The sequence below is a fragment of the Molossus molossus genome, unplaced genomic scaffold, assembly GCF_014108415.1.
Source record: "Molossus molossus isolate mMolMol1 unplaced genomic scaffold, mMolMol1.p scaffold_m16_p_6, whole genome shotgun sequence".
Taxonomy (NCBI): Eukaryota; Metazoa; Chordata; class Mammalia; order Chiroptera; family Molossidae; genus Molossus; species Molossus molossus.
In genome coordinates, this window is record NW_023425399.1 from 24,869,829 (window position 1) to 24,939,344 (window position 69,516).

Genomic DNA, 69,516 nt, shown 5'->3' on the forward strand with positions numbered 1-69,516 from the left:
AGGTGCCAACTATCTCTTTAAGAAGGAAAGTGAAGAACGGCCGCTTACGCAGCTGCCGGCGAGCCGCCGACTGGCTCATCCCTTCCATCCACCTCACCCTCCGGCCCCTCCCTCCCGGCAGCCCCAGCCCCGGCGAGCACCCAGTTAGCCGCTTCCAGCAGGGACTCCGGAGAGCAGTTCGGCGGCCCTGGCAGGGCAGCCGAAGCCATGGAAACCTCCACAGGTGATGGCAGGGACTCCGGGGACCTCCGAGCCCACCACCCAGCCGCGCCTGCCGCAGCCCAGGGTGCCAAGTGCAGGGTGGGGGGAGGGGAGGCGCGGACCGCACGGAGACGCGGACCCAGCGCGGGGCGGGCAGCCTGCCCTCCAAGCTCTGGTTGTGGCAGCCCAGCTGTCAGCAGCCGGGGACCCCACTGCCCGGGTGTCCCCGCCCGCGTTCACCCGCACCTGTCTGTCTTTTTTCCCCATCGCTGTAGGTTGCTGATCGGGGCCAGGCAGCTGCAGCAGCGACTGCAGAGGCGCTGCGCCAAGCCGGGCCGGAGCGGTGCGCGCCGGCGGGGCTGCGGAGGGCGAGTGGACTCAGGTGAGGAGGCCGCGGCGGGCCGGGAGGGGCCCCTGTGCTGCACCGCTGCGGGCGGCGGGCGGCGGGCTGTGGGTGGGGGGCGCTCGCTGCGGTAGAATCCTCAGAGAGCACCGGCCGAGGAGGGGTTAACTGTGACTCATTCTTACCCACTCTTCATTCCCCTACATCCTTCTAACTGCACCCTCACAGCAGCACCACCACCGTGAAATTCAAAACTAGAGGATGCTGATTGCAACTGGGAAGATGCCCGGGGTGGGCGATTAGGAGGATTTTAGGGACTACCCCATTCCTATTTTGCTTCCTCTTCCAGCATTTGACAAACATTTAAGCCTCTTTTCTTTTGGAGGAGGAGCGAGGGTCCCTGGGGGGTGGGAGAAGGATGGAACCCCACACCCAACCCAAGGTCAAGTGCCAGTGAGTGCCTCCTTCCCATATTCCCCCCTGAGAAGCATCAGGGCCCTGCAGTAAATACGGGGGAAATGCCCATGACCTCTAAAGTGGGGGCTCTCACTCAGTCCCCCGGAGCTTCCATGGAGTGTGATGCTTTCTCCTTCCACTCCTCAGCAAGGGGCTGGGCTGTTTGGAACATCTACTAGCAGGAGAAGCCCCATATTCCCTTCCTCAGCCCTGTAGATGAGGGGAGGCCTGGTTACACACTGCCTGCTTCTTCTGCATTCTTTGCCCATCGGGTGGTATGGGATAAGCTGGAGTTGCTTCCCAATAAAGGGTGATCTCTGCGGGCAGGGTGGTGTAGGGAAAGTGCCAGCCATTGGGGTGCTATCCCTTAGCTTGCTAGTAGGCCACTAGTAGCCATTTTAAAATTCTTTAGGCGTGGGTGTCTGTCTGCTCATGTGTTATTGCAGGAGTTGGATTAGATGGTCTGCACAATTTTGATATGCCACTCAAGCAGCTTTAACATGCCAGGGGGTCCCTCTCTTAAAGCCAGGATTTAAACCTGAGTCTATGAAATAAGTGGGGTTTCCTCAGTTGATCTCTTTCAACTCTGGACTTCTCAAGTGAAACATTGACCTTGTGGTCTCATGAAACTAAAGGCATCAAACAGTTCTATACTGGCATCCTGTGCCATACCAGGGTGACCTTTGTCAGTTACTTCCCTTCCCAAGGCTTCAGTTTCCTCATCTGTAAATCTGGAAGAAGGGTACATGTCTCAAAGGGTTGATGTTAAGATTAAAGGAAACACACAGTTGTACCTGTGTCTGGCACATAACAGATTCGCAAAGCCACAGGACTTGAAAAACAGATGGGGGGGGGGAGAATAGGAGTAGCTGCTTTTAGTCCTCTTCTGTCTCATCCCCCCACCCCCCATCCCCCAGTCTCTTCTGTGACCCTGCCAGGGGATAATGAATGCTGGAGTACGTTAGGCTGCTCCAGCCTAACCAGGAAATACAACATTCCCACTGCAAGGGCTATGACATCATTTTAGTAAATGATGGTCCCAAGGAGGCATATATAGCCCAGCACTGGGTTTGGAAAATCTTGGCATCTGAGAGCCAAGTCACTAAGGGAACAGAAGCATCAGAACTTTGCGTGCCAGCAGAGGGGCAGGGACCAAGGCTTTCTGGTTTCAAATAGATCCCACTGCTGCTCCCTTGCCCTCCCTGGAGTCTTTCACTAGAACCTCCCTGAGATAAGGCAGTCAAGTTTTTGGTGTCCATATTTTCTACTCTTTATCTTCCTTCCTGCTGTCTTTTTCAGGCTCCCATTCGCCCTTTCTTGCTCCAGGTTATTCCACGGATACATTCTGCCTCTTGGCAGCGTGATAAAGAAGGTTCCCCATAGGGTGGAGCAGAGCATTTTGCTGCTATACCCTTTGGGCCAAAAGAAGCTGTGATGTCTCCCCTTGCCCTAAATCCTTTTGGCAGAGGCCCTATCTTTTTCATCTCTGTGTCTTCAACCTCTAATCTATTGGTGAGGCATAAAGTAGGTCTTCAGTAAGTTTGAGGAGATGATGTTCCTAAGCCAATTAGGTTAGGGAGAAGTTGCGGGAATGTGTTGATGGTGTAGGAGAAATCAGTTTTAAGTACCGGGCGTTGTGCATGGTGCGGGTTGTCATTTCTATTACAAATACTGTTGTTATCACTATTGCCAGTGGCCAACGGTGGTTTTACCTTCTCCTCGAGTCAGGCTTAAAGGAGCGAGACGCGCCTGGGGAGCGGTGTCATCGGCAAACAGATGGTGCTGAGATGTGTGTGAAGGGAAGAGGATTGGGAAGAGAGTGATTCCAGCCACATACTGTGTTTGGGGAATAGGAGCAGATAAGAAGAATCAAGTGAGCCAAAATGGATGCACAGTAGACACTCAGGAGACCCAGGCCCCAGGTCTCATCCCACCACCTCACTGTGTGACCTTGGGCCAGTCACGCCTCTTCTCAATCCCTCTGTCTCCAGCTATAAAATGAGAGGACTGGACTACATGATCCCTAAAGTCCTGACATTTCTAAAGTGGGTTTTGTTAAATAAAAATGAAACTACTATTACTCTCAGGATCATTGATAGAGTACCAGACCATTACCTGTATCAGGTAATCCTCATAACAAATTACACCTATTTGAAAGATGACAAGACTGAGGCTTAGAGAGGTTGACTTGCCGAAGATTGCATGGCTAGAAGTGGCAGAACTGTTACCTGACACCAGGTCTCCGACTGGAAAGAGCATGCTCTGGAAGTACTTTCTCTGCCTCCCCGCACAGACCTCGCTGTCGTCGCTGTGCGTGTGTGTACGCTGAGCATGTGCCTAGGGGTTTGCAGTAAGGAAAAGCTTTTCCCTAAAGTGATTACTGCCAAGGACTTGCTGGGTTGAAGAGTGTGTAAGTCAGTGCTGAAAAGTCTTCCTTTCACTGTGAGCTCTGCTGTGTAGGTGGGTGGTGGGTGCCCTTTACCAAGGAGAATGGCGGGAAATGAATGATAATTTTGACAGACACACTTCTTAAGCGCTTCCTATGTGCTGTGCTGTCTTACACAGGTTCACTTATTTACTCCTCAGGCAATCCCATCACATAAGCATACAATTTTCCCCATGTTACAAGGGAGAGAGGCCAAGGGTCTAGCCCAGAGTTACACAGCTAATTTGTTGTGAAACCTGAGAAAGTTTAACTGGAAGTACACTGTACTGGGAGTCAAAGAGTTGCTTTTAGTCTGAGTCCTCTCATTGATGGGGTAGCTTTGGGTAAGCCAGTTTCCCTGTGAATGTGGTGTTCCCATCCCACAAAAGGGCTGGACGAATCTACTGGCTCTAAAAGACCGAAATGCCACCCTGTCCCAGAATAGGAGTGGAGGGGATTCCTTGTCTAGCTAAACATTAATCAGCATTTGTTTGTTATTTATTAGCCACGCCCTGGGATAAGTGCACAGGATACAGGAAAGAGTAAGAGTTGTTCTTTAGTTTTGAGAAGCTCACAGCTGACAGAGGAGAAAAATATCTAAACATGTCGGTATAATAAACTGTCTGGGAACTGTGATGATACTGATATGAGGTGTACTGGGACAGGGAGAGGGGAATGGTCTTTCCTACCCAATGATCAGCCAAGCTTTAGAGAGATGATACCATTGTCATCTTATTTTCAGCATTGAGTTTGTATATAATATGATCATCATCATTATCATCATCATCAGAAATGTTCTACCCAGCTTAGGATATTTCCAAACCGTTGTAAAGGTTTCTTTGCTTTTGAACCCAGCAACTCCAAAAAGTGGCCACAGACATCTGAGGGACAATTCGAGCTCACTCTGTGGCACAGTTCCAGTGGAACTATCCATTTGTCCACGGTGGGCCCAAACCTTTCCTGTCCTTGGGTACTTATAGAGGCAGGACTCTGAAATTCCTCTTGGAGAGCCTGTCGGGTGCCTACAACCATGCAGTATAGACTTGGAGACATCTTGCTCATGTCTGTTCCCAGCATTCCTCCTGTATGAAGCACCTAGCACCTGGGGAAGCAAAGGCATGTACCCAAGATTACTCAGTAAGCCTGGGATCACAGCTCCAGCCTAATGGGAGTTGCATTTCTCAGCTGTCTGCAGTAATTCTGCATTCAGGTCACCAGGGGCCTGAGGGGCCATTTCTTCATTAGATGGCCAGCTCACACTGACTGAAGGTTCACGCAGGTGAAATGAAGCTCGAGCTGAGGGCCCTGGACAGGAAGAGGCCTGTGTTCCCTGGGCTGCTTTGCACCTCATCATAGACAGATATTTACAAAGCGTTTGTCACATGCTCAGCACTGTCCTCTGAATTGAGGTGCTGAGTCAACCAAAAGGGAGTGTCTGGAAAGCCGCCTGGTGCAGTGGAAAGAGCCAGCACTGAGGTGTTGGGAGACTCACGACTCACCTCGGCTCTACCATGGACTCCACCATCGACTCCCTGGGTGGCCTGGGGCGAGGCCCTTTGCTCCTCCACACCTGCAAAATGAGAGTCAGAGGTGATCGCTCAGGGCTTTTCAAGCTCTGACTGGCTGACAATTCAGCGACTGTTTCTTCTGTTCTATAACCACTTTAGGGGGTACAAGAGTGGGTAGGATACAGATAACTGTAACTTGAGGAAGAAGGAGATAAATATAACAAGAGGCATGAACAATTGCTCTGTGGGTTTGCTGGAGGGAGAGGGCTTGGGAAAGGCTCAGTTCAAAAGCCACCTCTTGGATGATAGGACGAGATGCAGACAGAGGAGGGTTGGGGTGTTTTGAACCAGGAGGAGCGCACTGTCATTCTGGGGCAGGAAGGCTTTCCAGCCAAGCAGCAGTCCCAGACTTAGATTTCAAATACCAGTACATTTGGGAGTCTATCCTAGGTTAGCCAGCATTTTATTTTGCCGTAGAAGGACATTCAAATGACATTTAGAACACTGTGTACTATTACTAGCATGTAGAGAGCATTTGGGCACCTCTGTCACCCAAAGAAAGAAGGCTGTATAGTACCAGGGGGAAAAGGTGCTCCTTCCAATTGAACACATTTTGCTTTACTAAATACTCGCTGCATTGTCCATATTTTGCTCATTTTGCTGCAGACTGGTGTCCTTGTGTTTGACTCTGGAGTCAAGCTGCTTGGGTTTGAATCCTGGCCAGGTTATTTTTTCTCTCAGAGCCTCTGTTTCCTCATCTATAAAATAGGGAAATGATGCTATCCACCTCGTAGGTCATTAAGAGGTCCATCAGTCATAATAAAGCATGGGAAGCAAGGGACCTGCAACCCAGTTGCCTGCAGAGACCCAGCAGGGTGGGCCGTTTGGGGGTTACAGCACATTGAAAAGTGCTTGTTTGAAAGAGGCAGCTGCTAGCCAGCTCCTGGGCCTGGTGGTGGTGGATCTTTTAATTTATAAGACAGAAATCTGGATGTTCCTTTGAGACACCTCTTTATTTTTAAAATGTGCATTTTTAAATGCATATGTTAGAATGTGCCTGTGGCAGGTCATGGTCTGTGACCTGTGATCTGAAGTTCCAGATACTGGACACAGGCTGAGCATGAAGTTGGCGAAGGGAAGCAAGGCTGCAAAGGTGGGCCTGGGCCAGGGCGAGCCTTGTCTGCAAGGCTCGGTAACACATCAGTCTGGCAGCTTGTGATCTTCTGCGTCTGGGCTCCAGCTTCAAAGGCCCTGCTTGTGTCCCTTCCCTGTCGGGATCGAGTCTCTAGGGACTGAGGCCTCCTGACGCCTCTGTGTCCCCTTGGAGTCGGCACTAGCCGTCTTCCCTACCACAGGGTCTGGAAGGCTGGTCGGCAGCCTCAGAAGAGGGAACTTGGCTGATGGCCTGTGAAGACAGGCACAGGAGCCACCCTGGAGAGGCAGGCATGCAGAGAGGCCCTGGCAGCGCCTCAGCGGGAGGGGCGGCTCCTGTCCTTTGGAAGCCATGCTGGCCTTGCAGCCGAGGTTCTGCCGCCTTCTGCTGGGTTGCGATGCGGCCTGGACAGTAAGCAGCCTCTCCGTACACAGCTCTGCCACACGGCCACCAGAGGAAGAGTTGGGATCGGGTTGTGGAGGAAGCCTCTCCATTCTCAGAGAACGACCTCAGAGGTCAGATTAGCAGGAGGATCCCCACTGACATGGTTTCAGGGCATTCTGGGATTCAGATTAAAGCCTCTAATGACAGCTTATATTTTATGGCTCCAGTTAATCAAATATTCATGAAGCACCTCCCGTGGTAAGGCTTTATCCTGGCCACTGTGGGGGAATGCAAAGAAGTATTTACATCCAGTCATTCAAACAATAGGCATGGAGTGTCCACTCACAGGCAAACACCAAGATGTGGTCCCTACCCTCAGGGAGTTTTTGAGCCTGATAAAGATTTGCAAGTGGTGCCCAGGGCCTGGCTCATAGAAATATGAATAGCAGCTGCCATGTGATTGTGGGCCTTCTGAATATTAGATACTAGCCTTACAGTACCTGTTTGAGAGGGTGATAGAGGGTTGAATGAGAGCCACAGCACTGTGCTCACTACACAGTGCTGCTCAGAGACAGGGCAGCTGCACTGGTGGTAACCTGGACAGCCGGGCAGCTCCGGAAGAAAGGCCAAGGTGAGGCGGGTCAGAGGGAACAGGAAGAAGCAAAACCATTCAGGCCCACCTAGCGTGTTGTCCTCATTTTAGAGATGAGGATACTGAGACTCAGAGAAGGGGTATAGATTGTTCAAAGTCACACAGCTGCTGTGCAGCAGAGCCGACACCTAAATGCTGGTCTGTTTGGCAGCCAAGCTGTGTTCTTTCTTCGAAGCCATATTGCCTCTAAATAAGTGATCAATGAAAAAAATAATAAAACTGCCCCATGTGACTGGGGAGGCACTGTTCTATCTGGTGAGGTAGGGAGTGTTTATAGTTGAGAAAACTGGGACTATCAGAAAGAAGAAACTGGCCAGAGCTATATAACCATGAAGTGTTGGGGTCAGGGCCCCAACCCAGGTGTATTGGACGTGGCTTCCGACGCTGTTGGAGCAGAATAGTCTTCAGGGGTTAAAGGTGACTGTCTGCAGATACTCAGAGTAAGTCACAGGAGAGAGGCTGGCTCTCACACAGGTCTGGACATACTAAAAAGGAATTCTTGCAGTGGAGATGGAGTTTGGAGTTGGACACACTTGGGCTGCCATCTCGGTTTCTACCATGGACTCACTTTGTGACTGTGGGCAAGTCACTCAATTTCTCTGACTCTGTTTCCTCAGTAGTAAAAACAGGCAGCATAATCATAATTCCAGCCTCTGAGGAGCGAGGCTGGCATACAAACTAAACTAGATAGAAATCCCACATGTGTAAAGCCTCCTGCACAGGGCTTAGCACACAGTAGGTGCTTAATAAATGCCATACCTTTCCATCCACAGTTAGAAAGAAAGCACTTTCTTCATCTGCATCTTCAGGTGGTAGCGAGCTCCCCGTCCCTGGAGGTGTTCAGACTGGGCCTGAGGAATGTTATGCAGAGAACTGGAGCTTCAAACAGATGGACGTTGGGCTTTGAAACCTTCAGATTCTTTCCTACCCTGAATTCCTGTGGTTCTGTGAAGACTTGACTCAGATCTCATTAGTCAATTATAGGAAAGCAGTTGGGGGTTGGCTTGGAGGTCTGTTTAGCACAGATAAAAGACAGATTCTGCTGGAGTTGTGTGCTAATTGAAGGCTTTCTCCCAAGGGGTGGCCAGGCTAAAAACAAAATCAGGTCCAAGAAGACCTCTACTAGATCCTGTGAAGGAACCTGGCTGGGTCATTGGGGGCATGTGGCTAAATGTTCAGGTTGAATTTGGGGGACTACACCATGACTGATAGAAAGAATTGCCTTGGACAAGGACTGTGTTTAATTTTAATTTACCTCTGAATCCCCAGTGCCCAGCACAAGCCAGGCACACAGGAAGTACTCTGGAAAAATAAAATGAGCAAATGAAAAGTAGCCTTGGTCCCAGCCAGTGTGGCTCAGTGGTTGAGCGTCGACCCGTGCACCAAGAGGTCGCTGGTTCGATTCCTGGTCAGGACACATGCCCAGGTTGTGGGCCCGATCCCCAGTGGGGGGCATGCAGGAGGCAGCCAATTTTGATGTTGTCTCTCATCGATGTTTCTATCTCTCTCCCTCTCCCTCCCTCTCTCTCTAAAAATTAATAAGGAAAAAAAAAGTAGCTTTGGTGTCCCCAGCAGATAGACTCCTGGGTGCAGATACTCTCAGAGTGTCCCTAGAGGCCAGGTGACAGTGTCATGCTCCTCGCACATGTGTGTATGTCTGTGTGTGTGCCTGGCTTCCTAAGTAAGGCTTGTCCTTGCTGCTCCTCCTTCCCTTTCCCGTCCCCCTCCTTCTCCTTGTTCCAGTTTTACTGAACTGTAGTCAATACACAACAAGCTGCACGTATTTAAAGTGTACAATATGGTTAGTTTTTACATAGTATATAACCCCCCAGACCATCACCACAACAATTACTAATGAACGCATCCATCATCCCCCAAAGTTTCCTCCTGTCCCTTTATAGTCCCTCCCTCTTGTGCCTGTCCCTCCCCTGCTCATCCCCAGGCAACCACTGATCTGCTATTACTATAGATTACTTAGCACTTTCTAGAATGTTATATAAAGGGAATCACACAGTATGCATTCTTTTTGGGGTCTGGCATCGTCCACTCAACGTAATTATTTTGAGATTTATGTTGTTGTGTATGTCAATAGTTGATTCCTTTTTATTGCTGAGTAATATTCCATTGCACAGAAGGATAAACCATGATTTGTGGATCTCTTTATTTATGGGACACTTGGTTTTTGTTTCAGGTTTTTTGCTTTTAGAAATAAAGCTGCAGGAAGCATTTGTGTATAAGTCTTTGTGTGGCATATACTTTCCTATTCTCTTAGGTAAATACCTAGGAGTGGAATGGCTGAATTATTTAGTAAATTTATTATAACTTTTTAAGAAACTTTCCAAGTGTTTCCCAAATGGTTGTCCCATTTCACATTCCCATCGTCAGTGTACAAGCTCCAGCTCCCCATGTCCTCGCCAGCACTCGGTGTGGTCAGTCTTTTTCACTTTACCTGTTCTGACAGGTGTGTGGTCATATCTCCTTATGGCTATAATTTGCATTTCTCACTGAGTAATGATGTTGAGCGTCTTTTGTGTGCTTGTCATCCATATATCTTCTTTGGTGAAGCGTCTGTTTAAATATTTCACCCACTTTTAAATCTGTAACTATTTGGTTGTCGGTCATTTTATTGAGTTGTAACAGTTCTTTATACAATCTGGGTACCAGTTTTTTGTCAAATATATATTTTGCAGATACTTTCTCCCAGTTTGTGTTTTGCTGTAGAGGACCCTGTGGGAGTTTCTGACTCCGTGCGCATACGTGTGTGCGTGTGCGAATGTGAGAGAGAGAGAGAGAGGAAGAGAGAGAGAGGGAGAGAGACTCAGAGACGGACTTCCCGAGACACTGCTGCTTCTGAATTCAGTTCTTCCCTAGACGTCTAGAATCACGGAAAGAGCACCGACAGGCACTTCAAGTTCACGTGTCTCAACAGCTTCCTTTTGCAAACAGGGAGCTTGAGACCCTGAGATCCCATGGGGTGTAGCATCAGACCTCTGACCTCTGACCTCTAGAGGGAGCAGGCCCAGGTCTGAGTACCTGGTCTTCTTTTTCTCCTGTAGCCCTAGGCGAGTCAGGCAGCTTTTCTGAGCTTCTCTCACCTTGTCTGTAAGATGGGTACAGTGGTGCCTTCCTCTGGGTGGGAGGCCAGAGCAGGCCCCTCTAGCTGACTGTCCCAGCTCCAAGCACCTTGGGAGGCAGAGGAGGGGGAGCCACGTATTCAGCAAAGAAGGTTTGCTGAGCTCCACGCTGGCCGGGTTTGGGGATGTGCTGGCTGGGGCAGTGCTGGGACCTTTTCTGCTTCGCTCCGGGCTGCGTAGAACCTGGTTGAGGCGTCTTCGCCTCTCCTGCAACAGCCCAGACAGCGCCAGCAGCCCTCCGCTCAAGCCAAATGTCTCTGTGGGGGGGGTGGGGAGGGGCTAGAAACCCCCAAAAGATGAAGCTTGTGGTCGCCAGGTGGGATGTGTGTAAACAGCCTGTGTCCGTTGGAGTGAGAAGTGCCCCGAAAGGAGCAGGTGCAGGGCACCATGCAGGAGCCGTGAGCGCTGTCTCCCGTGAAGCTGTGCACGGCGCCATGCTTGGTGGGGCTTTGGAAGGTGAGTAGGTAGACGTCTGGAAGGGCTTTCTAGGCAAAGGGCACCATGTAGGCAAAAGCCAGGTGAGTCTACAAAGTGAGCTCAGTGAGAAGAGTGTGATGTGAGACAGAGATGACAAGGAGGCCGAGGTCAAGTTGTTACAACAGCCCTGAGTTTGGTGGGGGGGTCATCTCCATTTTAGAAATGGGGACACTGAGATCAAGAGAGTGTGCCCTTGGGCCTGCGTGTCAGTGGCAGGGCTGTGTCCTGGCTCCCGCTGCTGAGCTCTGTCTGCTGTGTCCCAGGGGATGGACGGTGGCGCTTTCTCATGGCCCTTGTTCCTGGTCCCTGGATAGTGCGTGGGGTTCTCGGGGCCTCCTTCAGCAGCTGTTTGCTAGGCCTCAGTTCTCCGTCCAGCCTCCCTGGCACCGGGGAAGACTCTGAGCCCCTGGAGGCGTGATGTCCACGCTCTTTTGGCCTCTCAAGCGAATCAGCAACTAGTCAGATTCTCCAGCCCAGGTGTTGCTCCTAGCGCACAGGCCAGGACCGCCGCTGTCACTCTGGGTACTGGTGTGTTTTCAGCTGGCTATATGGCTGCCCTTGAACAAGAATGGGTTCTGTTGTTAAGGGAGCTGGAGGACTGAGCACCGAGTGGACAGCGATTAGTGTCCGTCACCCCTGCCTACCCAGAGGCCTGGCCATCATCCCGATGCTTCCCTCTCCTGCATTCCCCACAGCCCAGCTCTTGGGGACCCTGAAGAGTCCACGTCCTACATTTCCGTTGAATCCCTCTGCTTCTCTCACGTCCTCTTCTCTTCTCCCGTTGTAGCTCTCCTGTGCCTCTCCTGTCTTCCCAGTCCATCTGAGCAGAGCTGGCGCGGGGTTATGTGTAGACCTGACCTTGTCATTCCTCCGCCCAGAACTCAAAGGGCCCTCGCAGCCTTCCCCCGCCTCCCCTGCAGCCCCATGCTGCCTGGTCTGCCGACACCCCTGCTCTCCTCCTCCTCCACTGCCCCACCTTGAATCTGCGGTCCCCGCCCCAGACAGCTCCGCATCTCCCCTTCAGAACACTGCTGGAGGGCTCCTCCTCCTGAGCTGCACAGACTCACCGCCCCCTCCGCCCCACCCTCCCTGTCGGGTTCAATTACCCGGACTCTCAGAGGAGGACCCGGTGCAGGGGACAGCGCCGGCAGAGCTGCCTCACAGGGAAGTGCTGTAATTACGAGGGGAAGAAGCTTTGGGGGGACTTGCTCTCAATCCTGGAGCTAGGCCCCTGTTGAGCCAGATCTCTCCAGGAGGCCTCAGTTTCCTCCTTAGCCACAAGGCTAAAGAGACCCAGAGAGATCATCTTGGATGAGTCTTGTGTTTGAGCTCCATGCCAACGGTTTTGTCAAGTGGAAAACACCGCCAATGCGCACGTTATGGGGGGCAGTCGACCAGCCACCCGGCCCTCTGGGAAAGCGGTCTGGCAGCACCCTCACACTTCCTGACCCCATAAATCCATCCCGAGGAAATGATTCTACATATAAAAACATAAGTATGCACAAAGATATCTATTACCGCATCCTTGTTGATAGGGAGAAAGTCTAAATGTTCACGGGCGAAGGGGAGGGTATTAACTATGACGGACCCATGAAATGAAATATGCTGCAGCCCTTAAAATACTCTTTATAAAGCATATGCCATGTTACGGGCACTTCTTAAACCATGTTAAATGTTTTAAAGACACAAAGGCACGTACATACCATGGCTATAACTGTGTGAAACTAACTCCCCCCGGCCCCCAAAAAGAAAAGGTTTTTTTCTGTGCCTGGAAAAAAAACTAGAAGGGGCAGCAATAAAATTACAGTGGTTTATCTATAAGTAGCCAAACTGGAGGTTTTAAAAAAAAAAAAGATGTGCTACTTTTAGACTATCATAACTACTTTCATAAATATAAGTATATTTAACATTTTTTAAATACCCAGTGAGAGCTAAGGGAGCATGTTTTAATTCATGACCTTTTTGGGATGAATTATTCACTTGTCTCTGGGCCTCGGTTTATAAAATAAGGGAAAGAAGCTAGTGTTCCTGGGGCAGCGCGTGCCAGGCCCTTCATGTGCATTATTATCTAATTCAGTCTTCACGATCGAACCCTGGTCTTCATATCCGAAGCTAAAGTTCATGGTCGGTCTACTTAGAACTAGGTTTGCAGGGGGTCCTGCCTAGGACAAAGCCCTGCTCTGCACGCCACCCCAGGGCCCCTGTGATTAGGAAGATCTCCGCCTGCTCAGGGGAAAGGCAGGTGGGAGGGACACCTGAGAGCTGTGTCAACAGAGCCTGCAGGAGTTTATCTTACAGGTGGGGAGGTCTGTTTGCCAGCAGGTGGGAAGAGGGCGCTTTTTGCTGACTGCAGCCAGAGCCCGAGCTCTCTGCTGACCTATCAACCCAGGCACCTTTTCCTGAACAGGATGTCCTCCTCAGCCCAAGTCCCCCGGTCTGTGTCCCCCACCTCCCCGTGCATCCCAGCGCTGAGAATTCAGAGCTGCAAGCCTAGGGCTTGAGTCCCGGTTCAACCACTGATTTACCTGGTGCCACCCACCCCGACCTCAGACCCTCTCTCTGTCAAATGGGATTGACTAGATAAGAGATTCCAAACCCCGATGCCAGGCAGCTACCAAAACAGCCCAGGTGTAAGAGCAAGCGCTCAGAAAAACGCTGGCCAAAAGGAGCCATATCTCAGCCTCAGCCTGCCTTTGCCATGGTGGAATGAGACACGGAGCTATCGGACCTTTGGGTTATTTAAGGCAAACTATAAATCTGGACTTATTAAAATATGAAACCTCTCGACTTATAGATGTTGACTAAAATGAAAATATATACACATGCAGGCCAAAGGAAAGTGGTCTGCAGCCACAAGAGGGCCTCGGGATTGCCAGTTCTGGACCTCTGGAGCCCCGGCCTCTGAGCCCTTCTGGCTTTGACACTCTGGTTCCTGGACTCCTGGTCTGCAAACCCCCCTGGAGATGGCGCTGGGCACAGTGAGACCCAGGCCAGCAAGACCAGGAAGGTTAGTCTGCCAGGGAGGAAGAGGCCCTCACTTTGGCTCTCCTGGGCCCCCATACACACCCTATGCAAATACATAGGTCTTAGAAGGTCTGTCTGCTGCCGGCCAGAAACGATATCCCAGCCGTGGCCTGTGGGTTGTTGTGTGCCAGACTCTGTGCCTGGCAGCTTGACCTCATTTTATGGTCATGACAATGATTAACCTCACGCACACATAAGGAAATTGGCCCTGAGTATGACTGGCCGGATGGCACATAACTCCTAGCGGGATCCAGGAGTGTCTACCACCTGGGCCCTTGCGTGATGGTCATTACACCCCTCGAGGGGCCCGCTGGGGCTGGTGCTGATGGAAGTGTTTAGTACTCAGAGTGAGAGCACACAGATGAGTGGGATTATGTGTGCACACTTGTACATTCACACAGCTTGACCTAATGTGTGCAAATCTGTGCACCGGATAGATGTGCTTAGTATAGTCAATTCTCCTTGTTTGTAAGTTAGGTTCTGTAAAGCCTCTGGGGACCGGAATTAGTGAGTATCAGTGCTCCCGAGGGGAAGGGCGGGGCCAGGTTCCTGTGAGCCTTTGGTCAACAGTTTCATCAACTGATCAATACATCACCATGTTTCATGTATGTTTTTGTTTAAAGACACCTTCCTTAATCTAGATCGTTGGTTCATTCACATTGGACTCATGCCAACAGCACGATCCTTCATTCCTGCCTGACAGCATGTTCTCCGTGGGGCACATCCCAGGTCCCCTGCACAGGAACACGGACAGCGCTCAGCGCTGCCCCGCTGGCCATTTTAAACAGCAGTCGACAAAAGGCACAGAAATGTTACCAAGTGGCACCGAGAGACCACTAGGAGAACGCGTGTAGAAGGACTGAGCGATGAAACAGGAAGGTCCTTGGTCCTCCGTGGAGAGCGTGGGCGCCGGGCACCGCGCGTTCCCACTGCTGCGCGTGTCCGGGAACGAATGAGCGAGAACTGGGAGCATCGCTGTGAGGGTTACAGATGAATTTTAGGGAGTAGGTGAACTCACAGCACGGAACCCGCACATCGGGAGGACCAGCTGTGTGTCTTTCATCTTTTCGGGGGCTGCCGGCAGGGTTTGGGGTTGCTGATGGAGCTACCTGGGCTTTCTGAGCACGGAGAAGCCTCGTGGAGAGGCAGCTGGCGCCGGTGCTGAGCGCCCCTCAGTGTCGCCACCCACTCGCCCTGCGCCCTCATGCGGGTTCTCTGGTCTGCAGCCTGAGCTTCCGCGGGGTAAGGGGCACAGAAGGAAGTGAGAGAATAAATGTGGGTCATCAAGACAGCAGCTCCAGAGCCAGGCTGCTGCTTGCTTCCCGTAAGGTGCGGTGAAGAGTTTAGCATTGAGACTCTGCTAGGTGCTGAAGAGACAGATGACGGACACCCTTCCAGCCCATAACCTAGCAGGAGAGACTAGCCACCTACATAGGATGTGTGTCAAAGAGGCTAGAATAATATGAACAAAGCACCACAGAGGTTTTTTTTGCCCCTTTTTTGATTTATTAAGAAGCTCGCACTTTCTTGGGTGGTGACATCAATGAGTGTAGACCTACATGTTTATTCAGCAAATATTTAGTGAAGGCCAGTGGTGTACGAGGTGCTGGTCTGGGCACTGGGAATTAAATAAAGAACATAATGGGCAAATATCTACCTTCCTGGAGCTTATATTCTAGAGGCAATAAACAAAGTAAATACATAAATATGTTAGCTGTTGCCAAGGACTGTGGAGAAGATAAAGCATGGGAAGACAGAGGGAGTGCTGGAGCAAGGGTTGTCATTTAAGTAAAGGGGTGAAGGGGGGTTCACTGAGAAGGTGGCATTGGAGCAAAGACCCGAAGGGAGAGAGAATACACTGGGCAGAGGGAACAGCACGTGCAAAGGCCCTGAGTGGGAGTGTGCACGGAGACAGAGTGGCTAGAGCTGCATGAACGAGGGGCGTGGTAGGCGAGGTCAGAGAGAAGGGCTGCACACTTGCCAAAGTAAGGACTTTGACTTCTATTCCAATCCAAGAGCTTTCATTCTCCCTTAACCATGAGAACAAGATGGGACCATTGGGAAAGGTTCTGAGCAGAGGAGAGACGCGAACTGATTCGTATTTAAAAGGATCCCTCTGGCTAGTGTGTAGAGGTGTAGGAGGGAGATGGTGGCTTGGACCAGGGAGGGATGCTGAGTGGCATCCCATTCAAATCAGGAGTTCATATTTTGGACGTATTCATTTTAAGATGCTCTTTTGGATCAAAGTGGCAATGTCCTGAAGGTCTGTTGGTTCATGGACAGTGATTGGTTAGTGATTGTGTGTGCGCGCCAGTAGACCTAACTAGGTATAAATGATTCTGCAGTAAAGGACCCCTGAGATACAAACTATTATATATTTCAGATTAAGGTTTTGGAGTGGGATAAAGATGTAATATACCTGAAGAAAATTAAGAATAAGATTATATTTAGGTGAATAAATAGTCACTACTGTTTATGGAGCGCTTTCCCTATGCCCGATCCTTGCTGGGCTTTTAGCACACGCCATTGCTAGTCGTGACTACTCACGCACACCTGTAATAGCCCATCTCGCAGATGACGCTGAGGCTTGCAGAAGTGAAGTGGCGTTCCCACCGTCATCAACATAGTGGGTGGTAGAGTTTGGAATTCAAATCCAGGCATACTGGAGCCCAAAGCCATGATTTCTTTCTGTTAGGTTAATCAACCTCTCAGTGACAAAGATCTTTTTAAAGAGGATATAGCCCTGGCCGGTTTGGCTCAGCGGTTAGAGCATTGGCCTGCTGTCCAGAGAGACCCGGGTTCGGTTCCTGCTAAGGGCATGTACCTCGGTTGCAGTTTGTCCCTGGCCCTGGTTGGGTCGTGCGGGTGGCAGCTACTCGATGTGTCCCTTTCACGTCAATGTTTCTCTCTCTCTTTCTTCCTCTCTCTCCCTCTCACTCTATCCGAACAAAATATAGAAAAATGTCCTTGGGTGAGGATTAAAAAAATAAAAATGATAATTAAATAGGATATAGACATTTACAGAATCTCCCTTTTAAAACATTTTTTAGCCTGGCCAGTGTGGGTCAGTGGTTGAGCATCAACCCATACACCAAGAGGTCACCGGTTCGATCCCTGGTCAGGGTACATTCCCAGGTTGTGGGCCAGGTCCCCAGTAGGAGGCATGCAGGAAGCAGACAATTGGCGTGCTCTCTCATCGATGTTTCTATCTCTCTCTCCCTCTCCCTTCTCTCTCTCCAAAATCAGTAGAGAAAAGAAAAAAAATTTTTTAGATTAATAAATAAAATAAAACATTTTTAAATGTTCACTTTAGCTAAATTAAGCTGCATGGGGCAGCTTCTCCAGAGAGGAAAGACTTCTTGGGAGACGGTTTTATAAGTACCCACCCTTTCCCAGCAAGCATGAGCCGTGTTGGACCCTGTCGCAGGCCCTGGATCTTAGCGAAGACCAACGAATTCAACTTGACAGGGGAAAGGCCATTGGAAATCAGCTGGACAGGAATCGGCTGTTAGGGTAGCAGAGAAGCCGGCAACTGGAGGAAGAAAGAGGAGAGATGAGGTGCTGGTGTGGGGGCAGCATGGCTCCTGGGCTGAAGCAGAGATGGTTGGATGAGCCCAGCTAGTATCTCCACGCAGAGCCCCCAGGAGCTTCAAGGACAGGAGCAGTGCACCCAGGGTGCTGGGCGGGACTGGAACCAGCTGGCTTTCAGCCTGCTGTCCCTGCTCCTCCAGCTCACACTGTGGCCTTTGGCAAGGCCTCTGTTTTCTGCTTAGAAAATGTGGCAGTTGGACTGGGTTGCCATGAAATGCCAGAGGGAGAGAGAGAAGGAAATGAACATGAATGAGAGAGAGAATATGAATGAGTGAGTGTATGTGGTTCCCCACTGTGGACTCCCAGAAAGACAGGTGCTCTCTGATTTCAGGCTGAGTCAGGAACTGTCTCCACGGAAAGGGGCAGTGGCCCCAGGCAGATCACATCCATCACCACCCCCCTTCGCCCTTTGCTCCTTTGCTCATGAGTCCTTCACCCTCACATCAGCCAGCGCAGCACACACAGGGCCACCTGGAGGCGCTCTGAGAGCATCGTCTCTCCTCTATCTTAGGACCCTCCTTGCAGGTTCCCAATAGACAGCCCCCTTCCCCTACAGCAAATCCTATGCAAAAATATTTCTTTTAGCATTCATGTTAGGGAGGGCTTTATTTCTCTTAAAGAATTGGTCCACTTCCCACTTTTCCTTAACCATGGGAACAAGAAGACTGGGCATGGTTTCTCTTTTTGCATCGGTGGCTAGAAGCTCGGGGTCAAATCTGAACCCTGCTGTTGTGCCATGTTTGTGTTTGTGGTCAGGCTGCGGTCTTCCCTTCCTCCCGGGCCTTCGATGCCGTGTCTGTTTTACTACATGTCATCTGTGAGCCGCCTTAAAGTTGGCGAGACTTCTCCTGTCGTACCTCTAGGCTTTTCTTCCATGGCTTCTTGACTCACAACGCTACCCTCTGTTCTGATTTTGTTGAGCTTCTGCCTGGAGTCAAACACGAGTGGGGGGAGGGGCTGTGGTGCAGAGGCCGCTGTACTAGACTCGGGATTCGAGCTCCCAGCCCGGACTCTGACCACACTTGCTGCGCGACCACAGACAAATAACACACTCTCTCTGGGTTTCAGTTTCTCTCATAAAATGAGAGACTGTGACAAGGTCTACCCAAGATCCTTTCCATTCTAGAATTCCGAGTGTGTTAGCTCTTCTTGGTACTTGGGATAGAAGCAGGGAGGGCACCCACTCAAGGATCCTAAGAACCTGGACAGAGATCCGGAAAAAAGGGAGACTCCATAGAGACAGTGCCCCATCTTCTTCCCCTTCCCATGATGCTTTCGAGCTGGAACTTCAAGAGCAGGGGCAGGTGGAGGAGCCAGGATGAGGCTTGACAGCTCTATCAGCCAGAACGCCCAGGGAAGCATATGCTGCAGCCAAGGTCGCTGAAAGACCTCCATCTGCCAGGAGTCACTTGCCAGGCAGCCGCTGAGCTGGGGCTGCCCCACAGTCCCTCTGTCCCCCCACCCCCACAGCTGTCTGTAGGGGGCAGCCCTGGCATGCAGCCGGATGGTGGAGGGATGGAAACCAGTGTTCCACCTGCTGCTGCTCGCCACGGAGGAGGCCTGCCGGACATTGCGCTCAAGAGTCACCCACGGCCGTTGGCCCGGCAGAAGGTGCCAGGAGTTTCGGGGTCACCCCTGGGCCTGCTCTGACTTGCCCTGAGAGGATAAAGCCAGAACTGTCTCTGAATAAGAGAAAAGAGAGATCCCCCTTCAAGAGGTGGTGGTAGTAATAGCAAGAAACGTTCAGTCTCGCAGTTGTCCAAGAACTTTCCTCATTCCTCCATTCACTGCCTTGACTGGATCCTGAAGAGACAGGCAGGGTCAGGAGGGTGCTTCCCACTGAGTACACGAGGCAGCTGAGACTGAAAGAGGTCAAGGCCCAAGGTCACCGAGGGACCATGTGATGTGGCTCAGGGGACTGAGGGTCTCTCAGTGGTGGGCTGGCACAGCACCTGGGCTACAGCCTGGGTTGCAGCAGCTGTTGGAAGAATTGAGAACAGTGGTCCTCACAGCGAGGGCTTCTCCTTTGCCCACACAGCTGACTCTTGGAGGAACAGGGAGAGACTGGCACTGGTTAGGAAGAAGACATGACGAATTTCTTTTTAACTGTCTTTCTTGCCTGCTTACCTCCTGTTTCTGTGATGTTAGCTTTTATGGAAGCTCAGGAGGCAAGGATGTAGGGATATAACCACCTCATTTTACCATGGTCTGAGAGTCTCCTGGGAAAGTAGATTTTTCCTTTCATGCAGCAAAATGATATGTGTCTCAGATCTCTTGTATGATGAGACCTTCATGATGCAGTAGAAATGCAGGTGCTCATGACCTGGAAGCCCAAGGTATGACCTTGAGTGATCTTGCAACCCCTGCAGCTTTGGGTTTCCTATGTGTCAGATGGAATAGTCTCTACCTGGCCTCCTTCACAGGGACATGAGAGGACCAGATGGAGGTGGATTTGCAAAGTCTTCAAAGGGGCAGTCTTAGGTGCCTGTCTCCTGCAGGCTGGCCCAGAGTTGGCATAAGGGAAGAGCCTGAAGTCAGGAATAGGGCCCTGGCCGGTTTTGCTCAGTGGTTAGAGCGTCGACCCATAGACCGGAGGGTTCGGTTGCCACTAAGGGCATGTACCTCAGTTGCAGTTTGTCCCCAGCCCCGGTTGGGATTGTGTGGGTGGCAACCAGTCGATGTATCTCTCTTGCATCGATGTTTCTCTCTCCTCCTTCCTCTCTCCCTCCTGATCTATCTGAAGATAAATGAAAAAAGAAAAAAAGAATAGGAAGTAAGCTGCTTCTAGTTCTGTCCTGTCGCAACTTCTGAGCCATCCAGGGAACTTCCTCCCCCTTCCTGGACCGTGCCTGACCTTTTACAACTGTTCGTTTAAATGTCATATCGAGCCCTGGCCAGTTTGGCTCAGCGGTTGGAGCGTCGGCCTGCGGTCCGGAGAGACCCGGGTTCGGTTCCCACTAAGGGCACGTACCTCGGTTGCAGTTAGTCCCCGGCCCTGGTTGGTCGTGTGGGTGGCAGCCACTCGATGTGTCCCTTCACATCGATGTTTCTCTCTCTCTCTCTTCCTCTCTCTCCGTCCCGCTCTATCTGAACAAAAAGTAGAAAAATGTCCTCGGGTGAGGATAAAAAAATAAAAAAATAAATAAATGTCATATCGATTTTTAAATTTGTCTTTTATTGAGATATAATTCACATGCCATAAAATTCACCCTTTAAAAATGTATACAATTCCAGGGTTTTTAGTATTTTTGCAAAGTTGTGGGTTCATCACCACTAATTTCAAAACATTTTTAATCAATCCAAAACGAAACTTCATACCAAAAAGTCATTTCCTATTTCTCCTTCCCTCTTGGCAACCAGTAACCTGCCTTCTATCTCTGGGGATTTGCCAGTTCTGGACATTTTGTATCAATGGAATCATGCAAGATGCGGTCTTTGTGTTCAGCTTCTTTCGTTTAGCGTAACGTTGTCAAGGTTCAGGTGTTTGGCAGCGTGTGTAGCAGTTCATCACTTCCTGACTAACCGGTTCTCCATATTTACCACGCTTGTTTATCTGTTCATCCGCTGGTGGACAGTTGGGTTGTGTCCTCCTTTCGGCTGTTGTGACTAGTGCTGCTGTGAGCAACCCTGTGCAGGTTTTTGTGGGACACCTGTTGTCTGTTCCTTGGGTGCAGACCCAGTGGCGGAGTCGCAGGATCGTGGCAGCTCTCTGTTTAACTTTTGAGGAACCGGCAGACATTGGCCGCGGCAGCTGCACCATTTCACACTCCCACCAGCGATGCGTGAAGGTCCCAGTTGCCTCACGTTCTCACCTAGACTTGCCCACCTTTTCTATTCTAGCCATCCTAGCGGATGTGAAGCAGTATCTCATTGTGGGAAATGTATATTACACACGTTTTTTAATCTGCAAGACCCTTTTAAAGAAGTTGCTTCACTTCAGACCGTCCTCAGGTAGAGCACATAGAAGAGGAGCTGCCTCGGTGCAGTGGGGAAGGAGGCCTGGGTGCACCCCGCAGGCCCGGAGGCCACTTCTCCGGGTGGTCCCACATCACTGGAGTCTGACTACCAGAGGCTCCCTGCGTAGCATCCACCTTTGCCCTCGGTCCCATCTGGTGGCCTTGGGAAGCCAGATAGCATTTGACTCAGTTGTGGGTCTGCCCTGCCATTGTGCTGGGGTTGCCAGTGGCTCCCAGCTGTGGCTCCAGCTCTGCGGGCAGCTTGGGCAGGAAACTGGAAGCAAGCTGGGAAAATGCCACCCCTGCCTCCCTCCCAAGTCCAGGAAGAAGGGTCCTGGGTTTGGCGGATAACGCAGAGGAGCGTGGTGGCTGATAAGGTTGTGAAGCCGGTGGAAGGGGTACTGAACTCAGTCGTGGAGCAGAGCACGCACCCTGAGACCCCGAGTGTGGCTGCCTGGAGCACGCCCAGGCCGGCCCTGCGTCCCCCCTTCTCTGCTTTAGCGTGCTGGGAGCATGCGCCCTGCTGCTGATGGATGGCCCCTTCTGCATTCTTGGCAGGGAGAGGACCCCTCCCATGCCCTGTTCTGTTGGTGGTGCTCTGCTTTCCACAGCTGTCAGAGGCTTGAGTCATCGCAGATTGTTCTGTTCCCTTGGATGGGTTTTAGGATAGCTTTCTTCTTTTATTGAAGGCTAATTCTTTGAAAAGGGGTAATTTATAGTATATACAGGGACTTTCACTTAGCTAGAATATTAGATTAACCCAAGTACCTGGCTTTCCCCCATGACTTGCTGATTGAGTAAAATGCCGTGGTGTCTCTTTGAAGGATGCAGCTTACCGATTCTACAGCTGCGGAAACTGAAACCCAGGAGTCCTGGTAACCAAAGGGGAAGAAAGCATCAAGGGGAGGCCCACTACTTCATTAACAGCCCTAGAATTGTAGATCAGAGAATGTTGGATCCAGAAGCATCTTAGAGACCATCTAATCCAACCCCTTGGTTTGGCAAATGTGCCTGCTTAAACCATCGTGTTACTTAGAGCTGTGTGTTGACTGTGTTTATTTTTATAAAAGTCCCCAGAGGGTGGTGTTTCAACACAAGGCATGGCATGCTAGGTGGTCAAGACAGTAAGTGACGGGAGAATCCCAGCGTGGGTGTGTGCATGGGGGCAGGGAGGGGAGGTGCTGCAGGATGGGCCAAGAGCCGCGCAGAGATGCGGGAGCAAACAATGGCTTTCCTGGGGCATCAGCAGGCAGTTGAGAGCAGGTGGAAAGGTACAGATGAGAGGGCACTGAACACCGGGGTCAAGAGTTTGCCCTGAACTTTACTTAATCGGGGCCTCTGGTGAATTTTGAGGAAGTTTCAGGCCCTCCTCGCCATTGATCCCGCTGCCACCCCGATCTGGGCCCTTCTGATATCTCGCCTGGGAGTTTGTGATAACCTCCTAAGGTGTCTCCCTGCCTCTCTTCTCGTCCCTTCCCAGCTACTCTCCACAAAGGTCCCTACCCCGGGGCTTTCTATAATGCACACATGATTGTGTTCCTCCATCTCTTAAGGCCCTTCAGGACTCCCTGTCTCCCGCAGGACGAGATCCTGGCTTATGTAACAGTGTGGGTGGGCCCTGCCTTCTGCGGCCTCACCCCCACTGTGCCTCCGCCCACACCAGGTCCCCGAGTCTCCTGAGCAGCTGTGCCATTGAATTACTGCCTTTGCCAGACTTTCTTCCTGCTTGCTTTCTCTGCCTGGTGAACTCCTGTGCTCCAAGACCCAGTGTAAATTTCTTGATGGAGAAGCTTCCCTGCCCTTCCTGAGGCCACCATTATGCCTTGAGTGCATTTCTGTTTTGAATGCTGGCAGCTCCCATTGTTGAGTGTGTGTGGTGGGCACTAGGCTGAGCCCATGCACACATCATCCGGTGTCACCCTCACGGTGACCGCAGGAGGGGCGTTCCACCAGAGCCGTGGGCAGATGAGGAGGCGGCAGCTGGAGGGTGACAGCCGGGATCTGAGCCCGGATCTGTCTGACTACTCCTGCATCTTCCCTCTGCTGTCCCCTAGATCCTGCTGTATCCCCTGGGTCCTCAGGAGATGCTGGGTATGTGAGGGGCTGACCAGAGGGATGGGTACAGCGAGCTTGCCATGGTGTGGCAGAGTGGGGAGCTGGAGGGGGACTGCAGTGACAGGGGCTGGGGTTTGCTCTGGGGTTGAGGTGACAAGAGACTATGAGCCCAGCTCCCCATGGCTAAGGGTTTCTTTTCCACCCTGTATTCCAAGTGGCAACCTCTGGCCAGCTGGAGACAGGCCTGTGGGACTCTGGGCAAGCAGGCAGCATGGTGACAAATGCCATGGCAACCTGCCTCCTCCCTGGGGCCTGGAGGGGAGGGAGGAATGGAGAGGGCACAGGCCCCAGACTGAGACTGCTGAGCAGGATCCCGGAGCAGTGGCTCCCTTGGGGCCTGGGTGACTTCTGCCCTCCCACAAGGGACCCCTGCCTGGAAGGTCCTGTCCCAGCAGGGGAAATGCCACTTCCACCTCCGTCCTGGATGAATGGCTGGCTCTGGCCTCCCAGGAGACTTTGGCTCCATCCAGGTACAAACACAGTCCCCTTCCCACCCCTGGGCCCGGCCGGAGAGGAAGGAAGAGGGAGCTTAAGAGGAGGAGACCATGGGGTTGCCAAGCAAGGTAGGGGTGGGGACAGCAGGGACAAAGCCCTCATTGTCCCAAGGCCACACACAGCTCCAAGGCAAACCGGGCTTCTTGCCTGCCTCCCAGGACCTGGACCTAGAATCCACCTGGCCTTTCTAGCTAAGCTCCTTGGCAGCACTCAGCCCGCCGGCTGGGAGAGGCTCATCCTCAGCCCCGAGCCCTGCCTCTGCGGAGACGTCCTCCTGAAGGCACAGCCTCGGTGCTCCCTCCCCAAAGCAGGGGCCAGGGAGGACTGGGAGGATGCCAGTGGAGCCAGGCTGGCTGGGGCGAGAAACCAGGGTCTGTCAGACCGCCAGCCACGCCACCTTGGCCAAGATGCGGTCGGGACCCCGCTTGCCTTGAAGGATTGGTATCTGAAGACGTGGTCAGGGCACACGAAAGCGCTCGGCATGGTCACCTGGTCACCTGGCCACCAAGGGTTCAGTCCACCACAGGTGGTCCTTGAAGCTTTTGCCCACCCCCGAGGAAGGACTGTCACCCCCCCCCCCCAGCTGAATGGGGTCCACTCTCGCGCTCAGAAGGCGTAGTCAGCCGTTGGTGGCCTTCCTGACAAGTGTGGTGCAACGTTGTTGCCCCAGCCCCTGTCCCACGGTTCTTCCTCCAGGTGCCGGCCCTACAGTTTCCAGAGGCCCTTCCTGGGTGACTGGGGAGTGATGGGTAGGACGCGTCACCAAGCAAGGGCGAGCAGCTCAGGTGACAGGCATAGTGTCGGAGGCTCCTGCGCCGGCACCTGACACCTCTGCACAGACAATACGGGCTGTGTCCAGGCCCTCCAGGGGAACAGGCCGCATCTGTGTCACAGCCAGGAAACAGGCCACCTGAGTAGCACCTTTGTCTGTTCAGGAGGCAGCCCCGCCGCTGGCCAGGATGACCAGGCTCCCCAGAGGCCCTGTCGTGGGAAGGGGAGGTGCCCTGGCCTGGGACTCCAGGGTTGGAAATCCAGCCCCTCAGCATCTGGTGTTGGTCCTCCACACACTGGGGGTGTGACTTGGGCGCATCCTTCCTTCTTGAAGTCCCCATCTGTAACGGCACTAATCACGGCGCTTCCTCTTAGGGTTGTTGGGAAGAGTCGATGACGTGATGTACGTAATGCTCGGCCTGGGGTCTGACGTGGAGCGGGGCGTGGTGAAGCTTGTGCCCCCGCATGGGGGAAGGTCTGGGGTACATGTCCTCAGCGGAGTCTCCTGTCACCCAGGCTACTATCCTTAGTCCCTACCCTGAGCATGGAAGAAGGGAACTGGGGTCTCTGGAGCTGGCAAAGGACTAGCATGTTGGCTGCAAAGAGCCCAGGCCCCTCTACCTGGGACCCCAGGAGCTCCGGGCTGATGCCAGTGCAGACCACCCTGCAGCAGCTAGTTCCTGCCCAGCATGGGCCTCCTCCGTAAACCCTGTAGGGCTGCCCTTGGAGCGCAAGCCCCTTCCCAGGAGAGGGGCCTAGTGTCCCTAGGCCAGAGCCAGAGGGCCTGCGTCTCCCTACCCACTTGTGGAGGGGGCCAGGGATGGGTCTCTGCAGGCAGTCACTCTCTACTGGGCCCAGCACCCCCAGACACCCCCATAGGAGGGCTTCTGCTTTCATGTGCCCTGTCCTCAACTGCTTGGAGCCTGCGCCCTGAGTTCCTGGTGCATGCCAAATCAGCATGCGCTCTTGCATGATGGGTGCGGGTGTGCGTGTGTGCAGCGCGTGTGGGAGGGCCCGGCTGCATGTGTGTGTGCAGCACATGTGGGAAGGCCTGGCTGCATGTGTGTGTGCAGCGCGTGTGGGAGGGCCCGGCTGCATGTGTGTGTGCAGCGCGTGTGGGAGGGCCCGGCTGCATGTGTGTGTGCAGTGCGTGTAGGAGGGCCTGGCTGCATGTGTGTGTGCAGTGTGTGTAGGAGGGCCTGGCTGCATGCCCTGCATCGTGTGCAGCTCCCCTGAGCATGTTCACCGAGGCCTGTGTAGCACGTCTTAGAATGCCGGGGACAGGGTATCCATATGTCTTTCATGACCATATGTATTCGTATGTCTTTCTACACGTGTGCTGGTATGTTGGTCTGTCTTGTCTCCCCTGTAGACGGGAAACCCCGAGCCACACGCCAGCGGGCACTCTGGGAAGGTGACGTCAAGACTAGCCCAGCATAATTTGGGGTTCCTGGTCCTGCTCCAGGAGTCCTCCAGCCTCCAGCCCCCACCGAGGAGGGAGGATTGACCAGCGTCGGGGCGGGGGTCCGAGTGTCAGGGGTCCAGGGCCAGGTGTGTAAAGGAGAGGACTCAGTGCTGCGCCGGCGGCCAGGAGGCCCTGCCCCAGTGCCCGTGTGACCTTGCGGGGCACGGCACTCATCTGGAGGACACGGGGTTGGACTGATGATTTCTGGCTGCCCTGAGGCTCTGCCAGTCATTTTAAGTCAGGTGGCAGGAGCCACCTGTGGCCAGAGCCCGGGCGTCCTGCTGAAGGGTGAGAGGAGAAGCCATGCCGGGCAGCGGCTCCGGCGAGAGGATGACGTGGCCCGGCCCGGCCCTCCCCACGGCCCCCCCTATGCGCCCTCTCTCCTCAGCCCCGGGGACACCACCCATCCCACCCCTCACCCGGACCCGCAGCCTCATGGCCATGTCCCTGCCGAGCAGTCGACGGGCCTCTGCCGGATCCCGCAGGTAAGCCTCCCTGGCCCGAACCTCGGCCTCAGAGTCGGGGGCGGGGGGCCCACTCTGCCACCAGCTCGCAGTATGTCTTTGAGCAAGTCCTTTCCCTAGTTCGCCAGTCTTTGAAATGGCCTTGCTAACACTCGCCTCCTCCTGGAACTATTTAAGGGCTCAAATGACACAGTGGAAATAAAGTTCTCTGAAGACTTAAACCATTGGATTCGTGCCAACAGCAGTGTTGGTGTTTGATGTTCACAATGACGAGGATGTCGTTCAGTCTCCACTCAGGCTCCCCGGGCCTCCCCTGGTCCACCCCCGTGTGCGCCTCCTCCTGTCTACTCCTGCCTGCCCCCTTCTTCTCCACCTGGGGCTCAGCCATGCAGGGCCCTCCCCCTCTGAGCTCGGGGACCCTGGAAGTCGAAGCCCCTTTAAGGGCACATGGGGCCCTGCCTTGGCCTGCAGCCCTGCCCAGCCTCCATTCTTGCCCTGGGGAGCCAGAAGGCCCGGCCTCCTCCTGGTTTTCCATTTTGATGTGCACTGTCTGTTCTGTCACCCCTGTCTGTGCATCCCCGTTTCCCCTCTGCTTCTCTCCCGGCCGTGACCCCGAAGTGGGGGCCCCTTGGGCCACAGCGGCCTGGCAGTGCTCGCCCAGTGTCCGCAGCTGCCCACCAGCCAGGACGAGCACCTGCCCCTTCTTCCTGCCTCCAGGCGCACCTCTCCACCTGTGAGCATGCGGGATGCCTATGGCACCTCTTCTCTCAGCAGCAGCAGCAACTCGGGCTCCTGCAAGGGCAGTGACGGCAGCCCCACGCCCAGGTAACTGGCCCCGTCCTCCAGCCTGGCCTGGCCCCACTGGCTGGGAGCCTGCGTGCCCCAAGGAGGAGGAAAGTGGGTGTCTTCACCGTCCCCAGCACTCACTGGCTGTGCGACCCTAAGCAGGTCACTTCCTCTTCCTGAGCCTCAGTTCTTGTGTCTGTAAGATGGGTGTGATAATATCCAGCTGCACATAACCAAAGACTGTCTCAGACAAACTAGGAGGGGTGCTTTCAGAACAAGGAGCCAAGGCAGGCAGCTCTCTGGAGCGTCCGAGGCCCCGTCTCCTGCCTTCCTGCTCCACCATCCTTGCAGAACCGCTCTTGACCTTGTTGTTACAGGACAGCTCCTACACCTGCAGGCACGGGTTGACATCCAGGAGAGAAAGAGGTAGAAAGCCTAGAGCCCCCTGCCCACTGGCCCCCAGGGCTCATGTTTTCTGACAAGGGCCACCTTGCCCGGGGAAGTGTGCGTGCACTTGGCTGGCTGGAACTGGGTGGTGTGACTGCTCTGGGTGCGGGACCAGCAGTACCAGGATGGCGATGTTCTCCCTGGCACGGCGGGGGGGGCAGCTCGCAGCTCTGCCATCTTGCTTTCCTCAGGGGCACGAGGGTGGCAGGGGTGCAGTGGGCTCGCAAAGCAGAGTGTGTGACAGAGGCTCGGTTGTGCTCTCGGGAAAAGCGAACAGAGACTTGAAAAGCAGGATGAGGTTGATATCTGCAGGTGGCCCGTAACTGGTGTCATTAGGACTTCGGTCCTACCTGGGAATCATGGGCCAGAAGACAGGCCTGCAGCCCCAGGGCCAGAGCGCCCCCTGGGGAGGCCTGCCCTGCCCATTCCAGTGGAGAGGGTGTCATTTGTGAGAGGCGATGCCCAGATCGTGCTGAGGCAGTAGTTCTCAGAGTTTTCCACACGAGTGGCGGGTGACACGAGTGGTGGGTGACACGAGCAGTGGGTGACACGAGCGGTGGGTGACACGAGCGGTGGGTGACACATGCGGTGGGTGACACGTGATGGGTGACGTATGGCGGGTGACACGAGCGGCGGGTGACACGTGTGCCGGGTGACACATGATGGGTGACACGTGTGGTGGGTGACACGTGATGGGTGACATGTGTGGTGGGTGACACGAGCGGTGAGTGACACGAGTGGTGGGTGACACGCGGTGGGTGACACGAGCGGCGGGTGACACGAGCGGCGGGTGACACGTGTGGCGGGTGACACATGATGGGTGACACGAGCGGTGGGTGACACGAGCGGTGAGTGACACGAGTGGTGGGTGACACGAGCGGTGGGTGACACGAGTGGTGAGTGACACGAGTGGTGGGTGACACGAGCGGTGGGTGACACGTGATGGGTACAATGAGCGGTGGGTGACACGTGATGGGTGACACGTGTGGTGGGTGACACGTGATGGTGACACGAGTGGTGGGTGACATGAGTGGTGGGTGACACGTGTGTTGGGTGACACGAGCGGTGGGTGACATGTGTGCAGGACCCATGCCCCAGCATTCTGTTCACACCCCCACTCCAGAACACAGGGGCGTGAGTAAGGTGGATGTGTACACTTACATTTTTATAAGTGTGTAAGTGGGTGCTCACGTCAGCAGCACACATACTAAAAAATACACAGTTGCCTCTTTAAAAAAAAACAGTACACAATTGGCAACTTTAACACTTTTTCTTTCAGCAGCAGGTTGTTGTAATGCATGTCACAGCTGCAGCCCCCGGGGCAGTCCCATGCCCGAGCTGACACCTGCTTCTATGGAAGGGTCCCCTTGCCCACCCAGAGCTGCTGGCGGGGGCGGGGGAGGGCCGCTGGGCCTCACTGTGGATAGCCAGGCATTCCAAGTCGTGAATAGCGGAGAGACTTGAATTGTAGTATGTTTCTCTTCCTATATATATAATTTTTTCCCCACAAAGATAGAGCTAGTGACTAAAAATGTATGAGTGTTAAATGTCATATTGGGGGAAAACACTCATGAGAGCAAATGGAAAAGTTAAAATAGTTGCTTCCTCTCTAAGCCTCGCCACTTACTAGCGTAACTAATCTCAGTTCCCCCACCCCCAAGCATGGGGAAAAGACCTCTTTTTACTCACTGCTGAGCTGTGCCCCTCTAGCCAAAGTCCCTGCAGGGTCCCAGCACATCTACAGGACCAGCGCAAGGCTTAGGGCCACCGGAGGTCCATGGCTCTTGCTGGCTTGCTTCTCTTTTGGAAAGAGATTTCCAAGAGCCCAGCAGGGGGTATGCTGTGAACTCCCACCCCACCCCCTCCTCTGCCCCTTGTCGCACAGAAACAGGAGCACACGTGATTGGCTGGCATAAACGTAGGGTCCACTCGTTGAGTACAGAGAAGAGAAACATTTCTTTCTCTCTGCTTCTACTGTCACGTTCTCTTCAACAGTTTACAGTTAAGTTTTCCTCGGTAAACATTACAGAGCTTCTACAAAACTTTTAAAGCTGCCTCCAAGTTGCTACAGCAAATGGCCCCCCGGGGCCTGCCATTGCCCCTCCCTAGACCTGGGAGTCCCCATCCCCTAAAGGAGCAGAGCTGGGTGCCAGCAGGTCTCCTGCCAGTTGTATGAAAACATGCCCAGGTTTTTAAGCCAAGATCCAAGGGGGTTTCTTTGTGAACAGAATAACCAGCAGGCGGGAAACGGAGTCAGGGAGGTCGGGCCATGGTCTGTTGATGGAATTGGGTGCCCTCCTTCCCTGGGTGAGAGCCTAGCTCTCCCTGCTCCTCTGTATTGGTGGGGCCAGGGTGTGCTCACCGTACACACTGTCGCCTCGTGCTGAGGAGCGTGTCACCTCTCGAGCAGTGTACATCTAGGCCGCTCCCACCCCAGGGAGCAGCAGGTTGGTGCCCAGAGACAGCAGTATGCACACGTGTTCACATGTGCCCCAGGGTAAAGGGGTGCATGCATTTGTATGAATGGGTGCATGAGCTGGTGTCCTCGCTCATGTGAGTGCCTGTGAGGGCAGAGAGGTGGTGGGCATGCATGGGCATGGTGTGTCTTCACAAATGTGGGTGTGCAGGCACAAATGGGCTGGTATTCGTGTACCCAGGTGTGCTCTCCAGGTGAGTGTGTGTGCAGATTACGAGGAGGGAGAGGTCTCCGCCCCAGCCCCCAGCCCCAGACTGTTCTCCAGGCTGAAAGACTGACACCTGAGCTCTCTCTGGGACTGACTGATGGAGATGGTGTCAGTCCAGCGCCCAGCACGGTGCCAAGCTATGCGTATGTTCTGTAGTATATCTCCCCACCCCCAACTAGAGGAGCCCGGGGCCCCCCATCCTGACGCTGTGGTCTTCACTCAGAAGAGCTTTAGTAAAACCCACCTTCCAGAAAAGGTTGGGGTGTTAGTGGCCGACTCGGGACCTGTCGGGGAGGCCTGGCCTGGCGTCCTCTTGCTCCCTGGAAGCACAGGGCCGGCACCTTGCCCTCCTCCCGGTCCCTCCTGGCTGATGAGAGCCCCCTTGCAGGCGCTCCATGAAGTACACGCTGTGCAGCGACAACCATGGCATCAAACCACCCACCCCGGAGCAGTACCTGACACCGCTGCAACAGAAGGAGGTGTGCATCCGGCACCTGAAGGCCAGGCTGAAGGACACGCAGGACCGGCTCCAGGACCGGTGAGCAGGTGGCTGGGGCACACTCCGCACTCCGAGGAACCAGGGGCCTGGCCGAGCCCGTTGGCGCCCATCCCGAGAGCCTGCTGCAGGCAGCTGCGTGGGGCTTGGCCAGGAGCAGTTTCCCCAGGAGGGCTTGGTGGGTTTCCCACCCAGGGGAGGCTCTCCCAGGCTCGGCCTGGCAGCCCCTTTGGGCCAGTCTCCCTGGCTCCTTTCCCTGGGGAGTTGGGAGTGCAGGGCTTCCTCCGGGCTCTCCTTCTCAGTGAGGGAGAAACAGCCCATTGGCCCTGTTTGACCACCAGTCAGGCCCAGGAGGCTTCCTCATCTGTTTATAGACGACGTTCAATCAGGAGAAATCTTTTACTGAGCTCCTACCCAGCCCAGGGGTCTCCCGGGACCCTCCTCGGGTCCATCTGAGTGTATTCTCCAGACCTGTGGGCCAGTGCTCAGCCTCCCAGCCTCCACCTTTCCAGGTTGGCGGCTTCATCTTTATGATGGGAGCCTTAGGGCTGCCCTCTGACCTCTCTGTTGTCTGCACCATCTTCTCCAGACGGTGTCAGTTCTGATACGCAGCTGACCAGGAGCTGGACGAGTCGCTCTGTGGGGCGCTGGCGGTCAGGGCCGGCCCCTGTGGCCGTGTCTTCCTTCATCCTTCCTTTTACATACATGTCACAACGGTATGGAGATGTAATTCACATACCTCACAATTTGATTATTTTTGCTATATTCACAGAACTCTGCAACCATCACCAGTATCTAATTCCAGAACATGTCATCACCCCAAAAGAAACCCCACTCCCAGTAGCAACCATGCCCCGTTTCTCTGCAGTCACCCCAGTCCCTGGCGACCACAAGTCTTTGTCTACAGATTGTCTATCTCGGACAAATCGAAGCGTACAGTGCGCACAGCCCCATCTTCCCTGGCCAGAGCGCGGCCGATCCAGTCTAGCTGTGCTGTGTGTTTGAACGGTGGGAGTTGCCGGTGGCGCTCTGGGGGCCTCCTTGTCTGGAGAGCTGGGGGTTCTATTTTCCTTTCCCCTCATTTTCTCAGCGATGCCCTCGGCCTGCTTGGCTGTCTGCACCAATGTCCTCTGGAAGCTTCCTCGCTCGGCTGGCCTTGCAGCTCAGAGCAGGCCTCAGCTCCGTGTGGTCCGGGCAGCACGCCCCGTCTGGGTGGCCCACACCCCACCCCGGCCACCCCGGCCACCCCTGCAGACACCCGTGGCCGTTCCTCGCCTGCTTCACGATCACACTCCACACGTTCAGTGCGATACCTGCCACTCCAGCCGTAGCCCCTTCTCAAACCCACACTCTGCGTTCGGAGGCCGCGTCCCACTTCCTGCGACGGCCTTTCCTGGGCAAACGTACCCTTCGGGACCCAGTTCGAAACCAATGTCCTAGGCAAGGCTGGAGGCCATGGCTCCCAGGGGTCCTGCTGGCTCCGGGGAGGGGGCCGGGGCCTGGAGAGCTGAGCGTGCCCAGGTCCCTCGTCCAAACTCACTCCTCCCTGGGCTCCGGGTCAGTGAGGAGGGTCACCCTGGAGTGAGCCCCCCACCCTGAGATGGGAGGCGTGAAGGGCAAGTACCCCCATACCTGTGGGCCTGGCTGTTGTTGCCACTCTGAGCAGCTCTGGTTTCCGCTGTTACCGCTGAGCTGTGTCCTGTGAGTCGTTCCCTTTCCAGATGATCTTCGTGGCCACCTGCAGCCCCTCAGCCCGAGGCCGTTCATTATATTGTGGCCTGAGATTCCTGGGCCCATTTCCTGAGCTGAATTTCTGGTCTCACTTTGAAACTACATGGTGCACCCTGGTTGGTGTGGCCAGTTGGATGAGTGTCACCCCGTGCACCAAAAGGTCACCAGTTTGATGTCCAGTCAGGGCTCTTATCTGAGTTGCAGGCCCAATGCCCAGTAGGGGGCGTGCAGGAGGCAGCCAATTGATTTTTCTCTCTCTCCTTTACCTTCCTCTCTCTCTAAAATCAATAAAAACATATTGTAGGAAGGAAGGGAGGGAGGGAGGGAGGGAGGGAGGGAGGGAGGAAGGAAGGAAGGAAGGAAGGAAGGAAGGAAGGAAGGAAGGAAGGAAGGAAACGGTGTTTGATCTGGGACTGTCACTCTCATGGGCTCCTAAGCCCCCAGCGGACGTTGTGCCATTTGGGGCTTTGTTTTCCCGGACGCGGGCTGGGGCCTGGCGGCTGTCACTGAGAGGTGTGCTGAGGCAGGACACCCAGGCCGGCCCGGCTCCCTCCTTTCTCACTGCTGTGGGTCCCTCCTGGTGTTACCTCTGGATGATGGCTTCTCGGTCCCGCTCGTCTCCCCCTGCCCTGCGCCCCAAGTCATGGTCAACTCGGGGATTTAAACAGCCTGAGTTTCTGGACAGGTCCGCTGGCTGCCGGTGCTGCTGTGCCTGGCGCTGCCTCTCTCGGGAGCGGCGTGTGCCCTGCTCGCCAAGCCTGCCCGGATAAAAGGCGCCACCCTGTTTCCATCACCCTCTGATCCCTCTACTTCTCTCTCCACTTGAGGGAAGATGTGTGGGCTCCCCTCGGCCCAAATTGAAGATGGTCATTTCTCTCAGAAACAGAGAGCGGCCCACCGCCCTCTCCGGGGTCTCTGGCCAAAAGGCCCTTCATTTCACATTTCCCCAGCCGACGTTAACAGGAGGCCACATCCCTTTATGTTTAAGGATGCATTGGGATTTTATAGCAGTAGCATTTTTAAATTGAGACTCTGTTACCTAGTCTCTTCTGTAGGTAATGGATTTAAAGTGCACAGTCATCTGATGTCTGCCTGGGGGAGGGGGCATGCTGGCTTTCAGCCACATTTCTTCTTCCCCCAGCCAGGGGGAGGCCTCTCAGGGCTTTACCACTTGACCCCCTCCCTCCCCTACTCACCCCACCCCCGCCACCCCCCAGGAGTAAAGAGAAGGAGGAGGGGTATTAAGCCATTCCTTCTGCTTCTAGCTCTATGAGGCAGCAGCACTGGCCCTCTGTCCGTGGTGACACCCCTCCTTGGGGGCCCCCCCTGGTGGCGGTGCCAGGCCCGGCAGTGAGCGTGTGTCTGGTCTGCTCACAGGGACACAGAGATCGACGACCTGAAGACGCAGCTGTCACGCATGCAGGAGGACTGGATCGAGGAGGAGTGCCACCGCGTGGAAGCCCAGCTGGCCTTGAAGGAGGCCCGCAAGGAGATCAAGCAGCTCAAGCAGGTCATCGACACTGTCAAGAACAACCTGATTGACAAGGACAAGGGGCTGCAGAAGTACTTCATGGACATCAACATCCAGAACAAGAAGCTAGAGACACTGCTGCACAGCATGGAGGTGGCCCAGAACGGCATGGCCAAGGAGGACGGCGCCGGCGAGTCGGCGGGTGGCTCTCCCGCACGCTCCCTCACCCGCAGCTCCACCTACACCAAGCTGAGTGACCCGGCGGTCTGCGGGGACCAGCCCCCTGGGGACGGGGCTGACAGTGGCTTCGTGGCAAACGATGACACGATGAGCCGGACGGATGCGCTGGAGGCCAGCAGCCTGCTGTCATCGGGGGTGGACTGCGGCCCCGAGGAGGCCTCGCTGCACAGCTCCTTCAGCCTGGGTCCCCGCTTCTCTGCCAGCAACCCCTACGAGAAGCTGCTGTGCGGCATGGAGGCCGGCGTGCAGGCCAGCTGCGTGCAGGAGCGTGCCATCCAGACAGACTTCGCGCAGTACCAGCCTGACCTAGACACCATCCTGGAGAAGGTGACCCAGGCCCAGGTCTGTGGGACAGGTCCCGAGTCAGGGGACAGGTTCCTGGAGCCGGATCCCCACCCCCCAGGGCCCAGAGACCTCAACTCAGCAGTGGTGGTGACGGTGGGCGATGAGCTTGAGGCCCCAGAGCCCATCACCCGTGGGCCCACCCCACACCGGCCTGGTGCCAACCCCAACCCCGGCCTGTCGGTGAACGTGGTGTGCCCCACGGAAGAGGAAGAGGAGGCAGCCTCAGCTGAGAAGGAGCCCAGGAGCTACTGGAGCCGCCACTACATTGTGGATCTGCTGGCCGTGGTGGTGCCGGCGGTGCCCACGGTGGCCTGGCTCTGCCGCTCCCAGCGGCGCCAGGGGCAGCCCATTTACAACATCAGCTCCCTGCTGCGGGGCTGCTGCACTGTGGCCTTGCACTCCATCCGCAGGGTCAGCTGCCGCTCGCTGAGCCAGCCCGGCCCCAGCACGGCCGGCTCCCAGCTCTGAGGACGCCCTCCTGGCCCGTGCTCGGCGGCCTGACCACCGAGTAGAAGGGTGCCGTCCTCCCGCCCACACATTCCCAGGGGGCATCATCTTATTTATTTAGTTTTGGGTTCGGAGGTGGTTTCTTCAGGAAGTTAACGGTGTGGGGGGCTGGGAGTCAGAGGTGGAGGTCATCCCCCAGCTTGGTCAGGAGAGAAGGGAAGAGAGACCAAGGGCAGGGAGGCATGCTGTTGGGCCAAGTGCAGAGAGGGACGTGGAGAAGTCCCAGCCCAGCCCCCATCGCCCGGCCCTTCACAGGGGCAGCCCCTGCTCAGGAAGTCTCTGGTGTATTGATCTCAAGAGGCTGGGCCTCAGTGGCCCACGTTAGTCTCCCCGTGCCCCACCCTCCACATCCTGCTCAGCCCCTGGCCACTCTGTGCCGCCCCTTGCCCTCAGCCTGGCTTCTGGACCAGTATTATCTCCTCAGATGGAGGCAGCTGTGACCCAAAGTACTGACACCCGACCAGGACTCCAAGCAGGGTTGGGGACGGCCGGCCTGGGCTGGAGCTCCAGTCCGCTCAGACTGTTCCCAGCTCTGGGGGAAACAGTGATGGGCAGGAGGTGGCAGAGGGCAGTGGAGGTTGTGCATCTGTCTGTCGGTCCCGGACCTTCCCTATGGTCCACTTTCCTCCTGCGCTTTTGGGCATGTTGGGTAATTCTTCCTGTGAGCTCAGCCGACAGGCTCCGCGCCGGGCGGGAGAGGAAGCGGGCGGGCAGCCCAGGGGCTCCTGCGCCTGCGGAGACGAGGCCCTGTGGTCTGGGAGGCCAGCTGGCCTCGGCGGTCCCCAGCTGGTGTGAGAAGCCAGAGGCCACGATGGCCCCAGGGGCTCACCCCGACTTTCTCTGGGGCCTCAGGCCCAGCTTCTGCTTTGCACAGTGTTCACTTCGGGGCTTGGTTCTCACGCATCCTCGGATCTCCTGCAAGGGGGCTGCTTCCTTTCTAGGGTGAGGGTTCCTGAATCTTAGACTTATCTGCCTCAGGGGGAATTACAGCAGGACAAAGGCTCTAAGGTGGGACACTGAAGCCATGATGTCCAGGCCAAAGCAGGTGCCCTGGGATGTTTCCTGGGTTGGGGTGGGGTGGGGCCAGTGGGAGCCCTGTGGCCTCCCTGCCCCCAACCCCGAGGCCAGTAGGCCTGGAAAGGTTCACTGTCCTCCCCCCTTCCCTGGGACCTCATCTGGGCCTCCCCCCATGAAAAGCTGCTGACATTTTATTACCATTATTATTTGACGAAGTAAACCTGATCCTTTGTCCCTGCGGGGCTTATACCCATCTGGTCGTCCTACCCACTCTTCAGAGTCAGGCCCACATTTGGGAGGGTCGATGGGACTCTGTGTCCTACTCACCTCTGTGGCCTAGGGGCCACTCTGGTTCTCTGCCAAGGTTGCTTGCCCACCCTGCTGCTCCAGCAGTTGTTGCCTGACTCATGGGCTCTGCCCTCCCTTTCTGTGCCCTCCACTAGAGGGGTGGCACCTGCATGCACTGGAGTGGGCGCCGCCCAGCCATCGGGGCAGCAGCCCCTCTGCCACGCGCTTCGTGCCTCCAAAGCTCCCCGCCTCGGCCGGGGTCTCAGACCAGCCATCCTTTGTGGAGCACCCCCACCCCAGCCGAACCAAACCTGAGCTCTGGGGCCTGGCCGGGCGGCCCCAAGGACGGGTCGTGGCAGGAGGGGCAGTGGACACACCCATCCAAAGCTGAGCCGGGACTGACCACGGGCCCAGCCTCCCGCGCCACGTATTCGCGGAGCTGCAGTGTCTCCTTAGGAATAGTCAAAGCTTCGCTGAGAAAATTAATAAATGACTCTGACAACATGAAATCTATTTCTCACCGCCGGGACTTAGTGGAGCTGTGCAGCCCCTCTGCTCCTGTCCGCATCTCGCTGTCTGTGGCCTTCCTATTGTGTCTTGTGTTTTGGTGGACGTGGTCAGGGCTGGGGCCACCGTCCATCCTGTTTCTACTGGAGAAAGCTCTGGTGAAGGGCTGGCTGGGGCTCGGACCCAGGGCCTCTAGATGAAGTCAGTGGGTCCAGCTGCTACCCTCTGTGCCTGCTCTGCCCTGAGACCTGGCCCTTGCTTGCAGCACTGAGGGTCCTCTCTGGGGAGGGACTTCGCGGGCTTTTCTTCACGTTAGCAGGGGCGATGGCTTACCAGCCAGCCGGGGACAGGCCCTGGGACCGTCTTGCTCAGTGGCCTGCAGGGCTCCTGCGTGTGTGCGTGTATGTGCTCAGTGTTCGCGTCTATGCAAAAGGTGCTGCGCTATCTGTGCGGCTGCAGGCGGTGGAGGAGCAGCGGCCTGCCCCCGACTGTGCAGGGCAGAGTGCGGGGCGGGGGGCAAGGCCAGGCCGGGGCTGTTGAGTGCTCATTCTCCAAATGCCTGCGTAACACCTCCTCCGGTGGGGCTGTAACCTCTCCCTCCTGCCCTCGGCTTCTGGAGCAGAAACCTTTGGGGCCTCCCCTTTCCCCAGCCTCTGCCAGGGCTGATTAGACCCTAAGGGACAGTGTTTCCAGGAGCCACTTTCTGGAACAGTGGTCCTTGGAGCCCAGCGGCCAGTCGGCTTCTTAGTTGGAGGGTCCAGGCCAGAGCGGCCCCGTGGCCTCTCTGAGTCCAGGCATCAGCCGGGCCAGGACTCTGCACACAGACCGAGCCTCAAGTGGAGTTCACTGGACATCTCCCAAGGGGATGACTTAGCTTTTCACTGGACACCCTTCCCAGTCCCCATGTGCACAGGCGTCTGACAGCGCCTTGGGGAGGGGTGGGCAGATGACAAGGTTCTGGGGCCAAAGGTCTACTGAGGGGCTTTTGCCCAGTGACCTCACGATCCCCTCTCTGACCTAGGGGCACAGGGCAACCGAGTCACAGTGCACTCTTATATCCGGCCATCCCCTTGACAGAATCCAGGGGATCCGGGAAGGGGGGAGGTGGGATGGGACATTCACTTTTGTCTCCTTTGTCCTTTTGTTCAGACAGAGTTGTACCTGCAGCAAACAACTCTAAATTAAAGCATGAAAACACACAAGACCCTCGGCCTCTTTTCTTTATATTGTCTTTTTTTCTGAGGAGGTGGGGCAATGAGGGGCTCGAGCCATCCCTACCTGCGTGGGAGGCAGAGCATGTACCCTGGAAGAAGCTGGGTGGCTGAGCTTTCTCAGGTCAAGAGAGTGAGACAGCCCTGGCCAATTTGGCTCAGCGGTTAGAGCGTCGGCCTGCGGTCCGGAGAGACCCGGGTTCGGTTCCCGCTAAGGGCACGTACTTCGGTTGCAATTTGTCCCCGGCCCTGGTTGGTCATGCGGGTGGCAGCCACTCGATGTGTCCCTTCACATCAATGTTTTTCTCTCTCTCTCTCTCTCTCTGTTCCTCTCTCTCCCTCCCACTCTATCTGTACAAAAAATGGAAAAATATCCTTGGGTGAGGATAAAAAAAAAAAAGAGAGAGAGTGAGACAGCTGTACGCTGGTGCAGCCCTGGGGCTGCTGAGCAGCGGCCCGGGCCCCTCCTGCGCCTCCCGCCCCTCCCACGCCGCGGGAGGCGAGTGTCAGCCCCCAGCATGGCAGGGCTCCTCTCCAGCACCCTGGGTAGCTCTCACGCCCGGGCAGCCCAGGCAGAGGCCCTCGGAGGCCAGTGCCCCTCCCCGAGTCCCGCCTGGCAGGCAGCACGCGAGGTGGCAGAGCCAGACCACTGCTCTCGGAGGCAGTGGGCAGGAAAGGCCTTGGTCTCACTGTCACGAAGGAAACCAGCCCTGGCGTGTCCTGGGACTGAAATCTGGAACTTTCAATTACTTCTGAGGAAGGAGTTTTATTTAAAATCAAAGCTTTATTCAAAAGACAGTGAGGACTTATAGCTCTGTACAGTTTGGGACAAAGAGCAAGTAAAGGGGAAAGAATTCTCACAAAGAATGTATTTCTGTCCTCTCAATATGTGGAACTGTGTTTCCGGTAGAGGCAAAACCTTGGAAGGGACCTGGCTGCATTTACATCGGCGTAGGGAACCGCTGTCTTTGGGCCCTGGCCCTGCCCTGGTCCAGTCGAGAGTCAGGCTCCAAGAGGCCTGTGTTGTAAAGACGGACGATGTGATCTGCTATCAGCCCCCCTCAAGCACACCCCCCATCAAGACATCCCCAGTCCCTGGCAGCAGGCCTTTGAAACTTGTCATCCGTGAAGACTCTCCTCTCCTGCAGGAGGGTGGGAGGGCCGAGCTGCCTCCCTGACCTCAGACATCTGGGATGGAGTGGTCCATGGTGTGGTGGAGCAGGGTCGGGGACAACCTAGATACAGCAACAATGACAGTGGCCCCAACCGGCAGTGCCTCCCCCTCACCCCCACCACCCAGCCTGAGCACCCCACGTGGGCCTTCACTTTCATTTCTGAGACTTTCACATCCCCAGGAGCCACCGGCCACCGTGAAGGGGGGGGGGGGGCAGGGGGCTGCGCACTGCGGGAGCCTGGAGGAAGCCGGGGCCGTGGAGGAGTGGGGAGGTGGGGGAGGCAGCCTTACTTTTTGACCATGTGCTCGTAGATCACGGTGGGGATGATGGTCAGGGTGACGACGTCCCCGGCCATAGCCAGAATCTCTGTGACCTTTTTGTCCTAGAGAGGAGGCAGGTGAGAGGTCACCCAGGGGGCCAGGTGCAACTCTGCAGGCAATTCTGTGGAGGGGTCAATGTGGCCCCTGCTGGAGGACACCACTGACACCTGACTTCAGCGGTGGGGCTGCCCCTCAGGTGAGTCCCAGGCAGACCAGAGGAAGCCTTGCTTGAGCGAGAATGTGGGCCTTCCATGAGGATCCCCTTGGAAGAGGAGCGTGCCCCTCCCCACCCTCACCTCGAAGGCCAGTCACACGGGCCTGATACAACAGGGCCTTACAAACTTACTACCCTCCTTCCCTCCCCCACAGAGGCCCCGGAATCTCAGCAAGACACAGCTTCTACCCCCTCTCCCTGGCCCAGTCACACTCGGGCTCTGGCCCCAAAGCAGGGAGAGAGTAGCCATGCAGTGGGAGACAGGTGCGCCACCACCCGCGGCCACTGGCCAGCCAGCCGGAGCTCAGCCCACAGGGGACCGCTTCCTCTTACATCCTCTCAGTAAAGAGAAAGGCCTGCAGGAGCCATTGACATCCTGGGGAGCACAAGAAACAAAAGTTTCTCTGCAAATTGTGCCACAGTCCGCAGGCTAAAGCGATGGTAACAGAAGAGCCGCTGGCCCTTCCTCGAGACTAGGAAACTTGACTTGTGTCTCTGACTTGGTTTGTGTTTTCTTAGCTGTGCCGGGGTAACTGGGAGAAGACGTGCTGGATAGGACTGGTGAAGGCCACAGAGTGGAAGTAGACACACTCTGCAAAGATCATCTCAAGAAGTATAGCTCTCTGGGGCCATCCAGAAAAGGGACAAGCCCAGTCCTAAGAGCCTCACACATTGCAGTTCGGCAGGATAACAGCTAAGTCCGTAGAGAAGCCTTGAGCCATCAGAAAGGAGGGGTCAGCAGCACCTGTAGAACGACAGCCTCTCAGCAGGTAGGGTCGATGAGCCGGGATACTTTCAAACGATGAATTCACTAATACTTCAAAGAGCCAGCTACTCAGAATTGGTACTGATGTACTCAGCTTTCTAGGTGCAGTGGGTTCCCTTTGGATTGTCGTCCCTTTGGATTGTGATCCCCGCGGGGAGAGATGCAGCAGGAGGGATCTTGGACAGACATTATGAAGAACTTCCTGATCACAATGAATTACCAGAACCAGCCTCCAGGGAGGGTGGGGGAGACTGTCAGGCACAGAAAGGCAGACATGTGACAGGAATGGCTTGGGGATAGCCCTTGTGAGGGGTGGAGAACTGGCCTAAAAGGCTGCGCCAGCTGTGGAATGGATGCCACCGCCCAGGCCCCATCTGCCGGGGGAACCCTGCCACCGGAGCCTAAAGCCCTGGCTGCAGGAGAGGAAGGGACCCTCATCTAAATTACATCTGGGATGAGAACCACGTTTAGTCCAGGGGACAGAAAGTCAGGATAAAATTACTTTCACTTGTTCAGGGACCAAGAGCCACATGACTCGTCATCCTCCGTGGCCCATCCCCTGAAGGCAACCCCCTTCAGTCCATGTCCACAGCACTGGCTCTAGACCACCTGCTCCTCCTTACTTTTTAAAGATAAAAGACGTCACACACACCCTAAAAGAATAAATAGAGGTCAGAAATGGATTTCTGAAAAGCAATTTTCTAGAATATTCCTATTATATAATCCAGGATGCAAACAGAAGCACCACACAGAAGAGGGAGGTATTCAGGCAGCCAATAGCTACCTGGGCACCTGTGGCCTTTCACATGTCATCATACCCTCTCTCTGTCACACCTTTGACCTCCACGTGTTAGTATCAATAGCTAACATTTATTGAGCACTTACTATGTGCCCAAAGTTCTATGTCCTTGTTGTCATTGGCTCCTCGCAGCAATTTTAGGATGAAGAAGCTGAAGCTCATATGCAGGCAGCAGCCTGCCCACAGACATGGACCCTCCCGCCACCCAGCAGTCTCCCTGCTCCTGAAGACCTGGGACAGAGCCGGGCCGCTGGCTTACCTTCAGCCCGATGACATTCTGCCCATTCACTTCACAGACGTAGTGGTTGGTGAGGAGCCCATTGCGGGCCGCAGAACTCCCTTTGACGACAGAGACCACCTTCCCTTTCTTGATGATGAAGCCAATGTGGCTGGTGCTGTCCTTGTGCATGGTGACAGTCCGCTGGAACGGCCTGCAGGGAAGGGACAGTGAGCTGGGCCTGGGACGTGGCTGGAGGCGAACAGAGAGGCTCCTGCACCTGGCTACTCACCTGTCCCGAACAATCATGACGATCTTCTCAGCTGATGCCTTCTTCACTGCCCGGTGGGCTTTGTCTGTGCTCCACCCGGCACAGTCACGCCCATCAATCTGCAGGATCTGGTCCCCAAAGCGCAGCCCCACAAGGGATGCAGGGGTGTTGACCTGAACCAACTGCACGAAGAGCCCCTGGGAAAGGCAGGGCCCGTCAGCTCTCACCTGGAGCCCAGGTCTCTCCTCCGAGCTGTTGTTTTCCTCCTGCTCCTCTGGGGGCCTACAGGTACTGAGACTGCAGCTCCGCCAGCAGGTGCACTGGTTACCCCATTTTCCTGGGAAGGAAACCTCTAGGCCACACAGCTAGAGAGCAGCTGAGGGAGAATTTCAACCCTGGCTGGAGGCTGCACCCCCAACTGGACTGCACCACCCCTTACAATGGCATCAAGGTCCTACAGATCCCTGTGAACTGGGGGGCATGGGGAAGGGAGGCTCTGAGCGACAGGAGCCCCTGAGAGGCAGCCGGCGGGTTCCTGCTGTAATCCAGTGCCAGGCCTTGGGCATCTGGGGAGGGGGTGGAGAGGAAGGGCCTGGGCTTGGGGGTTAGGTGGGCCTTGCTCCCAGCACACTCTGCACCTTCTTCACTGTAGATGACCCACCCCCACCCGTACTGCCCTCTCTTGGCTGGGCTGTGCAGTCAAAGCCCCGAAGATGACAGGAGCTCTGCGACTGGATCGAGAGATCAGGAGATCTCGTGGCTCTGGCTGCTTATGGGGACGAGCTCCGCCCTCCCACAGCCCCAGCCCGGGCCCCACCTTGTTGATAGCCCGAAGCCGCAGCCCTGTCTTGCCACGCTCGTCCTTGCATAGGTGGATCTCACGCACCCCCGGCTTGATCTCCGCACGCAGCATACCCAGGCTGTTCCCAGACACCGGCGCCACCACCTGGCCGGGCAAGGGGCCCGAGACCACAGTCTGCAGATACCAGGGGAGGAGAGGGTCAGCTGGCCCCTAGGGCTTTGAAAGGATGGGGAAAGGAGGATGACATGGGCTCTAGGGCCCCTCCCCCTGGCAGATCACACACTTCTCGACTGGAGCCCAGAGGCGACATGATTCCATGAAGCCATTAGGGGGCATTAAAGTCCATGGCCTTGAAAAATGGCCAGGAAAATGGGCAAAGAGGAGGGCTATAGAGAAAAGAGGCCCTCATTTCCCAAGGCTAATTGATATCAAGAAAAGACCCCTTTAAAATTTACTTAAAAATAAAAGTAATATTTCACAGCAATAGTGAACAATGGGAAAGGTGGGCTTGATTTGATTTTTGTCTCAAAAAAATTAAGCTAGAAGTATAAAAATGAATGTTTTCCCCTTAAGATCCAGAACAAGTCAACATGTCCAAGCTCACCCCTACTATTAAATATAGTACTGAAAGAACTAGCCCCAGCAACAAGGCAAGAAAAGGAAATAAATGACATACAGCTCAGAAAAGAAGTAAAATAGTTCCTATTTGCAGATGACATTATGGCCTACTAGAAAATTCCAAGGTATCTATGAATAATCTCCTAGAACTAATAAATGAGTTCAGCAAGGTCATAGAATACAAGATCAACAGACAAAAATTAAGTGTACTTCAATATACTACCAATGAACCTGTGTAAACTGAAATTAAAATTTCAGTACCACTTATAATCACTCAAAAAAAAAGCTTTTAAGTTGTAAATCTAACAAAACATGTATTGGAATTGCATGCTGAAAATTACAAACACTGATAAAAGATATCAAAGAAGATCTAAATAAATGGGGAAATATTCTGTATTCATGAATTGGAAGAACATAGTAAACTGTCAAATGTCCCCAATTGATAACACAGATTTAATGCAATTTCTATCAAGATCACTCTAAGATGTTTTCTAGATTTAGGCAAGGTTAATCTGAACTTTAAACAAAAAGACAAAGGAACTAGAATAGCTAAAATTATTCTGACAAAAGGAATAAAATGAGAAGATGCATTCAACCAAATTTCAAGACTTATTATATAGTTAACAGTAATCAAGACACTGGGTATTGGTGGAAGGATGGACACATATGGAACAGAATATAGAATCCAGAATCGCCCTCATACAAGTAGGGCCAGTTGTGTTTTCAGAGATGTAAGGGTAGTTCAGTGGAGAAAGAATAGTCTTTTCCACAAATGGTGCAGGAGTGATTGAACATCCATGGGGAAAAATATGAACTTTGACCTACACCTCATACCTTATACAAAAATTAACTCAAATTCAGTCACAAATTTAAATGTAAAACACAAAACTATAATGGTCTTAGAAGGAAAAAGTCTTCAGGACCTAGGGCTTAGTGAAAGTTTCTTATGACAGCAAAGCATGACCCACAAAAGAAAAAATCAATAAATTGAACCCCATCAAAATGGAAAACTTTTGCTCTGCAAGAGACCCTTTTAATATGATGAAAAGAGAAGCTACAAGCTAGAAGGAAATATTTACAAGGCACATATCTAGAATAAAGAACTCTCAGAACTTGACTTTAAAAAGCAAACAATCCATGTAGAAATTGAGCAAAAAATATGAAGAAAAATTTTACTGAAAAGAATATAAAGATAGTAAATAAGATCATGAAAAGATGTTCAACATCACTAGCCATTAGGGAAATGCAAATTAAGACCTTGATGAGACATCACTACAAACCCATCATAATAGCTAAAATTAGCAGGATGAGGAGGGGGAGGGGATCTAAGGGAGAAAAAGGAGAAACATCTGTAACAAAAATAAATTAATTAAAATTGGAGGAAAAAAAATAATGGCTAAAATTAAAAACAGTGGTAAAACCAAATGCTGGCGAGGATGTGAAGAAACCCAGAGCTCTCTTGTGTTGCTGATGAAAATAAAATGGTCGAGCTACTATAGAAATAGTTTAGTTGTTCCTTTAAAAATGTAAACATTCACCCTGGCCGGTTGCTCAGTGGTTAGAGCATCGGCCCACAGACCAAAGAGTCGCAGGTTGGATTCCAGTCAAGGGCACGTGCCTCGGCTGCAGTTCAATCCCTAGCCCAGGTTGGGGTTGTGTGGGAGGTAACCAATCAATGTCTCTCTCTCACATCAATGTTTCTCTCTCTCTTTCTCCCTTCCTCCTTCCTTCCCACTCTATCTGGGAAAAAAAAAAAATCAATGAGAAAATATCCTTGGGTGAGGATTAAAAAAAATTTAAACATTCATTTATCATACAACCTATCAACTGCACTCTTGGGCATTTACCCCAGAGAGATTAAAACTTATGTTCATACAAAACAAAACTATATACAAACATCATAATAGCTTAATTTGTAATAGCCAGAAACTGGAAACAACTAAAATGTCCTTCAACAGGTTAAACAAACTGTGGTATATCCATACCAAGAAATACTGCTCAGCAATAAAAAAGGGTGAACTACTGATATACATGACAACCTGGAAGGATCTCCAGGGCATTATGATGAGTGAAAAAGCCAATCTGAAAATGTCACTCATAGGATTCCACTTATACGACATTCTGAAATGACAATGTTATAGGGACAGAAAACAGAGGAGCAGTTGCCTGGGGTTAGGAATAGTGAGGGGGGAGGGTGGGCATGATTATGAAGGGACAGCCCATGGAAGACCTCTGTGGCAATGAAATATCCTGATTGTGTTGGAGGTTACATGAATCTGTGCAGGTGATAAAATGATGTAGAACTCTAGATAAATACTGTACCAAGGAAAATGCCTGTGTTGACATTATACTATCATTATGTAAAATGTAGCCATTGGGAAAACTGGGTGAAGGACACAATCTTCAGTGCCCTTCTTTGTCCTTTGCAACTTCCTGTGACTCTATAATTATTTAAAAATAAAAAGTTAAAAATAAATAAAAACAAACCCTTTAAATATAAAATGCAGCCTGGCTGGTGTGGCTCAGTGGTTGAGCATCGACCCATGTACCAAGAGGTCGCCAGTTCGATTCCCGGTCAGGGCACATGCCCAGGTTTGTGGGCCTGATCTCCAGTGGGGGGCATGCAGGAGGCAGCCAATTGATGTTCTTTCTCATCGATGTTTCTATCTCTCTCTCTCCCCATCTCTAATCAATAAAGAAAAATAAATAAATAAATAAATAAATAAAAAATGCATTCAGCTATCATATTTTTATCAAAAATTCGGTTAAATGCATTTATGTCCTAATTATTGGAATAAAGAGGGATTAAATCAACGGATTAAAATTGAACTATATAAATGTGACCTTTGCTTTATGTTTGTACTTCACAGCATGGCTATCAAGGGGGTCATTTTAGAGAAACACCCCAGGGTGTCACTAGTTTTTCTCAGGGTCCCACATGTCCTCCTCCTTGAAGATTTTCTCCTGTGAGATCCTGATTTGCCAGAGGCTTTGTGTGTGGCTGTGGCATTTCTCATGACCACTTCCACCACCTTCGTGAAATCCTCCATGCTCAGCAAGAGTCCCAGGGGCACTCTGCCATCAATTTTCAGGGGCTCAGGGTGAGACTGGCAGACAAGGACACTGACACACGGCCGCTGGGGTGCTGGAGCTAACTGGGAGGGGCCTGAGGGGGGCCGAGTCTATAAGTGAACACATTTCAAGAGTGAATGTTTCTGTGTCAGGATTTCCTTTGCTCCTTGAGCCACGGAGATCAGGAACCAAGCGACAGTATTTGATTTGGGGACAAGAGCTGGGTGACAAGCCCCTCCCACATCACCTCTGCCCATCCGCGAAGCTGCTCTCAAGTCAGAGGCAGCCCTCCATGAGAAGCTCCCAGGCACAGGCTGGGTTTAATGTCCTCCCTTCTTGTTCAGCTGCCTGAAGCCAGGGGTCAAAGGCCAGGCAGTGGCCCTCCAAGCCCACGGCCAGCAGGACACCATGAAATCGCACAGCACTTATAATGAAGGCTCAGAATGAAAAGCGCCATCAAGAAACAGAGCCGCAGGGATGTTCCAATGGCAAGACCAAGAAGGAGGGAGGGTTGGAAGATCTGTGCCCACAACAGGCAAGAGACAGATACCTACACTGGCACCGTCTGGAATCTGAGGCAGGTTCTGTTGGACTTCTTGGCTGCAGAGGGAAAGACCCATATAATTTTCCAATTCTGCCAGGTTTGGGTACAAAACTGATGGGGAGGGAAGAGGAGGAAGAAAGGTGTTACTCAAGGGCAGAGCTTAGCCACACCTGCCTGGCTCCAATGCAGTCACTCGTTTTCAAGAAACAGGGCCTGGGAATGCTGTCAATTCCCAAGAGTGCAGTTTATCCCTGAGAACGATGTGTATCCCTGCAACTCGGGCACTGTGGGAGAGGAAGCAGCGCCATTCGATGGGGATGTAGTCCTCTCCTCAGAAGGTCTGAGGGGCAGGGGTCTGACTTCCTCCAGGAGCAGCCTGGGACACTGAACCCTCATGTACCACTTTGGTGTTTAGCTCAACTGACTTGACTTGGCACCGGCCAGACATCCAACACAAAGAACAGGGCTGGCGTTGGGGCCACGCAACCCTGCTCTTAAGCAATCCACAGAGGCAGGCCTCTGACCCAAGGGCCACTCGGGGGGCAGTGTGCCCAGTGAGAAGGGAAAAAGTTGGGCCCGAGTTCACGTTTGCCACCACATAATCTGAATCAAGACTGTAATGAACAACTCTAGGGGCCAACACAACATCTTGGTCCCCTCTTGCAGCACCATAGAAGAAGGCCCCTAATCAGGGAAGTGGGTGCCCTCACTAAGCCACAGTTTTCTCCGTGTCCCCCTCAAAGGGTTCTGGTGGAGGTGAAACATGTCTAGAGCGCACAGCACAGGAGCAGACAAGAGACCAACACTAGGAGATGGCCAGAAGAGGTCCCTCTCTGTCAGGGGCACCCCCACCCCGCTCACTCACCTGATGGCTGGGGGATAGCTGTCTCCTGCATGGGCAGGGCGGGCATCTTGGGTGTGTCTCTGGCCTGGGCCTGGGGAGAGATGAGGGGTGCTGGTCAGCTGTGTCTGGGACTCCCTGGGACCCTTGGAACCTGGGAGTCAGGGCATTATGTATGCTGGTGGGCCTGAGGGTGGGGACGTCCATGAACCTTCAAGGTAGTGTGTAAATGTGGTCTCTGGAGATGTCCATGTTTCTGGGGAAGTTCATGGTCATTCTCCACAAGCCACCAAATGTCATGACCCATTTCCTCCCTGAGGTGGCTAGAATATTGAGGCTCAACTCTCAAACAAATTCTCAGTCAAAAAGTCCCCAAATCTCAAAACCCACTGGAACCACAGGTGGGATGAAAGGAAGAAGGGGCTTGGGACTGAGCAGGCCAAAAGCCTGCCCTACAGTGTAGTGTGGACCCGGACCTGTGTGGAGGAAGCGCTGGGACAAGGCAGGCATGAGAGAGGCCTGCCTTTTCTGTTTCTGCTGTAACTCCACTGCCTCGGCCTCTGGGCACCTGCCCCGCCCAGCAGGCCCTTCAGTGGTGGCCTGCATGCCTGGGGCCCCGACCACCCACCAATGTCCAAGATGAGCCTCCTTTAGTTACCCTGGGGTAATCCTGAAGGCTCCATCTGGGGGCCCAGGCTAACACGGGCCTGGAGGCTTACCTGAATGACTTGGTCCACTTTCAGGTCCTCCAGGGACGGGTACAGGGTGGACATGGCTGTTCCTTGAAACACCCTGCAGGGTAAGGAGGAGTAAGGGGTGATAGGGGCACAGTCCACATGAGCCCGTTAGCACTCTCGAGATGAGAAATGTATCAGGAAGGCATAATTATCTCCCAGTTTGGAAATGGGGGAGCTGGGGTTTGTACCCAAGTCTTTTTGGTTCTCAAACTCATGGTCTCCATCCACCCTAGCAGAATTCCATTATACTACACTCAGTTGATTCTGGGCTTTAGAACCCAAGCCCAGGGAACCACCCAGGACATGCTGGCCAGGAAAAGCGGGACTAGGGGCCACATCCTTCCCTGCTGTTTCAAAGATCAGACATGCTTATAAAACCTAAATTCAATCCAGCAGGTTCATAGTGAGTACCTGCTGCCCACCGGCCTGTCTTAGGGGTTTGCAAAAACATTGTCCCACAGCTACACAGGATTCTGTCCAGTGTCTAGTGGGTGGGGACTTAGTATTACAACAGAAAGGCAGCAGGTCCTTTAGAATTCCTTCCCCACTCCCACACCACTTTCACCTCTGGGCATTTGAGTTCTTACTGCATCACACCCATTTCCAGCCTTGATCTTGTCCACAGTGAAGTAAGAGCAACGGAATTTCTTAAAAACAGGCATACAAACTGTAGCAAAACTTAAAAACTCAACAGAGCATTGCTCCTAAGGGAGGAGGGAACAGGGGTTTGGAGGAGCACCATAACATTTACCAAATACCTTCTAACTGTCCCAGAGGAGAATCAGTAAGACCTTGGAGCAAGGTACCCAAAGAAATTTAAAGGAATTACCAGTGATGCTTTATTTCCTTCCTAGATTATATGTGAGGAAGGAGCTACTTCCAGATCCTTGGAAAAATGAAGTTTTGTTCATGTCTCTAGGCCTTTGCATGTGTTATTCCCTCTCTCTGGAATAGTTCTCCATCCCTTCCTCTTCCTGCCTGGCTAACTCCTAATCATTTTCAAGTCCCAGACCAGAGTACTCTTCTTTCCGGAAGCCTTCCTTGATTTGTGCTGTCTTCCCCCACCCCTTCCCACCCCATGTCCTTATTCTTGCTGACTATTCACATTTCCTGTAATTGCCTCTATACTTGTCCATCTACCTTGTTCGACTGGGAGTTCCAAAAGGGCAGGAACTAGGCCTTCTCATTTGCTATGGAACCCCTAACCCCTAGCATGGACACTAACTCAATAATATTGCCAGAAGCAATAAATTCTGCCTGGGCTCTCACTTTTCTCCTTTGAGGCAAAGCTCTAAAGACACCCACCTTCCTAGGAAGGAAAAAAGGCCCAGAGGTCCCAAAGGTGTTTTGTTCACCTCTCAGTCTTGTTATTTGTTTTTATTTGAATTAGTGCCAACATTTTAAAATATGGAAATATAAAATTCTTCACTTCTAACTGTATTGAAAACCATAAAAATATTTGGCAACGCAAGAGCAGGTATGCACAGCAGCACTCAGCCAGAGCTGAGCTGCAGCCTAGCTCCTAGATGGGGCTGCCTGTGCTTTCCTATTTCCCCAAGTACCCGTCCAGCCCATTTACACTGCCTGCCTGGCTCCTGGAGGCAGTTGGTTCCAGATCCTTTCCCTAGCCTGGCCTTTGGGGAAGAAATGATTATCTCATGAGGTCAGGAATTGTCCTAGAGGGGATAGACTGACTCTGACCTCTTTTAGACCAGCTGGGGGGAGTCCTTTGACTGTGGCCTTCCCCACTGTACACATACTCTGGGAGATTTTTATCTTAGGACAGTCCTCAGCAGGTACTATCTGCCAAAAACATGCCCTGCCACCAGAATCATGTATGAATGGCAGATGTGAAAGTAAGAGGTTACCCCTGCCCTGGTTTTTCCAAGGCTGAAGCAACAGAGGCTGTATTTTTAGCAGCTGCCCTCTGGGACAGCAGAATCAGAACTCCACTGCCTAGAAATCACTCCCAGGCCAGGAACACAACCCTTTTTCCATTTCTGTGACCCTTTCACTGGACAACTGCTTTGGGTCCCAACTCAGTTTTGGGTTCTGGGCGGAATCAAGAAGCAAGCATTTCCCTGCCTTTTAGCAGTTCGTGATATAGTGGGAAATGACTCCCTGTCGGCAAATATGGCTCTGTGTCTCATCCAACCATCCACCTATTGGTTCACAGAATTTGAGTGTCAATTGTGTGCTGGGGACCCTGGACCTGTTTCAGTCATGCTGGTCCCTCTGACTGGCACACCACGCCTCTCTGCCTGGTGCCCTTTCAAGGCTCAGCTCAAATGCTACCTCTTTGTTTTTTTCAAGTCATGGGACCCTCTGCTAGTTGGCTGGGTCTTCTTTGGTTCCTAACCTAACTAGTACTGCCTCTGTTGTCTAGCTGTTTGTCATATTATATGATTACTATCTAGGTATTTTCTTATGCTGGACCCAACCTCAGAAGGGGGCTTTATCCTGTTCACCTCACAATGCCTCCCCACCAGAGTGCCCACCATGGGAATGCTGGCAAAACTTATCTGACTGAATAAATAAGTGGTTTTCCAAAGACCAGAGTGGAAATCTGTGTGGGCATTTGTGGGTGTCACAAGACTGAGGGGACACTGCTAGCCTTTAGGAAGTAGGGAGCAAAGATCTGGACCTCTTGTAATGCACAGAATAATTCACCACAATAAACTGTCCTCTGTCCTTTTGTAACCTGTTTTATATACAAATTCAATGAGTTTTCCCCGGTTTTAATATAAAATATATTACCCAGAAATGCATATACCAGGTTAATCGAAGGAAGTTATACTTTTTTTTCACCATTTTGGAAAACCACTGTCGACCCTTTTCACAAGTCAGTCACCAGAACACACCCATATATGTCTGTATTTATAGCTATCACAGTGATTCCACGTCTGTATACAAATACATTTAGCCTTCCACTTAAGATGTCAAATATAATCTGTTGGCGAAACTCAGCTGAATATCGTGTTTTATTAAATCCAAACTTAATCATTCTAAGTTAGGTACAAGCATGATCAGGTTGTAATCCAGGATGAGCTTTTACAGAGCGAAATGCGTCATCTCTTACTATAAATTACTTTCATTGCTCTCATTTCTCCTTTGTAGTAAGATAGGGCATCATAGTGACTTTTTACCCAGAGGAAATGGCCGCTGTGGACGAACCCGCCCCCTCCCTCTGCCTCAATTCCCGCTGTCAAATGGGAGGAGCCAAGCACAAACTCCGGCCCTGGGGCACCGGAGAAAGGCTATTCTCCACTCTCAGCATCAGTTTCCCAATCTGTCAGACCGGTCAACGAGCTCGGAAGGACTCACACTCCAACGCACCCTCCGTTCCGAGTCCGGCCGGAAGCGACACGCCGGTTGCTACGGGCGACGGCGACTGCGCAGAGGCCCTGTCTGGCCTCTAGGGCGCGCTGTGGGGTCTAGGGCGCATGCGTCTCGCCCACCCTAGCCAGCGCGCGGCTACGGGCCAGTCCCAGAATGCTCTGCGGTTGCGGGGTGAAAAATGGCTGCTTCCTGGCTGCGTGGGTTGTTGGCGTGGTTGGTTACTAGAATCCACATGGCTTCCCGCCTTCTTCAGGTGCCCGTAGCTGGCGCTGGCATCCACAAAAAGAACTCAGGTAAACCAGCAGAGTAAGGGACAGGAAGGCTCGGCCAGGTTCTGCGGCCTCTATTTACCCGGCTTTAGGCCGCGCGGGTCAAAGCTTTAAATGGGCTAGTGCCCCTTGGCCTCTGACCCCTGAGGGCCATTTATGGCCTCCAAAGAAAGAGGGTGCAGTTGGGCTGCTCACTGTTGACAAGATTCTGTACCAAGGCGGCTGTGGGAGAGGAGGCTGGCAAAGTCTACACGCCCGCGTTTTCCCCTGCCAGTTTCTCAAACTGAAAAGGATTCCGCCTCGCTCCCTGCGATTGCGAAGCGCCTTCAATCGACTATTTCCTGCCCGCTGTGACGTCACCGTCCCGCCCACTCGCATACCGGTTTCTTGCCTGGCCCTGACCCCTGACCTGGTGCTGAGCTGCAGGTGCCCCGCCCACTCCACACAGTCACCCTGCGATTCCAGCCAAGTGACAGTGATCTGAGCCCCTGCTTGTGCTTGGCCCAGCTGATCACTTCCCACCGCAAAAGTGTACCCACTGCCCTTTATAAAGGATTCAGGCGGTTGGGTCTATGGGGCACAGGACAAAAGGCTAGGTCAAAGAGAAAGGCAGGAGACACTAAGGAAGGAAGGAGACACTAAGAATACTGAAGTATGGAGGGTTCAGAAGGGTGGGAGTGGTGTATGCTATTCTAGGGATAGGGAGGCCCCAGCCTAAGAGTCCAGCAGCGTTCCAGATCTGACCCACCTCCTGAACTCGTTTATCCCCAGCTTTGCTGCCTCTCTACAGCAGCCCCACCAAGTCCAACCCAAGGTCAAAGCCAGAAGTCTGGGAGTTACACTCAGCACCTGCTCTTGAAGTCATCCATACCAGCTTTTGTCCTTATGATAAATCTCAAAATTCAACTTTGTGTTCAAATTTCCTAGTACAGCTCCAATCTCGCCTCACTCTTCTGCACTCATCTTGCATTTCATTCATTTCAGGCTGCTGATCCTAAAACTCACCCTGCTTGTTCATACCTTTGTACTTTTGTGGGTGTTGTTTCCTTTGTTTTGAATGCCATTCATACCTTCCTCCTCCCTCTTACTCATCTGGTGAACTCTAAGTTTTCCCCCAAATGCCCACATGCACAGACTTCTCTATACCACAGCATCTCATTTTTACCTATTCATCATTTTTAACTAAAGTTGATTTAGTACCTGCTGTGATCAAGGCCTTTGGCAATTCTGGGTGGGAATTCTACTGTTTTATATTTGTTTGCCTGTCTCCCTCTCTGGTCAAGAATGTTGCTCATTTACGAATCCCCAGGGCCTGGCACCCAGCAGGCATCTGCTTGCCATTTCTTAAAGAAGTGGAAAAGCAGACACAGAGGGAAGAGAAAGCCCAAAAAAGTCCTTTGAAGAAAAACCCTGGGCTCTGGCCAGTCTGGCTCAGCGGTTAGTGTCAGCCCATGAACCAAAGAGCTGTGGGTTTGATTTTGGTCAAGGGTGTGTACCTTGGTTGCGGTTCAGTCCCTGGCCTGGGTCAGGGTCATGCAGGAGGCAACCAGTCAATGTGTGCCTCTCACATCGATGTTTCTCCCTCTCTCTCTCTCCCCCTCCCACTTTATCTGAAGATAAATGGAAGAATATCCTCCCATGAGGATTTAAAACAAAAGAAGAGCCCTGGCCAGTTTTCTCAGTGGTTAGAGTGTCGGCCTAGGGACCAGAGTGTCCTGGGTTTGGTTCCTGCTAAGGGCACATACCACGGTTGCAGTTTGTCCCTGGCCCTGGTTGGGGTCATGTGGGTGGCAACCACTTGATGTGTCTCTCTCACATCGATGTTTCTCTCTCCCTCTCTCCCTCCCGCTCTATCTGAAGATAAATGCAGAAAAATGTCCTCGGGTGAGGATAAAAAATTAAAAGAAAAAAAGAGCCCGGCTGGTGTGGCTCAGTGGTTGAGCGTTAACCCATGCACCAAGAGGTAGCCGTTTGATTCCCGGTCAGGGCACATGCCCAGGTTGTGGGCCCGATCCCCAGTGGGGGGCATGGCATGCAGGAGGTGACCAATCTATGTTTCTATCACTCTTCCTCTCTCAAATCAAAAAAGAAAAAAAAAACCTGTGTCTAAAAAGGGAGAGAAATCTGCCTAATGAGGTAGATTGAAAGTCTGGCCTCTACACTCTGGCAATGGAAGAATTTGCTCAGTTCGGTGCTGATGGAGTCCTACAATTAATTAGCCCCTCTGAACGGAAAAGAACCTGCTTTCCCTCCCACTGCACTTTCCAGAATCCCCATCCCTGAGCTTCAGTATTTTTTATCTAAGCAATAACAACACCCACAACAAACCAGCAATCAGGTCCTCAGATTTCAGCAGGACTGAAAAGGGGTCGTCAGCCCCATCTTTGGACCTGGAGTGAGAACATCGCTCTGGAACACTTTGTTCCAGAGAGCTGAAATAGGGAACTCCCACTTGTTCTATGGACAACTCATCCATCTTTTAGAAGACAGTGTGCAGGAGGAAAGCGTGGGTTCGAGTGTCAGAGGAATAGCTCCTGGAAGGCCAAATTAGCCCAGGGACGTGGTGAGTTGGAAAGGAAGAGGCTGTTGCTAGGCCACCAGCACGAGCCCCCTCCTCCTCTCAGGGTGTACTGCCTGCTGCAGAGAAGCTGGGGACTTCAGAGAATGCATGTGCTTCCCAATCCAGGCCCAGGAGAGGCAAGGACCTTGGAGGCAGGCAGGACTGGGTTCAGATTGCTATCTTGTGAGAACAAGCATGGACAGGTCCCTTTTGAATGTCATTTCTTTGGTAATATGGACAACAATACTTGATAACAGAGTTATAGAGATTAAAAGATTCTTAAGAAATAAGCTATGAATGGAAAGCACTTAGCACAGTATCTAACACATAAAGGGCACAGAGTAATCATTGGCAGTTGTTCATCAGTACATTTACTGAGCACCTACATCCCAGTACTGTTCTAGGTCCCAGTAATAAGGCCATGAACAAAAGAGAAATCTGCCCTTGGGTGTTAACTTTCTAGCTGGGGATAAATAAGTGTGTATGCTGTGTTAGATGGTGGGAAGTGATGGGGAGAAAGGTAAAGCAGAGTGGCAGGGTAGAGAGTATCAAGAGGTCCAGAAGAGCCTCACCGCTGGGGGATGGGGGGGTGGGGGGATGGGTGTCTTGAGTAAGAGCCTAAGGGGTTGGGAAGAGCATTCAGGCTGAGGACAGAGCCACTGCAGCAGCCCTGAGGTGGAGTGCCTGTTTTGTTTAGAGAACGTCTGACCAGTGAGACTGAAGTTAGTGGTTCAGAGGAGTAGCAGCAGCAGGAGAGGAGGTGGAGGGAGTAGAGGGACCAGATTCTGGAGGGCTTTTGGGTCATGGCAAGGACTTGGCATTTACCTTAGTGAGAAGGGGCCCCTGGAGAATTTTGAGGAGCAGAGGGACATGATCCAAATTTCATTTTAATAGGTACCCTCTGGCTGAAGTTTAGAAAATAGACCTAAGGGGCAAGGATGGACACGGAGTCCAGGTGAAAGGTGATGGTGGTATAAGAATGATTAGTTTGGGCCACTGTGTGTAGAGCAGCCAATGCAGTGTGTGCCCAGTGCATCAACCTCGTTTTAAGCAGCATTTTCATTTCTTGGGCTGCGCTGTGTGGAGGACACGTACTGGCCTCTTATGGCCATTATCTCATTCAGGCCTGGCTTTGTGGGGATATTTTCTGTCTCCAAATGAGGAAACCAGTCAGAGAAGTCAAGCCACTGGCCCAGTATGTTCCTTGCCATGGTAGGGAGGTTACTGATAGAAACAGCTTCGGGCAGAGAAGTAAGTAACAGAAACAGGCCTGCACTCTCAGTTTCTTGTGGAAACTGGCTTCTTTTTGCCTGGCCTTCCAAGGGCCCACTTCAAGGAGCAAAGGATGGGTCCCCTCTCCTTGAACACCCTCATAGGCAGTTAAAAGGAAGCTGGGACCCTTGTCTGAATAAAGATCTCTCAGTCCTCAAATCTGGCCCAGGGCTGGGGTAAGAAGAGGAAACCCCAGTTCACACTTTGCTCCCAGAGTGAAGCACCTTTAAAGGAAACTGCTTAGGAAGTCCCAGAAGGTGAGAACAAATCTCTCAGTCCCAGTCTATACGGGAAACTAGGGCAAAGAGGCGCGTGGGGCCAGATCTTACCTGGAGTCCTGGAGCTGCTCACGTCCTTCTCCAGCCACGGCTGAGAGTCTGTTTCCCTCCCTGGAAGGTGGTGGCCCTTGTCTCAGCTGCCTTCCTGCTCCTGGAAGGGCGGTGCCCGCCTCCTGGTCAGCTGACTCACCTGGGGCAGGCCCAGGTCATTCTCTGTGGCAGGCTAAACAGGGGTGACCAGGCCCAGAGGAAGGCTTTGGCTTTAGTCTAGGTGTGGAGGTGGGGTTAGGGGCACACACAGCTGCCACTGTTGAGGGGTTTGAACCAAGACTTCTTGGCCTTGAAGAATCAGATTTGAATTGGACACCAGTCCTGCTGAATGCAAGGGTAGTTTTGATGGGTAGCCAGGGTCTTAAAAAATTGTGACCCAGCATTTCTTCTTCTAGGAATTTGTTACAAATAAATAAGTAGGCAGTGAGGTCCAGGGCCCATCACCATGTTGCTTATGATAGGGAAATCTGGAAATCCCAAATGCCCATCCTTGGAGTCTGGGTTGTTTCAGGAAGAAGCCATGAGGAAATAAATGTTCCTGAGCTACTGGCAAGATACTGAAAATCAATATTGTCATACTCTTCTTGTGATTTGTTTTCATTTTTTGAAAAGTAGATATGCATTGAAAACAGTCTGGGAGGACATATACTAAAATGCTGAAAATCTGGATGGTGGGTGTGGTTTGGTTTGTATTTTTATATATATTCTAAGGCGGTGGGGTTTGGTTTTGAAGTTAGTTTTTGCTTTGTATGCTTATGATTATTGCAAGGAGGAGGGAAATTAAATTTGTTTTAAAAGGAATTTAGATTGGTTGTCTCCAGGAAGGGGGAACTAAGGGGCTGTGTGCTGGGGTAGGAGGGGATTTTTTTATAGCACATTTTTTTATACCTTTTAAATTTTGAAACATTTGAATGTATTCTGTATCCCAAAAATAATCATATAAAATTAGAATAGGGGGATGGACTTTGTTTAGTTCCTGGTAGATTTACTTATACAGAGGTGCCTGTCACACTTGGTGCCTGGGAAGGGACTGGGGACCTGTGTTCGGGGCAGTCCCATATGAATGACGCAGGGCCACCCACACAGGGTGGGGTGAGTATCAGGGCTACTCACCAGGCCAGGCAGGTCCCAGTCACAGTCCTCATGACAAGCCTGGGTGGAGCTGCACTAGCCTTGGATGTCAGACCCTGATGGGGCCCAGCTGGTGATCGGCACCATGGAGGAGATAACTGCTCCCTCGGAGGAGCTTACAGCCACGGGTCCCACACAGGAGACATAATAGAAACAATAGCAAGAAAAGCAGTTGTTATCAACTGAGCACTGTGGATGACAAAGGGCCACATACTACAACCCTGACAGGCTCAGGGGAGGCCTGCATGGCAGCCTTACAAACTCACAAACCAAAAGTAGCCACATAGGCTGGTTTGAACATTAAAATTACTAACTAAAAGCAGGTCATGCCATTCATCCTAGGCTTGTCGCTTCCTTGACAAAGGTCAATCTTTACTTTAAGTGAGCCTGTCTATTGTATGTGCACCTAAGATAGCAAGCATATCTTGGCCGGTTTGGCTCCGTGGTTAGAGCGTTGGCCCGTGGACCAATGAGTCACGGGTTCGATTCCAGTCAAGGGCATGTACCTGGGTTGCGATTCATCCCTGGCCCTGGTTGGGGTCGTGCGGGAGGCGGCCACTCGATGTGTCCCTTTCATGTCAATGTTTCTCTTCCTTCCTCTCTCTCCCTTCCACTCTATCTGAACAAAAGTGGGGAAATGTCCTTGGGTGAGGATAAAAACAGAACAAAACAAGAAGATAGCAAGCATACCTTTGAAATGTCAGAGTGATCTTTTCCAGACCTGTCAAGGCATAACTGACTGCACCAGAGCAGATCATGGAACCCTCATTGTTACCTTGTGTCCCGGTTACCCTCGCTATGTGCTGCAAATGTTAATTAACTATCCTGTGCCCACCAATGTGAAAGAAGTATGTGTTTCTCTAGTTTGCCTTTTTATTCATGCTCAGAGATTTCCCCACTTTGCTTTCACCTGCCACCGTAACCTACCACGAATGGATTTCGTGTAACCCTCCTTACATCTCCTTTTACTCTAATGTATAAAATAAGCTGCCATTCTCCAAAGCGTTTTCTCAATCCATTGAGATTCTGCTTCCTGGAAATTGTCCTCAGTTTGGTTCAAATAAACTCATGAAGAGTCCTGCCTGCAGAGCAAAGACACTGCCCCAGGTATTTGAAAGGTGTCCTCTCAGTGGCTCCTTCCACTCCTGTAAGCAGGTGTGAGAGGCACAGGCCCTTTCCAAGTCCCGCAGCTGGAAAGTGGCTCCAAGGTCATGTTTCTCTTCTGTGAGACAAATGCCACTTGAAGCTGAGGTGTAGACACACCCAAGGGCTGCTCCACATGGTCCTGAAGCATGAAGTGAACCGTGGGTGATGGGCCCACCTTCGGCCAGGTCTTCAAGGCCAAAGAAAAGTAGGAAATAAGAGATCCTGACTAAACCAACTGACACCCCCACACACACCTCAGTTCATTTAGTCATGGTCTGAAAGGGCCTTTAAGAGAAGATGGAGGATGCTCGTTACCAGGGCTTTTAGAATACAGCTTCTCATTCGCTGTGGACGTGACTACAAAATGTTTTCCAACTAGGTTTTCTTTCTACTACATTGGAAGCATTCAGCTTATTGGGAACATTTTCTTAACCTTATTTTCATTGTCTAGATTAGCACTGTCCAATATAAATATAACACAAGCTATATGTGATTTCGTAGTAGCCATTGGTAAGCAGTGAGATTTTACGCAGCTGCCTTAGATCTCTAGAGTCTTGCTGATGTCCTCTGTCTAGCTAATCCTTCTAGGTTGCTAGTGACCAGATAGTTTGTGATCACATGATCATGTCTATTCCTGTTACATAGGACTGACTGAAATGACAACTGGATTGAGCAAAAAAAAGGGATTAAAGAGTCAAACTCTGGAGAAACTAAGGTAGTGCGTGGAAGGACTCAGAACGTGAAATTCTTTAAATAAAAATTTATTAACTTTAAATAATTGTGCCTATGTTACAAATAATAAAAACCTTTTACACTTTGTGTAAAAAGTCCAAAAAAAGAGAGATGGTGGAGGAAAACCAGCCCAGGAAGGTAAGGGACTTGCCTGTGGTCACACAGCACCTTGGCATAGATCCAGGCCTAGGACCCAGTCCCCTAACCCCAGTTACACGCAGGGGTCTTCTTTTCATTCCATGGTGTTCTAGCACCTCCCATCACTTATCCCTAGTCCAGCCACCAAGAAGTCTCTTTCACTGGGCATGACCTTGGTCAGAGTCTTCAGTGTCCCTGCTGAAGGATCAAAGGAGGGTGGATTAGGGTCAGGACTGAACTCCCAGACCTGAATTTGAAGCCACATGGTCCACCCTCCACCTTCATTTATTACCTTTTCAACCTTGTCCCCCCAACCAGGCTGGAATCCTCTCCACTCCCACCCCCACTTCAGACTTCCATCCCTTTGCCTGTGCTCCTGCTTCCGGAACGCCTTCCCTCTGCCCCACCCCACCTAGCCACTGAGCCCCTCTTCCAGGAAGCTTCCTTTCTCATCCCCTCATGGGGCCTGTCCCACCTCTGAGGGCTGGATCGGACTTTCTGGTTCATTCTTTGATAGTAATCATTTTGTGTTGTTCATGTGTCCTGTAGGCTGCCAACTAGATCCTCTGTCCCTTGAAGGCAGGGCCTAGTTATTAGACCTACAGAGCTATTTTCAAAATAAAAAGTGGAACCTGTGCCCTGACCAGGATATATTTCTGCTTTCACACACATTGGTATGAACACTCTTCAAAAGTCTAAAATGGGTGTCCAGTATGCAGCAGACACTCAGGAACTCCACACAGCACCCTTGGCAGACCTGAGTGAGTGATCAGCCGCTGAACCCAGAGGTGGCTCAGAATCCTCTTACGAGAATGTCGCAGGCAGCTACTGCCACCTGGATTTGGCCCCTGAGGTGAAACCTCTGTGCCACCTGGTGGGTGCTCCATGAGGGCAGGGGCCTGTCTGTGAGGGTCTTATCCCTAGGGCCTAGCACCCTGCCAGGCACACAGCGGGCTCACTGAATGAACAAATGCCCCTCGCAGAAAAGCCAATCACAGGAACACTTCATGGCTCACTTATTTAAAAGATGGGTTGGGCAGGGCTGCAGTGTCAAATCTGAGTCCCAGATCTGTGATGTTGCACAAGTTACTAAACCTCTCTAAGCTACAGTTTCCACATCGACATATGGGAATATTGGGACCTGCTTTACGGGCTTATCTTGAGGATTAAATGAGTTAGTCATATACAGTTCCTAGGGCACAGCTGGCACTCGGTAAATGTTAGCTTCTAACTTCCTCATGGAATCAGTCCAGCTATAAGCTACAAGTTACCTGGTTCAAGTGAAAATGCTCCAGAGCGAAGTACCGCTGTGCGGTCCTGCCTCTGCGTGGAATCTGGGTGGTTATGTCACCATGCTGTATCCTTACTGTGGAATGATAATGACAGGAAGAGGTCCGTTTGTTGGACTCCTTCTCCATGCTGGATGCTCTATTGGACCTGTGGCATGACCCAGTCTCCTCTATTCACAGCAGCCCCAGATTCAGAGAGTGGAGCCCCCTGTCCAAGGCCACACAGCCTGAGTGGAAAGGCCGGGCCTCGACTCCAAGAGTCACTGTGCCTCTGAGTCCCAGATGTCCCAGGTGGTAGCCAAAGGTCCTAGAGGTCAAGAGGCCCAGCAGGCTAGTGTCCTACAGTCCCTTACACTTGTACCCCACTTATCCCACCCAGTACCTCAGTCCCTTGCCTGGAAGCACAGGCACTGGCCAGAGACCCTGATCTATAACACCCTCATGATACCCAACATGACATCCGGAAGGGGCACAGTTTAGGCTCAAATCCCTACTGTTAGGCCATGTGATCTTGGGCAAATGACCTCCCTGGGCCTCAGTTTCCTTACCTGAGAAATGGAAATAATTTCACTTTGTATTTATTAGCACAAATAAAGTACTTGCTTAATGCCTGGCTCAGGGCAAATGCTAACTAAATGTGAACTATTACATATCCATCCACGTTACGGGATTACTGCATCATCCAAGTGAGAAACCTGTATCCATTACTGCTCTAAGTGTGATCAAAGATCAGTCATATAAAAACCTTCATCCTTTCTGAACCATGTTTATGTTGGACTCTCCCTGAGATGGTTACTCTAGAAGTTTCCAGTGAGAGAGAAGCTGATGTCCTGAGAGGCCCCGCACCTCCTCTGTTCTTCCCCTCGGATCCCCTCTCTCCAAGTGCAGGGCCCCAGCCGCCTGCAGCAGGGCCATGTGACCTCGAGTGGCAGGCGTCCTCCTGTCTCTAGGGTCTGAGAGTGTAAGAAACTTTGTTTTCCCCAGCCTGTCCTCTGTGGCTGCGCCTGACTGACCGTCTCATAAAAGAATCCAGACAGGTCTCCAGAGGCAGAAGTTCTTCCATGCCATCTCAGCTCCCACCCTGATTTCGCTTTCTGGAGATTTGGACTAGTCCAGGTAGGCTGGGTCACGCTGAAGAAAAACAGCCCCAAGTCTTCGTGGCTCCTAACATGGAGTCGTGTGTTACACACAGCATGTATCCGGGGGCCGGCCGGGCTCCCGAGGCTCCTCGCCAGGGCCCAGGGGGCTGTGGCCATCACCATCCATCTCAAAGGCTATCCGTGGCCTCCGCAGTGGGGGAGCGTCTCCTCCTGGCAATAAAATACTCCAGGCTGAGGGGACAAATGTCACTTCTCATACTTCCTTGGCCAGGACTAGTCACATGACCCCAACCCAATCACAAGGGCACAGGGAGATGCCATCGCACCACATGCCTGAGGGCAGAGTTTGGGAAAGAATATGAAGAATGACATTGATAACAACCTCAGACCTCTGATCAGGGTATCTGCCAGGCGGCTGGGATCACCTGTGCAGGAGCCGGGGAGCAGCCGTGTCCTGGGCTGGGAGTGCGGCTATGTGGAGCCTGTTGGGACCTACCTGGGGCATGAGAGTGCTGAAGAGGAGAAAGGACCGCTGATGGGCCAGGGCCTGGGGCTGTGGTGGGGACAGCCTACCTTCCATCTGGCCAGGAGCCCAGGTTCCACTGCTGTAAAATCAGGACAGTGTTTCCTGTCCTGCAGAATTTAGTAAAAATGAATTGAAATGGATGAGTGACATCGGAAACATGCCTTTCTACTCCATGCAGCTTCCGTGGAAGGTGATACTTTTTGGTGGAAAAGCCGTTGCCCTACTGAGCCCTTTGATGAATTTGGGTGAGCAAATTGGAAAGCAGGAGCTTGACACAGGGGCTCGGAGGGCACAGGCTGGAGAGGGCTCAGGCTGGAGAGGGCTCATTACCATGTTGTGTGTGCTTACAGAAACAAGATAGTCCTGAGGTGTCTTTGGGGGTGACTTTATTTGGGATGGCTTTGAGGAAGGTGATGGAGGTTATGGAAGCATCCAAGTCCCCTACACCTGTCCCCATCAAAACTGAGAACTGACCAACTGTTCTGTGTAACAGAAGGTTTGGGGTTCTTGTGGCGGCCCACAAGACTGGGGAACAAAAGAGGGAAATGGGAAGGAAGCAGTGTGATGGAGAGAGGCCAGCAGGCACGGTAACCTCCAGGGCAAGTCTCCTGCAGGTATTCTGAGAACAGGTTTAACTTTGAAGCCATGATATGAGGTATAAGCCCCAATTTCCTTCTCCTGAAATCTTGAGTGAACTCCCTCTGTTGACAGGTTTGCTCCTGCACCATGAGCACTCAACATGCGGCCCTGTGTCGTCTGTCATGTCAAAGCCAGCCTGTGGACACAGAGGCCCTCTCTGCTTCCTAGGGTCGGAGTGGGGAGAAAGCATATCAAACGCCTGGTCTTGGTCCTGGTCCTGCCCAGCACAGGAAGACATGCTGCTAAGGTTCCAGTTTGCTCTCTGAAGCCTCAGATAGCCTGCCCCAGTTGGGTGGCACAGTTCCTCTTCTGACCAGAGAAATGGGGAAGAGGGCAACAGAAAGACCAAAGAAACACCGGGAGATCAGGAGTAATCTCATTAATCTGCCTGGGCATACCATTTTGCAGATAAAACAAACAGCCCTGGAGGGGTCAGCTTTCCCATAGTAACCGAACCAGCCAGTGGTACAGCCAGGGGGAGGATCCACACCTGCTTCCTCAACCAGTGGAGAAAGGAAACTGGGGCACAGAGAGGGAAGGCCTTGCACAAAGTCACACAGCAATTCCGTAGCAGAGCCAGGAAGCAAGCACTCCAGATCCTGTCTCTTCTGGCTGCCAGCCTGGGAAAGCTGCCCAACCCTTTCACCCATTTTTTGCCTGGTGCTGGGGGAGGGGGTTGTAGGGAGAGGCAGCATGATCTTCCGAGAAATCCAGTCAGGCCCAGACACTAGGGGCTGAACCAGTCCTGCTTGCACCCCAGCTGGGAGCTGCATTCTGAAAGCTGACCTGAGTGAGACAATTCTCGGAGGACAGAGGTGCTCAGGGTGGGAAGCCAGGCATGGTGCTCAGCCTGCATGTGTGGTCTCATTGAAGTCTTGTGTGGCCCTGTGAGGTGGCAACTGCTGTCTTCTCTTGTTCCAGAGAGGAAACTGAGGCCCAGGGCTCACAGTCCAGTGCTCACACTCCCCTGGTGGGCACTGGAGGCTAGAGAGGCCTGGCTGAAGGCCCATAAGGAGGGGGAGGGGCACCCAGAGCCCGGATGCTTTCCCGGCCTGGAGCTGCTCCTGCCGGATTCTTGGGGCAGCCAGAGCAGGAAGGCAGGAACAATGGGCAGCCGGCAGCAGGGGGGTGCTCGGTTCCGGGGCAGGGTGGGGCCAGCAGTAGGAGACTGTGGGAATGAGGACCCTGCAGAGGAGACTGACAAGATTAACCACTAACATTGTTTGAGCACTTACTGTATGCCAGGACCTTAGATGGATTATTTCATGGAATCCTCACTTTATGCCTATTTTAGCCCTAATTACAGATGAAGAAATTGAGGCATAGAGAGTTTAAGTAAAATGCCCAGGGTAAGTAAGAGGTGAAAACAAGATTTGAATCTAAGCAGTCTGGCTCCAGATCCTATGCTCTTAACCACTATAAATTTTATACACACACACACACTCATGCTATATATACTTTCTCACAGTTTCCCCTTTGCACTTGTATCATTGACGGCTTTCTATGTCATAAATATTGTCCTCAGTTATCATCCTTGTTTAAAGTCCTACCGGGCTGGGGAGATCTTGTTCATGTATCACTGGAAAGGGTCCAGGCCCAGAGCAGGTCTGCCCAGGGCCCTCTGGCAGTGTGTGGGTTCTTGATTTCATGCAGGAAAGATTTCACAACACAAGTCCAGGCAATCTTGACAGTATGTTTATTAAAGCTGGGACAGTGAAGCAAGAAGGGCTTAGGGTAGAAGAAGCAAGCCTTGCTGCTCTTCACGCAGTGCTGGCAAAGTTGGCCGCATGGCCTCAGGGAAGAAGCTGTCAGTCCCAGTGTCTGGCTTGCATCCCCCGCACTCCACACCCTGATCTCCCGCCACAGTGTTTGCAGCAGCCCTTACACTTGGGGAAGTCCTCCCACGTGGCGCATTTGCTACAAAGGATCTTGTTGTCCATGGCCACAAAGGTCTCATTGGCCAATGGCTGAAGGCACTTGGCACAGGGGAAGCAGGTGTCGTGCCAGTGGTGGTTCTCACAGTGCATCTCCTTGGAGTCCGGCTGACGGGCCTGCAGCTCCCACAGGTGCTGGCGCACAACCTGTCAAAGCCCTGCAGGCAGGAGCGCAGGCGATCCTTCTCTCTACTTCTGCAGGGAGTTCCTGCAGTGCAGACAGCCCTCAACATCTCACGGTGCCCGCCGTGTGCCTGGAGAGGCCTCACACTGTATGGAGAAGGGGATGTATTCCTCAAGGGCTGGACATAGTTGTCAACAGTGCTGCCTGGGGCCGCTGGGCCGCCAAGCTGTCCGGGGGACTGAGCTCCCTAGGCCCAGCGCCGGGCTCCCTCTAATCTACACTGGTGATGACGATGGCACCAAGAGGTGGGCTGGTGGCTGCTTCCCCCCTCCGAATCTCCATCAAAAGCCCCTCCATCACCCAAAAAACTCATCATCTAGATAAAATAAGGTACTTATTATGTTAATGAAGCTTTCAGAAAAGCCCCTCCCACCGCCAGTCAGATTGCAGCATCCAACCCTCCCGCAGAGGATTTCCAGTGACAGCCCAGCTGGTCCTTGCTCGCTGGGTCCCAGCTTTGAACGCAGTGGAGAGAAGTCTGGAAGCATCCAATCTGGGAGGGTTGGCAGCGGGCGGTGCTGGCATCCTTGGGAAGGGAGCTGTGGGAGAGAAGACAGAGCTGGGGCGGAGAGATCAGGACCTGCGGACATACCCTTCCTTGTCCCTCCATCGAGCTGTGCCTGAAGCCAACTGCCTACCCTTAAGCTTTTCAGTTCAGGAACCAATGAAATGCCTTTTTCACTTAAGCCAGTTTGAAGTGTATTTTCTGTTGCTCACAAGCAGAAGAATCTTGACTTTCGCTGAATTTATTTGATTCTATGGCATCATTCATTATAAGATAATTTTAAAAATTTAATAAATTTGGAGAAAAAAGAAGCATATTAGGGGTGCCCCTTAAAAAAACAGACACAGGTATGTTTTTATGTATTAAGTTGTACATCACAGTCTCCTTTGATGATTTGATCAAACTTCTTCACATTTAGAGTCTAAACTTTCTTTGGTTGAATTGGGCAAGTTTCACTTCTTCTAACTGCATTGTCTTGCCAGTGATAGCCCTCTGTACACTTGATAACCTTTTATTTTCACGTGGCATCATTTTAGAAGTCATTCTAAGTGCAACTTGGGATCTGGTAAAATTCCATCAACCTTGATCACAGCCATCCAAACAATGGGATGGCAGGCAGTGACTAAAGTCACCCTCCACATCCTGGCTGCTATTTTCCTTCCGATCAATTTAGGGGCACATCCTCATTCCAGAAATGTTAAGATGTGTGTGTGGAGCCAGTGTTCAGAACTAGTTATGATCATAGTTACCTTTTCCTATGAGTCAAGCAATGAGCTAAGCAGATCAGAGGTATGGCGTGGGGCAAGTAACATCATCACTCAGGTTCTGTTTTTTTGTTGTTGTTAATTCTCAGCTGGTGTGGCTCAGTGGCTGAGCATTGACCCAAGCACCAAGAAGTTGCCAGTTCGATTCCTGTTCAGGGCACATGCCTAGGTTGTGGGCCAAATCCCCAGTGGGGGGCATGCAGGAGGCAGCCAATCGATGTTCTCTTTCATCTATGTTTCTCTCTCCTCCTCTCCCTTCCTCTCTCTCTAAATTCAATAAAGAAAAAAAATTTTTTTTTTAGATTGAAAGGAGAGAGAAAGAAACATTGATGTGAGAGAAACACATTAATTGGTTGCCTCCTGCACACGTCCCAACCCAAGGCCAGGGATTGAACCTGCAACCCTTGACTGGGAATCAAAACTGAGACCCTTTAATCCAAAGGCCAACACTCTATCCACTGAGCCACACTGGCCAGGGCATCACTCTGGTTCTTAGTTGTCACATCTATAAATGACAATAATAGCTTCATAGATTTGTTGGGAAGATTAAATGATTACTTAGAATAGTGTTGGCATGTAAGAATTATCCAATAAGTATCAGGTATTAGCATTTTATTTAATTCTCACAACTACCTTTTGAAGTCAATATGACAACCCTACTTTATGGTGTACTACACTGAGATTAAGGACAAGAAGTGGTATGTCCAAGGTCACTCATCTGGGAAGGGGTGGTGGATCTGGGACTCCAAGCCAGATTTATGTTTTTAACCATAAGCCATCTTGACTTCCAGCCAATGGCTGAGCTCCTGACCTGAGGTCCAGGGTGGGGTGAGCCAGAGGAACTTGGGGTCCAGATCTTAGACATGGGGTAGAGAAAGGTCATACCCACCAGCCAAGACCACAAGCTCACTGCCCAGACCACTGTCTTAGTCTTATCTGTAGACTTGTGGGCCTTTGAAAACTCCAGAGAGGGAACTCCAATGGCCATACAGCCAGGAAGTGACAGGGTTCAAGCTGGAACCCCTGTTCCCTAACTCCTCACATGGTCCTCATGCTTCACTGCTCTCCCCTGTAGACATCCCTCCCAGCACCCCATCCTCCAAGAAGCCCTCCCTGACAACCTGGGTCCGCATCCCTGTGCAGTGTCTCAACACTCACTAGCATTTCAGACATGCACTTTGGAGTCAGGCCGACCTTGGGTTTGAATCCTCCTCCTGCCACCTGTTAATTGTGTAATGTATTCATTTCCTCCCTTCGCTGAGCCTCGGTTTCCTTGCCTGTAAAATGGACTTACAAGAGCCCATCTCATGAGGTTGATGTGAAGATTCGGTTGAGGTCAGCCTGACCGGAGTTAACCTTCAGGCACCAGCTGCTTTCTGTCCCTCCCTCCCCATGCAACATAAGTATTATCATTAATAATCACAAAATAAAATGAGTAGTAAGAATAATGGTCAGTCCTGGCCAGGTAGCTCGGTTGGTTGATAGATCATCCTGCACACCGAAAGGTTTTGGTTCAATCCTGGACAGGGCACATACCTAGATTTCAGGTTCAATCCCCAGTTGGATTGTATGGGAGGCAACTGATTGATGTATCTCTCTCAAATCAATGTCTCTCGTTCTCTCTCTAAACATATCCTCAGGTGAGGAGTAAAAAAAAGAATAGTAGAAAAAAATACAAATAGTGAAAATTTTTCCTTTATTGGACTTTACATATATATAATCGTGGCAGTGAAAATTAATGAACTACACAAATACAGTATTTTAGTACAAAAAGGAAAACTGTAATGAATTGATATTCTAAGTCACCTTAATATCTTTTGTGCAAAAAGGAGAAACGACACAATAGGAAGCGCTTGCGGAAGGCCGAGTCCATGAGACCGGCGGGTGGTCTGCACTCGGAAGGACAGCGCGAGGCCACTCGAGCTGCCTCTGCCTCTCCCTGTCACAGTGCTGTCATCGCTCACTTCACAGTTGCCGTCTAGACGCAGGGCTGTGTGCTGCACGGGGCGGAGCACCACCTGTGTCTGAGGTTGAGCTTAACCCTCGAAATTGTTACCAAACTTGCAGCAAATGCCTGTAGTTGAGCGTGGGTGCGCAGGAGCCGAGTATAATGAGTGGATTGACTGCCATGTGGAAAGCAGTGTTTATTACAGGAAAAGTACGTAGTTTTAAAATGTGCGGATATCATATTCTTAACAGTAACCCCCGAGATTGTTTAGAACTTAGGCTCAGAAAGAGTTCTACCCAGAGGAATAATGTAAGCACTGATTTTGGTTAGAATTGTCAGTGCAGAGCGGTAATAAAAACACAGGCCACGTTTGGTGGTTTCATTATTGCCTTTAAAGATGCCCCATCATTGTCTAAACCCAGTGGATCACCCTCTCCCCACCCTCAGAACTCAACTGTGCTCAAGTCATGGAAAATGTCACTTTGATGATCATAACAAGATGCCACCTTTGGGCATCTCCAGAAAGGGGTGAATGAGTGAGTGAGAAAGGGACCCCAACAGGGAGCCATTGCTTTTGAATTCTCAGCCCACCCCAACGATCACGTGCTGCGTGTCTTTAGGGAAGTCACACCCTCTCCATGCTTCAGATGGGACAGGCCATCTTTTCCCTGCTTTACTCAGCCTGGATGATGGAGCTGTCAGGCCTAAAATCAGAAGCAAGTGACCCGTGCATGCCTGCTCCAACCCTGGGCACTGTCTAGGATGTGACCCACATGGGGCCAGCTGGGCCCGGCCCACCTCACCCGCTGTTCCTCCAGCTGCCTAGTTATCCTTAGGCCTTTACTGCTCTGTGGGGGCCCCTTACACGGGGGGGGGGGGGGGGGGGCTCTTCTCCGAGGCTCTGGACATTCCCAGCTCCCAACAACCTTGCCATTGGAGTTGCCTCATGGCTGCCACTGTGTCACCTCTTTTCCCAGCGTCCTGCTGTTAC

At 52.4% G+C, this 69,516-nt stretch overlaps 2 protein-coding genes and 1 non-coding gene across 4 annotated transcripts; 2 read left to right on the plus strand and 1 right to left on the minus strand.

The window, feature by feature from the left end:
• The first annotated feature begins 26,453 nt into the window (after nt 1-26,453).
• Nucleotides 26,454-35,382, plus strand: SNPH (syntaphilin). The gene is made up of 4 exons (XM_036245666.1): nt 26,454-26,635; nt 27,332-27,439; nt 30,920-31,069; nt 34,136-35,382. The coding sequence occupies exons 1-4, from the start codon at nt 26,454-26,456 to the stop codon at nt 35,280-35,282; spliced, it is 1,587 nt and encodes a 528-aa protein (XP_036101559.1). The 3' UTR covers nt 35,283-35,382.
• A 3,766-nt stretch (nt 35,383-39,148) lies between these two features.
• Nucleotides 39,149-56,536, minus strand: SDCBP2 (syndecan binding protein 2). Of its 2 annotated transcripts, none has more exons than XM_036245085.1 (9): nt 56,490-56,536; nt 48,703-48,775; nt 48,008-48,077; nt 47,153-47,253; nt 42,924-43,082; nt 42,128-42,303; nt 41,878-42,049; nt 39,810-39,901; nt 39,149-39,579 (listed from the first exon to the last, which is right to left on the minus strand). In XM_036245085.1, the coding sequence occupies exons 2-9, from the start codon at nt 48,754-48,756 to the stop codon at nt 39,525-39,527; spliced, it is 879 nt and encodes a 292-aa protein (XP_036100978.1). In that variant the 5' UTR covers nt 48,757-48,775; nt 56,490-56,536; the 3' UTR covers nt 39,149-39,524. The 2 variants fall into 2 exon arrangements, with proteins under 2 accessions (XP_036100978.1, XP_036100979.1); XM_036245086.1 differs by lacking the exon at nt 56,490-56,536 and adding an exon at nt 52,045-52,100.
• Nucleotides 56,537-59,071: 2,535 nt separating this feature from the next.
• Nucleotides 59,072-59,192, plus strand: LOC118619468. Its single transcript, XR_004957242.1, has one exon. It is a non-coding gene; the product is annotated as a small nucleolar RNA SNORA32 (small nucleolar RNA).
• The last annotated feature ends 10,324 nt before the right edge of the window (nt 59,193-69,516 follow it).

What these genes read in the sequence shown, in the direction of transcription:
- SNPH (XM_036245666.1), top strand. Translation starts at nt 26,454, where the DNA reads ATGCCGGGCAGCGGCTCCGGCGAGAGGATGACGTGGCCCGGCCCGGCC. An exon ending in GACGGCAGCCCCACGCCCAG is followed by an intron (nt 27,440 to 30,919) that starts GTAACTGGCCCC and finishes GCCCCCTTGCAG; the next exon opens with GCGCTCCATGAAGTACACGC. An exon ending in CAGGACCGGCTCCAGGACCG is followed by an intron (nt 31,070 to 34,135) that starts GTGAGCAGGTGG and finishes GTCTGCTCACAG; the next exon opens with GGACACAGAGATCGACGACC.
- SDCBP2 (XM_036245085.1), bottom strand. Translation starts at nt 48,756, where the DNA reads ATGTCCACCCTGTACCCGTCCCTGGAGGACCTGAAAGTGGACCAAGTC. An exon ending in AAGTGGACCAAGTCATTCAG is followed by an intron (nt 48,078 to 48,702) that starts GTAAGCCTCCAG and finishes ATCTCTCCCCAG; the next exon opens with GCCCAGGCCAGAGACACACC. An exon ending in AGCTATCCCCCAGCCATCAG is followed by an intron (nt 47,254 to 48,007) that starts GTGAGTGAGCGG and finishes CCTCCCCATCAG; the next exon opens with TTTTGTACCCAAACCTGGCA.